Raw genomic sequence first — 60,948 nt, 5'->3', positions numbered from 1 at the left:
AGACCTTCAGTGATCTACACGTTCTTGACCTATATAAACATTTACTAAATGTCAAGCCATATGATAAACCATTTATCATAGCAACCACTAAGCAAAATATTACTAATGGAACACATCTAAGGACAAATGAATTCACTGCACAACAATACCTACAGACAAATATATTGCCGGTAAAATAAAGAGAGGTCTGATGTTAAAGTTAAAGGTTTTCTGAATGTTTTAATTTAAGTTGAAAGGTGTTTGGAGTTAATTTTTGGCTCTTGTTTGTAAGTATTGACTGTTCAGGACAAAGTCTAGCACAGTCTTTTGTCTAACACATCCCTCTCCTTCCCGAGATCCAAGGTCGGTCCGACATCTGCTCGGTTCCCTTGCTTCTCATTTCTGCTGCATTTTTTGGCATCTTTTTTTTTTTTTTTATTCTAATAATTTTGCAGTTGTTAATTCAATCATTTGTAGCATCAGTGCGTTTTCCAAAATATGAATTAACTGTGCTGTGACTTCAGAGTGGTTATTAACCAGTAACTATATCAGTGTGGTTCCAAATCCAGTGTATCAAATTTGATTTAAAACTTCTTTAACTTGTCAAACATTTAAAAATTAGCTATTGATTTTGTCATATTTCACAAAGTTATTTGTCTTAATGTCCCAAAGTTCAAACGGCACATCAGTCATTAACCAACATGCCTAAAACGAACCTCCCCTCTCTCTGCCCCATTCATTTGCTCTCATCCTATCTGTTTATTTGCACTGGAAAGTTGCACAGAACCTGCATGTGTTAGTCTTGGCATCCATAATAGCAGGTGAGAGAAGTCATTTTGGAAATTTCCTGACAATTTCAGCCTTTTCACCCCACTTCTGTGGTAGTACCATTTTTCCGGAGTTGGGCACTAAAGGGAATCTTTTTCTGCTTCTTTCCCATGTTTATATGCTTTCAGGTGTCACTGATGTTTGGTCTGTCTGTGGAAACCAAATCGTATTGGTCTGTATAGGTAGATGTGGTTGTATGCAGGCATATATATACAACGCATATGAACTGACTGAGCATTGAAATTGCACAATATTAAAGGATTTCTGAAAGAACAGCTGCAATGTGCAACTCTTAAGATTAGATTTGTGCAGGGATCAATAGTTCACCACTTTAAGTTTCGTTAAAAAACCTCTCTTAGTATCTTTAATTGTCAGAGCAGTGGAGATGTGTTCTCTTCTTCGGCCTCCAGTGTTAAGTCGTCTCATATCTGTGCGGCTCAAGAGCGTGGCTGCCCCGCAGTCCCTGAGGGCAAAACATGGTCTAGACCTCTGTAACCCCTCATCGCCTGGCTTTCTGACCTTTGAGGATCCTCAAGCATTCAAGGTGAAGAGTTTCTGGGAGCTGATCCGAGCCCTCGGAGTCTTCAGGCTTTGCTCGTTCCCTGTGCTGGTTAACAACTGTGGTAAGGTGAGGACATTGTGTTAACCACTAGTGAAACAAACTTACTGAATCAATGTGAACCTATGAAGTCACCACTCATAATTACCAATACATTTCACAATACATAGTTTCTAAGTAGCTTCACAGAATGATTGTCAAAGTAATGAATATGCAGCTACAGACGGTACTCAACCAGAATGCATTTTTTGCTGTCACGGTCCCGGATAATAAGATAATACAAGTTATGTGGTTAGCAAACATCATGTATATAGTTAAGCAGACCTATAATGAACAATGTTAGGCAATGATTACAAACTTGTGATTGTGATGATTACAATAAAAGGATGATATTTGACAGTTTTGTATGTTGATCTAAAAAGCTGGACTCATCTTCACGATAGTTGGTGCAATCTGTACTTATTTTGGGATGCCAGAGCGTTTTAGGCAAAAGATGATAATTTTGTGATTTGATAATTTCATCATATTTATACTTGTAGTACAAGTTTATGAGAAGCATTATGTGAATGCTTGGCTAAAGAGTTGTCTGGGTTTATATAGAGTGTGTCTGAGCCCCAAACATTTTCAATAAGGCTATTCCAGAGTTTAGGAGCCAATAACTCCCTTGGGTGCAAGAGATATTGGCCCGGTTTCACAGAAAGGGCTTAGACTAAGCCAGGATTAGACCATAGATCAATTAGGACATTTAAGTAATTTTTATAAACATGCTTAGAAAAAAACATTACCGATGTGCATCTTAAAACTAAAAAGGCACTGATATATTTTTAAGATCAGTCAGTGCAAGTTTATTTCAGTGGAAACAGCTCAGACTTACATTTTAGTCTAGGACTAGTCTTAAGCCCTGTCTGTGAAACCAGGGACTAATGTTTCAGTGCCCAAGCTTTAAAAATAGTTTTTCTGCTTAATTGCAATCAGATTTTTTCTCAGTCCTGTCATAAACTATTTGTTCTCACTATTCGGGTAACAGACACAGTCTAGTCTATAGAATGGATAGTATGCATACTATAGTATGATTTAAGTGGTTAGAATATATAGGTTATCATAACTTGTAAGTGATGTTTAAAATTGTACATTTATGGTCATATAGTCCTGGAGGGAACGGACCACAGACAACATCTACTTCTGGTAACTTTTCTCGTTATCTCTTGTCTAACAAAGCTAATGACCTTTACGAGGACGGTTTTGGGTACGCGAGGTTTCTCCATGGTCGTACGCCCATCTGTGTACGCTCAGTTTGTTGCCGGGGAAACAGAAGGTGAGATCGCAGACTCCATGCAAAAGATGAGCTCGCTGGGGCTCCACCCCATGTTAGCCGTCCCCATTGAAGAGGACCTGGGAGAGAGCACTGGGTAAGACGTTCAGATTTTGCCATTAAAATATAACCAATATAAGTGCATTGTTGACTCTATGAGGGCATGTTTTTGTAAAGACAAAACATAGATCATTGTTTAATGTTTATAAAAAATAAAAATAAAAACTTCCACCTTGAATTTTTTGCACAAACGAATTTGTTCACAAGATGGCAACACTGCCCTGGCCCTTTGCTCTGGGCTTCACACATATGCTAAGTATTCGTGTAAAGACTGAAGCATACTTGGGGCTTTACTGAAGCTGAGCTGCACCACATGGCCCAGTGAGCCCAGATATGCAGCTGCACCATGAGACCCATAAGCCCAGAGGCTGAGCTGCATCACGGGACCCAGTGAGCCTGCACTTGGAGCTCCACGTTATACATTTTCAGGCTTTTTTTGCCCTATTGTACCAATAACGTTTTAGGTGAATATGCAGTGATGCAATATAGTTTGCAATAATAGTTTATAGTTTGATTTATTAAGTGGTGGGACTGTAAAACATTTCATTCTCAGCAAGGACTGACTTTGATCATGGCACACATTATATCTACAGGGAACAGCGATATGAAGACAACCTGGCAGCCATGCTGGATTGTGTCCTGATGTCTCACGTTAATGGCTGGAGTAAGAATCCCATGATGCAGCTGAAGATCACAGCACTAGTCAGCCCTGAGCTGTGTGTGGGTGTTTCCTCTCATCCCAATATAAAGATTGATTCTTATCAGTTGAGATTAACAAACATTAAGGTTCTTTGTCTGAGACACTACCAATCAAAAGTTTGGAATAATGACGTTTTTTTTGTTTTTGAAAGAAGTCTCTTATGCTCACCAAGGCAGTAACTACAGTAGTAATTTGAAATATTATAACATTTGAAAATAACTGTTTTCTATTTGAATATATTTTAAAATGTACTTTAGTCCAAAGCTGAATTTTCAAGAGTCTTCAGAGTCACATGATCCTTCAGAAATCATTCTAATACGCTGATTTGATGCTTAAATAACATTTCTTCTTATTAGAAATTGCTAGCAGTATTAGTAGGCTAACTATATTAAACCCTGTTCAGGTTAAGCTGACGTCTCTGCTGAAGACAGAACGGTATGAGCTGAACTTGCTTGTGAGAGCAATGGAGGGAGAGGTACAGTAGCACACCATACTGTAATCTGCTATTTATTTCTATTTATTCTTATTGCTTTAGATGGTTTTCTTTTTCACCGATAGGAAGTCGTGTTTCCTGGTCTGACTGAGAGTGAAAACACACACTTACTATTCAGCCTTCAGAGACTCAACAAAATAGGAGAGGTACCAAAATTTAAACGCACAAGTTAACAAAATGTTAAAGCTAAAAGAAAGATAATGCTGGGAATGACTGGACATATTATCATGTGTTTAGGCAAGTGTTGATAAAGTCCGTGTCCTGGTGGACGCTGAGTACACTTACATGAATCCTGCCCTGTCACTCATCACCATGGCGATGATGAAGAAATTCAATCAACAAAGCGCCTGGATCTGGAACACATATCAGTGCTACCTTAAGGTTGCCACGAACCTTCATTATTTAGTGGTCATTAGTGGTCATCTTTTCTGTATAAAAAGCAGTCTATCTCTAATGGCTTTACAGATATACTTGTTTCTTCACATACAGGAATCAAAGAATCTATTACTTGATGCCGTTCAGACATCCATTGATCAGAGTTTCTGTATTGGGGTTAAACTCGTCAGAGGTGCTTACATGGACAAAGAGAGAACACTAGCCCAAAAAGAAGGCCGAACAGATCCAATTCATGAATCATGGGAGCACACTAATGACAGGTGATTCTTTGACTCCAAATGACATTAAAAATGGAAAAAAAAGTTATCACTGATAAAATTTCAAATGGGTATAAATAACCTGGAAATATATAAGATTAACCTACTGGTGTGAAACAGGCATGACATTTTTTTACAGTGATTTTTTGGATCCATATTACTCTTTGTGAGTGCACTGTATAATATTGATAAATAAAACAATTTTAATAAAAAACAAATTTTTTAGTCTAATAGGCTACAATTACCTTTTCCCCTTTGTGTTTTGCAAGTGCTGTAAGTTCTTTTAGATCCAGTTTTTTTAAATGTCTTCATTTACTTACAGTTATAATGGATGTCTGGAGATCATGCTAAACCTCATTTCAGAGAAACCTGAACACTATATGATTATTGTGGCCACTCACAATGAGGAATCAGTCAGACGGGCAGTGACACGGTAAACCCTCATAAATCGCTCATCCCTCTGACAAGTCATTATCAGCATTGTAAAGAAGACCAGTGTTTATTTGTATGTTGTTTCTGTGTTTCAGGATGGAAGAGTTGGGGCTTCACAGAGATGGAAACTCTGTCTGTTTTGGTCAGCTGCTGGGCATGTGTGATCATGTCTCTCTTACTCTGGGTGAGTCTCATTTTATTCAGTAGCACTGAATTAATTCATTTCCTTGCCTCTCTGGAATACCCATCAACCCTCACATGCATCTTCTCTTCTCAGCCCAGCATGGTTTCTCAGTGTACAAGTCAGTGCCGTACGGCTCAGTGGACGACACACTGCCATATCTGGTGCGAAGGGCTCAGGAGAACCGCACTGTGCTCCAGGGAATCCGTAAGGAGAGAGATCTACTCAGACAGGAGCTCCGCCGCAGACTCAAAGAAAAGATCACGGGGGCCAGATAGAAAAACTTCTAGAGAGAGAAGAAAGAAAAATCAGGGTAAAGGGCAAGTGGCAAAAGACTTTCAATACATCTTAACTCGATTGATTGACACATTAGCCTTTGAAAGTCCTTCTATGAGATAAAATAGTGCCTTCTAGTGGACATTTATGATGATTTAGAATTGAAGTGAGCATGAAATCAAAACTGTCCCTTTCTTAATGCATGTTTCTGTTCTTACTATATATAATTACATTAGAATCAAAATGCACAATTCATCAGTCCAAAATAATCCAAAGAAAAAAAGTTTGCCTTTGTAACATATATTGCATTAAAATCCACATCAGAAGCACATTATTCATCACTGTGGACATTCAGGGGTATTTGCCACGGTTGTCATTTAGAGAAGAACAATGTGAGACTCAAAATATATTAAAATATATCAAACCACTTTTCTAATATGTCCTCATTTGAAGTGTCTCTCTCAGCACCCTGTGCTTGAGTGTAGTGCTGTTTACCTAACCTTATTTTAAACCCTCTCTTTGTCTATCACCAAATGGAAAAGGAGGAAAGAGAAATCAATGGAGGTGGGAAAATGAAGGAGGGGGTTGAGGTAATTATCACCTGGACTTTAATGACTGTTCCTGAGTTTCTAACGCACACCCACTCTCAACACCTGACCATGAGCAAATGTTGTGCAGAACTGGAACCTGATGGTTAAAATACTGTGTGAGAGAGATGGCTTGTTTTCACAGATATGTCAGTTTGATTTATTTTTATTTTTAAATGATATTCTCACTTACATGTTCTGTCACAATTTAAATGTGTAATACTTTTTTTACTTTCTTTCTGAACTATCTGCGCCCAATTGCATGTAAGTAACTTATCTTTTATTGTGGTTGGCTGGCACAATGCAGCAGCCTTATCCACATTTTTTTTGTCAAGAGTTTCAGTGCGTTTCTTTATCTTACAATTTGAAGAATTTAAAAAATCTGCAAAAGCAAACTAACCTCTTGACTGTTTGCCTCATTCAAGAATTGGTCAGGTATTTGACCAATGAAATTAGATTTACCAATAGATTTTATTTCATGACAGGAATAAGGAGCACTGTTATGTTGTGATGTATGTTAATTAATGTTAATTAATGTGCAATGACTTTATACTGTATACAGTGTTAGGTATATTAACACTTTCTGGTTAGTGGAATATTAGTGCGATATGCCTATAGTTTAATGTGATGAACCACATCTATGGTTACTTTGCTAAGACATCCAGGGGACAGGAAAGGTCTTGCAGCGTTCGTTTGCGGATGCAAACTGATTTCACATTTTGGTATGTAATTTTAATGCAATGACATTCAAACATTTAAGTGTTTAAAACTTAAACCTGACCACCATAGAATATGGATTTGATTGATTTGATGTATACACACACAATTTAAAAACAAATTATAATAAACAAAAATACAGTTAAACTCATTCAAACTTTATTTTCTAATTTAAGAATACAAATAGACTTAAGAACTAGAAATATACAGCTTTATTCGACTTCATCAAGCATTGAGCATTGCAAGTGCAAGCATTGCACTAAAAACCTTCTAACAATCCCATGACTAGCATAGTTAAGATTTTCTTTTTCAACCATAAACACCAATAAGTTTTACATTTTAAACTACTACAATGTTTGGGATTGTCTCTTTTTGTCTCACATGGCATAGCCTCCAATGCAGTTATATAATGTGCAGTGCTTCCATCATCTTCAGCGCAAAGTCATTGACTGATCCAGTATCCTTGCAAACTTAGCCTTACATGTTATTTTTCTGTTTGTCTTCAGAAAACGGCTCTTCCACCAATGTCAAAGTAGGGCCCCTGACCATGAGCATGAGAATGCTGTGGCTGTCTATAAATATGCCTGAGGGGTAAATGCAGGGAGGATCGAGGATCCTGGCAAAGACGGAGTGAGTAGGAAGGAAAGGGGTTATAAAGGGACGGGGGAGCAGGGGAGGAGAGTGAGGGATCAAAAGGAGGGAGCAAGGAAGGGTGCAGTACCATATCTGGCAAGTAGGGGGCAGCAGAATTGAGCTGCGAGAAGGTGCCAATCTCAGTAGGAGCTACAGAAGGGTATGCGCTTGATGAGGTTGGACATTGTGGATGGTTTGAGATTGGAAGAAGTGGTGGATTTAATTGAGAGGTACTTGAGGTTTGGATTGGGTGAAAGGACTGGGAGGTGATTTGAGTGGGGTTTCCAACTTGGGGTTGAATATGAGGGAAGGAGGGATTAGGGTATGACTGGGTAAAGGTAGATTGAATTTGGGTTGGGTTTGGGATCGCAGGGACACTATAGATCGAGTTAGATGAGGGCAGAGTCAGACTCTGAAGAGGATGTTGAGCAGATGGGATAGAAGTTGGGAAGGGGTAAGAAGTGTGAGAAGATGTTGGTGCAGGATTTTGGAGAGGGCCAGGAGTAGTGTGTTTCGGCAGAGATGCAGGGAATGAGGGGACCGGGTATGCTGTGGTATGGTGCAGTGTGTTGGAAACCGACTGCATAGGGCCTTGATGGATAACATTGGTGGAAGGAAAGGAGAAGGATCCAGTTGTTGAATAAATTGGGTTTGGAATTGCTGAAATAGTGCACAGACCTGAGGATTGGGAAACTGGAAAAGAACAAGTTGTTGGAGTTTGAGCAGATCCAGGGGTACTCAAGTTGAGGTTAGGGATCTGTTGAAAAGGGGGAAATGGGAAGACTGATGGGTTTGTCAAAGAGTTAGGGGTGGACTGTGCTGCTGGAGGGAAGGGGAATGCAGTTGGCGTCATATTTGAGTCAGAAGGGGTGGGAATTTGATTAGGGTTGCACTGCGACACCGGTTGGAAGGGTAGGGCAGATTGGGGTAGACTTTGACATTGAGGGGATGTTGGATCTGGGTCGTTTGAGGACTGCACTGGAGGGAAGGGAAAGGCTGTTTGGGTTGGGTTTTGGATAGCAGGAGTTGTTTCATTGGATGAGCTCAATCCACCGTCGTCCACCTGATTTTGGCCAGGGTCAATAGTTAACCCAGAACCTTGACAAGAAGAGGGGGGGATAGATTGGAAAGGGGGATTTGTAGGTGTATGGGGACTTAGGTTGTCTTGGGATTGGTCTGTTGGAAGAATAGAGTGATAGGATGATGAGGAGAGAAGGTGTGGAGAGGTGGAGTGAGAGATGGGAGGGTATGAAGAGCCTGGGGGAGAGGTTGTAGAGGAGGGCATAGTCGTAGAGGAATTTAGACCAGGATAGTCTGATGAAGGTATAGAGGAATATGTGGACATAGAGGGTGGGGATGAAATTGTGGAGGGCTGGGGGAGCTCAAGGCCAGAGTTCTGTGTAGAGGACACCATGGAATAGATGGAAGGTGACTGATGCAAAGGCACTGATGCATGTGATGAGGATCTGAGATGAGCAGTTGGGAAAGTTGATGTGTATCCAGGAAGGTCCATCATATGATCAGACCTGTAAAAAAATAGTAGACTATCTTTAACCCTGCTCAAAAATATTGAAAAAGTGTTTGATAGACATAATCATATAGACTTACCCATCCATCAGTGTGTTGTTCACATTATTTTCAGGGGTTGATTGTGGATGACTTTCCATTGAAGAGGGAATCTCAGAGGTCAAGAATGATTGTCCAAGGACAAGTGGTTGGTCAGAGACTGTCTGATCTGGGAGGGATGGTACTTCTGTGTGAAAACCTGAGTCTGTAATTGGGAGGGCGTTTATAATGGAGAGGGCGGAGCTTGGGAGTTCCACTGATTGTGGGAGGAGCTCAGTGGAATCACATGGGTCACATGACTCTGAAAGAGGGAAGCAGGAGAGCAATATTTAGAAACCAAGTACTTTTTTTATAACGTTTTTTTTTTTGTGAAGAGAACAGAATAAATCATGTATTTTTTTATGTTTCAGTTGTGTCTTGGTTTTGAAAGATTATAGATTCTGAAGTAAATAAAAATACATTATTATACTCACCAATATCCAACGATTCCTCTTGATTGTATGTAATTTTCCTCTTCAGCCTTGCATCTCTTTGTCTGAGGAAAACAACAGAAAAATATTCCGCTCTCAGTCCAGATGTCTTAAGAAGTTTTTGTGTTTAAATAAGAAATGATGTGTACTATTAGTGAATTTTTATTAAATATTGGTGTATAATTGGTTTTTAACTTACTTCTTGCAGTTCATGCCATTCTCTCTAAAACCTTTCGCAAAAGGATTTGAGTTTATTTTCAGTTCAGTGATCTAGGAGAAAATAAAGAAAAACATTATTTTCAAGAAAACAGTCTGTAATTATTAGTTTATTAAATGGAAATATGTGGCTTTTTCATTGTGTTAAAATTATTTGATATTAATCTGAGAAATGCATTTTTGCTTTCACCTTGTTGTTCTGGTATGCAGTGACCGTAATAAACTGTGTTTCTGGGAAGGTGAAAGAGTGCTGGGCTCTTCCCCACATCAGCACATCACGGGCCTCGATCACATGCACTCGTGGCTGGTATCGATGTAGGGAATGGAGAATGATCTTTAGGAGAAAGAGCGTGGGAAATCACTGTTACAGTTGTGGTATTGCTGAGGTCATGAAGTCATGATGCCCAAAAAAAAACATATATAACACTTTATAATCACTCAGAAAAGGGAAGTTAGATTTGAGAAGTCTTGCATCATTTCCTCTCACAAACCTGGTTTGATATCTGTTTAATACCGTATTATCCATGCAATGAAATTCATTCAAGTGCACAAATAGTTTTTGGAGCCACAGAAAGTGTCAAAAGTATTGCAACAAAGTATTCTGTTTCATTTTAACTATACATTACACTGCTGACATAGTTAAACACCTTTGAAAAGTTAGTTTTACCTACATTTTAAATAGTAGTATAATAGAACCGATAACTTTATTGGGAATTTTAAAACGGGTATTGAAAGATGCCTTTTTACTCACATATCCTTGTGCGTCCAGAGTGTTATTGGTGAGTTTGGCCCGGTGGAAGGATATGCTTCGGTTCTGCCAGTGTTCTCCAGTTGCGGGAGAGTCTGGGTGGATGAAGACGCGGTCTGGCAGCCGAGCCTCTGCGCCGCCAACCACCTGCCAGCTGCTGTCTTGGAAACGATAGCGAGAGGAATCAACAGGCACAATGTCTAAAAGAAGAATGTAACGCAGAGTTGGGTTCAGCCCTGACAGCTTCATTCGCAGCTGTGGAAACATTCTCCTGAGGAACAGAGAAGGATGAGAAAGGTTATGGCATTTTACCAAACTGACCAAATGTGTCGTAGTGCTTGCTGGTGGATATATTCTTTCCATACTCAAAATGTGCTCACCTGCCCTTCTTAGTGACGATCATCTCAGTGCCAACTGTGCTGAACTGCTTCCACAGAGACGCGTTCTCAAGCTCCATTTTGACATTATCCTGTGGAGTCCCAGGAGTCTCTGCAGTGGCCGGAGGAGGCTGCAGCAGTCGAGCGGGAAGCCCACGGGCTGCCATGTCACATGTAGTGGGATACATCGGCACATGTGCTGCGGGTTCACGATCTATAGGAGAGATGATCAGACAAGAAGCAGAGGGTGATATCTGCATGTTAGAATTAAACTTTTAATATCCATTCAATTCTTTATAGTGGAAAAAGTTTCTTTAGAGGAGAATAGTTTTATTTTGGAAACTGTTCACTAAAAGGTTTTCTGGGAATCCAAAAATGGTTCTTCTATGGCATCGCCAATTTTGGAACCTGTTTTAAAGAGCTAGACGCAGACGTCTCGACGTGTTAGATAATGGTTTGATGAGTGTTTTATCAGTGAAACATACTGGAAATTTCTTCTAATGTACTGCTTATCTCTACCCAGACAGTGCCATAGTGACGGCCCACATCTGGCACCCTTGAAATCCACATGTACCAGATGTGGGCCAACACTATGTTGCTGTCTGGGTATTCAACTATAAACCCTATTTTCACAGACAGGGTTTAGATTAAGCCAGGATTAGGCCTTAGTTCAATTAGGACATTTATAGCTTTTATAAACGTGCCTTAGGAAAAAAAACGGTTACACTTTATTTTACGGTGTCATTGTTACAGTGTAATTATATATTTAAGCACTGAGTAATAATAATTAAGTGCATGTACTTACTATAGAGTTAGGGTAGTATTAGGGTTTGGTTGAGGGTTAGTTGCATGTAATTATGCATAATTAACTGTTAATACTATTGTAAGTACATGTAACAAAAACATTACTGGTGTGCATCTTGATTTTAAGATATGTCAGTGGAAGTTTCTTTTTTAGTCTGGGACTAGGCTTAAGCCTTGTCTGTGAAACTGGGGGTAAATATTTGAGACTTAATTATTCTAAGCGCTCAGCACTCTAAAATATAAAGGTTCTTTATTGGCATTTTTGATTCCATGAAGAACCTTTAACATCTATAATCCTTTCCTATGCACAAAAGGTTCTTTATATTTCTTACACTAAGAAAAAATGTCTCTTTTAAGAACTGTTTGGTGAACCCAAAATGGTTTCTTCTATGGCATCGCTGTGAAAACCCCATTTTTGGAAGGATTGTTACTCGAACTGAAGTGCTGTACTCAACTCACTTTCTCCCATTAAATCTCTGCAAACACTCACATCCTAATTTAAATGCATGCACATTTCTGCGTCCTTCTATGATTTTTTCCATTGCATTGAAAGATCTGAACTCTCTCTTACCTCTATAATAGCAGTCGCTCAGTCTCTGAGGTCCCAGGGCCAAACTAGGGTACATTTCCACACCCAGCATGTTTCTAGACGTCCTTTTGTCCTCGCTTCACTTTTGAGTTTATCAGTATCAAATCAACACCTCGCTCATTGAGCTTTCATAATGGAGAAATTCGGTTTCAAAGTCTTCTGCTGTCTTCGTTCGAGCCTCCGATGACTCTTCCTTTCTGTATCTTCTCTTCTAATGCCTCTGCGTTTGTCTCCTCGTGTGTTATATAGGTGAGCACACCTTCACACGTTTACCAAATGGTGGTGAGGTCTTCACACTTCATCCCTCTTCTGTTTCTTCAGGGTCCATCTTTTGGGCCCAGCACTTCTGGTCTTAACACAATGGCTAAATAAACACTAGTCTGTTTCTCATACACACACACACACACACACACACACACATTGCTTAGCACATCAAACCTAAAACATCAATGTAGTATTTGTGCTTCGTCTGCTTCATCCAAAGTTAGTATTTTCTAGACATTGAGTTGTGTCTGAATTGACTGGTACCTGTGATTCTGCATCACGTTGTACTGGCCCACAGCAAAGAAAAGTCATAAATAATATTTCTTTAATATCTTAAATAGTTCTGCTAGACAGTAATGGGATTAAATGTAGACTATCATTGAAGTCTTTCAATACTTAAATGTTGCTCCTGAGAAAAACAAATTGTCCCAAGGATATGATATTCGACACTTTTTTCCAAAATTGCTTGTAAAAATATGAGCTATAACTGAGATAGTACAGTATGGTTAAAAACAATAGTTAAATAGTAGAGATTTTTATTCATTCATGGTACACTTTACAGTAAATCTGTTTTCATTGAACTCAGATTAGTTATGCAGTATCTATCATGCTACGAATGTAAATTGTTTGTTTATTAATCAAGGTTAATGTTAATTTATGAATAAACCATTGTTCACTTTAAATTCATGTTCATTCATAATATGCAAACTAATGTTAATTCATAAAACTTGTTAAAATTATTATTCTATACTGTAAATATACAAAATATATTTGTATAATATACATTTGGAAAATGTTTATTAATATTAGTATATTATGTTATGTTTTTTATTATATTGATTTATTTTTGGTTATGATTTAAGAGGTGCTCTTTCTTGAAGAACTAAGATCTCATGGATTTATCTGCTGACTGAGCTGATGTCAGGTCGATTTCCTCCCACAATGAAAGAGGAAGTTCAAAATGAAAATGAATAACAAAACTTGTATGATGTAATGGCACAACCATATATGGACTGTCTGTACCATACCGCTATGGGTTTAACATTGACCGGATGAGGAGTACTGGATTCATTGTTATGTAATACTAAAAGGATTTGATGTCCAGTTTAACGTTGGCCTTTGACCTTTGAGCTCAGTTGGTGGCGAGGGGTGGGGTGCAGGTGTACGACACAGTTTGGTCTTACTGCTACAGTTTGGTCTAAAGTAAACACAGGGGTTCAGACACTGCATCCAAATGTCTTTTAAAAAGAAACAATTGCTTTGGACGATGACACTCTTTAAAGAAACCATTTTTTACTAAACTGCCTACACTCTTTAAAAAGATATAGTTCTTTACACTTAATAATAGTTCTATTTAAAACCATATCATCCTGAAGAAACGTTTTAGTGTTGAGTTTAGGGTTCTTAATTCCCGCCCTTTTGTTTTTAAATCTCTAACAAATCCTTTCAATCAACCTAATATACAGACACTCTCAACAAGTACTTGATATCTTTCTTGAAATGTCTACACATTTTAATTTTCATATTGTAAGTTTGGTTTCAAGCTTTCAAGTTGTTTCGTATTTTTCTAATTTGAACAGAACATGTGAGCAGCTCTGTTAAGATGAGGATTGAATTTTTTATCCATATTGTTCGCAGTTATTACTTGGGTTTATGAATAAACATGCTTAGTCACAAAAACATTAAATCTATTCCATCTTTGTAACATACACCTAAAAATAAAGGTTTGCTATTGGAATATGGTTCTATGAAGAATGTTTAACATCCATGGAATCAATTCAATTGTGCGAAAGGTTCTTTAGATTATTAAAATGTTCTTTGGGGAACCCAAAATGGTTCTTATTGCATCACTGTGGAAAACCCCCTTTATTTTTAAGAGTGTACTGAATTTTCACAATGGTTCTGCTATTGGTACAAGCCGAAGAACCCTAATCTGGTGATGTTTAGGTCCATTGTTCTAAGAGTGTACCATAAAAAGGCATATTCTGAGGCTTAATATCTACCCAGCCGGTCCCAAACTCTGACAGATCAGGATCAGACTGCTTCAGCATTACTTCACCTTCACATTGTTGTTGTAGTTGTTGTTTTTGTTGTCCATTCACAGGCCCGTGATAAAGCAGGGCTGTGAGAGCGAGGGGAAGTGGAGGTGTGTGTCTCCGAGGGGGGTGGATGTCATTACGGTCCACAGTGTGTGTCCGCTTCAGAGTTTACAGGGACTGTAAGGCCTAATGGCAGCTAATGTGTTTATGAGTGCCCAGGTGTGTGTCTTTAAGCAACAGTAGCACAACTAGACTCGCCGTAACGAGGCCGTTTTAGTGTAAGGATAGTGAGCTGTGCCATAAATCGTTATTAAAAAGCTGCTGGGCCTGTTAATTCCTATAGATTTCAGGAGGTCAATTTGACAATTTGACATCACAATTCATATAAAGACTGTAAGTTCACTCATATGCTGATATTCGTGTGTATGTTAAAATATGAAAGCCCCTTAGTCTTCACGCTCACAAACTCTTTGTTTCATTGTGTTCATTTGTTAAAAAGTCAGAGTTTATGAACATATCTGAAATGTTGTGATTGACAAATATAATCAACAAAGGGGTGAAACAGGCCAGGGTTGATTATGGTAAGTATCTTGTTTGACTTATACTGTACATACAATGAGAGAATGAATTAGTATTAAGTTGATTTATAATTAATTACTGGTGGAATTTATGTTGAAAAAATGACACTGTTAAAATAAAATTTAAAACTGTTACCTGTAAACGGTAAACTGTTAGCATACCATTACAGTGAAAAACTGTAAATGGTTTAACATCACATTATATGTAATTTCTTTGTTTTTAAGGGTGAATGATTGTGTTACTTTGAACTAAAGTGCTTAAAGTTTGCTCAAATATGAAAACATTGCCCCTCAATTTCACTTACACAAGTGACTTACACAAACTTGTTTCATTGTGTTCATTAGTTAAAAAAACTAACTCAGTGTTGATGAAAATGTATGAAATGATGTGACTTGTGATGTTCTTGTTTTGAACTTACTGTAGAATGAGTGAAGTATGCTAGGAAATTAGTATTAAATGGATAATCAATTCCTGGTGGAAATTATGTTGAAAAAATTACACTGTAAAAAATTATTGTACTGTAAACTACAGAAAAAAAAAAGTGAAAATGCTACAGTAAAAACCTGTTACTCTATATAGTCAAAACTGGTTAAACATCACTATATGTCGTTTTACTCTAAAATAATGTAAAAATGTATGATTTTTTATTTTATTTTTGCAAGAAAAACTATGAACTACCATAATAATTTACAGTGAAAAACAGTAAAAACACAGGTCCAGAAGTCCCTGCATGACACATATGATTACATTTTATTAATCGTTTTTTTTAACCGGTTGCCGGGTTTTTACCGTACATTTAACAGAATATCGATCTGCAATCTATAATATCTGGTCAATATGACCTGGTAACTTCTTTAATGCCAACACACATGTAGCTTTTGTGATTTACTGTAAACTGATCAGTCCGAGTTTTCTTAGCGTAGTTGTTCTGTGATTAGATCATCTTCAGGTTTGATTTTACACATGATACCGGGACATTTCATAAACTTCATTTACTTGATTACTTGATCATTTTAGATATCCAAGCAATTATGTTTAACACATCAAATTCTTAAAAGAGCTTGTACATCCCTTGTAAAGAAGTGTGCTTAATTTGATTGAATGTACACTTGTAGTGCACTTCCAGTTCCTCTTGAAAAAAACTTAAAAAACTTTGTACTTTAATGCCATATTAAAACTTAAAGTATTAAAGTGTTTAAATATCTTTTATCATACTTTAAAAAAAGTACAATTATTTTGAAGTGTTGACTAAAATATTAATGCACATGTTGCTTTTAATTTCAACTGTAGTTTGTTATTAAAGCGATATGTAATTAAACATTTGTAATTAAGTTGTAATTATTAACTTTAACTTTAATTGTAATATCAAATACACACTACAGGAACAATTATAATCAATAACTAACATGTGCTTTAGCATGTTAGCCAAAGACAAATGTGTCTTTGAAATTTGATTAATGTAATATTAATATTAAATGTAGTTTTGAGCAACACACTAGTTAAAATTATACACTTGAGCCATATGTGATATGGAATTACAAATAGAGATGTACTTAAATTCTACTTATGCATTTAATATCATTTTAAACTATAATTCATTTTAATTTAATAGCGAATAACTTGCAATTAAGTGTCCGACAAGTAAAGCACTCTTTCAAAAATATATATTCAAAAGTTATTTTTCACAAGGGACAGGCCATAATTGAACATGACATATGGGGAATTTTCCAGCCAACATGACATAAACAAAAATGGGATGAGGTTTTGTATGTCTTCACATGTGTCTCATGAAGTTCTTAGAAAACGTTTGTCATGTGTTACTCTAAAAGCCCTGGTATTACTAAGCAGAAGTGTGGACTTTGTCGAGTCAGAAGGTTCAATTCATGTGGCGTCTTTGATACAAACTGAAACTCTGACCACAATCCACAACAGTTCAGATAAGGGATAAAACATCAGCCTTTTCATGGGATCACACAAACGAATGCATTTTTTTTTAAAAGGTTTTCAGTATTATACAGTATTATAGTTTCACAATCTCAACGGAAATATGATAAGAGGTCTTTCATTGTTTGAGTAATCCGCGTTTATGATATCAGCACTGAACTTGACCAGTGACCACACACCCAATACTCATGCATGATCACATGAATGAATGCCATAAAACCTCCAGAGCAGGCGTGAGCAGCGTAGAAACAGGTGGAGGACTTTGAGGAACGGCTGATACTGTAAACAGAGCACTGATATTTGCTTTCTAGATACTCAAACCCGGCTCTGAGAGTCAAAGTGCAGTTATAGTGAGGGATTAGCTCAGAATGGACGCGCTGATTGGGACTCTTCTCCTCTGCTCGGCCGTCGGGGTTTATGTTGTGTGTTCTCTGTACCTGCTACACAATCCATGTCTCCTTCACAAGAGGAAAAAGCTGAAGTTCCACTGCAGACACATCTCACACCGAGGAGGCAAGTGGAGTTTCTTTTCTTCTGAATTTAAGTTTCATTGATTATAACTTTCTAGAATAAATTATAACACCTAACTTGTGTGTTGTTAAAAGTATGTGTACCATCGGTATGTTCTGAGTCAAATTTACCCTAATTGGATTCAATACAATTCATCAAAAATCACATTATGAAAAAAAAAATGGTATCACTTTACAAGGTTTCCTTTTTTAACATTATTTAATGTATTAACTAGCATGAACTAATCATTAGCAATTTGTTACAGTATTTGGTATCTTTTTTAAGGTTAGTTAATAAAAAATCCAGCTGTTCATTGTTTGTTCATGTTAGGTCACAGTTCATTAACTAATGTTAACAGGTACAACTTTTGATTTTAATAATGTATTAGTAAATGTTGAAAAGTAGTGCAGTACATTAATAGTTCATGTTAACTATTGAAACCTTATTGTAAAACAAACAAACAAAAAACATAAACCTTTAACATTAATACTTCACACATTTAAAACAAAATATATGTGAACATGATTTTTAAAACAATATTTAACTATTTTTAAAACATTTATTTTTCATAAAAGTAAATTGTATGTTAAAATTCGATGATTAAAAATATATTTTTTATTTTAAATTTAGATTTTTTTGTGTGTGTGTGTTTTCCTGAAGCTCAAACAGTATAGCATGGCGTTAGCAATGCCAAGATCGTGGGTTCAAAGTTCAAACTGATAAAAACTGCAGTGTACATTTCTTCGAATAAAAGCGTCTGCCAAATGCATAAATGCAAACACCTTCAGAGAGTAACTCAGAAATGTGTTCGGGTCCCAGAACGTAATATAAGTGTAATTAATTTAACACTAATTACTGACATAAACCGATGCTTTTTGCCTATAGGGTGCGGAGAGAAGATAGAAAACACAATGGAAGCATTTACACAGTGAGTTTCTCTCCTGCAATGTCTACTTTTCTTCTATTCCTTCCTCCTTTTCTCCACTTGAACCATGTGTTTGTATGATCGTGTGACAGCGCTGTGGACGTGTGCACTGAGATGCTGGAGATGGACTGTCACCTTACACTGGACGGCTGTGTTGTGGTTTCACATGATAAAAACCTTTTGAGACAATCAGGATGTGACAAAACAATATCGTCTCTTAGATTCCAGGTTAGTCATTTTAACATTAAACGTTCTCTTTTCTTCTACATGTGATTTGTGATGGATTTTTAATCCTACTTTGTATCTGTCAGGATTTGCCTCTCTATAAAGAGCAACTCGAGGTCACATTTTATGTCGGTAAGTCCTTTGATACGATTCTACACGGTCCACTTGTACAATATTAAGTGCTTTACAGTAGTAATATCTGAAATCTGCAATACATTCCCCTGTGTTAGGACACTTCAGTACAGGGAAAGACAGAGAGTTTGTGTTGCTGGAAGATGTTTTCAAGAAATTTCCCAACATGCCAATATTGCTTGAGATCAAAGAAAACAATGACTTGCTCATTAAAAAGGTGAGACAGATTTCGCAATATTCAGTGTCTAATAACTGGTGCAACTGTCATTTAATCACATTGCTGATAAAGCATGTTTATAGATCATCCATCACAAATAAATGACTTGTATTTTTAATGATTTGTTGAAACGGTCTCTCAAACTCACAAGTTTATGGCAAGCCGTTTTAGCTTAAATTGTACCCAGCGTTACTCGTCGTAATTGCATTTTTACTAGTAACAATTCCAATTAGAGAGATCTACAAATGAATTTTTACTAGTCATATGTCTCCATTGACTTCCATTCATTTTTAATTACAGAGCTCTACAATTCAATATAACTAGTAACTCTTTAATTCAACACTGTAAAAAGAAACTGTTACATTTACGGTAAAATACCGGCAGCTGTGGTTGCCAGAAATTTACCGTAAAAAATATGGTAGCAACATTTTAGATTTGACAGACTTTACTTAAATTTACAGTAATAAACCGTATTTAATTATCTGACATAATGTTAATTTACTGACCTATTGAAGTATTTATATCTGTTTTGTACCATAGTAATACACTGACAACCACCAATCACAGTGGAGATGATAATCACATGATGAATTAAAGCTCATCACAAGCAGCTCTTCCACAAGAAAGTTAATGCTAATATATAGAAGCTGCACAGTGTCATTCACACAAACACTAAACACCATCATGGTAACACACGTGAAATTTTAAAAATGCAATAAACATTAATTTAACAACATTAAATGTAACATAAAACCCTAATGTCATAACTGATTAGAAAAAACTAAGAAAACTATGAAGAAACATAGTTATTTCAACAAAAAATACATCAAATGTGAAGTGTCACGCAGGGAATTGCGGGAAACGTTTTTTCAATGTAAATTATACAATGACTTGTTCTTTTTAACTTCCAAAAACTGTAAATTTAACGGTATTTTACAGTAAAATTACATTAAATGTACCGTTAGATCTATCACAGTTGTTTACCGTATATAGTAAGGAAACTTTCTCTTAACCAATAAACAGTTTTTCACTGTAGCGTTTTTACAGTCTTTGACCGTTAAAATCACGATTTTTTTTTACAGTGAATTCTTACCAGTAAAAAAACGAATTAAAGATATGTATAATTGCAGAGCTCTGTAATTTAATTAAAGAGCTCTGCAATTGCATTCTTAGTAGTAACAATTGAAATAGAGATCTCTCTAATTGTAATTGTTACTAGTAATAATTGAATTGTAGAGCTCCGTAATTAAAAATGAATGGAAGTCAATGGAGACATATGACTAGTAAAAATTCATTTGTAGAGCTCTCTAATTGGAATTGTTACTAGTAATAATTTAATAAGAGAGCTCTCTAATTGTAATTGCTACTAGTAAGAATTGTAGAGCTCTCAAATTTAATTCTTACTAGTAAAAATGCAATTACGACGAGTAACGCTGGGTACAATTTAAGCTAAAACGGCTTGCCATACAAGTTGAAATACACACCACAAGAAGAGTAATGGCTGTGTCAGAAATCACATCATCTCTTGATTAGGTACTTATTTTGAATACGTAATTAATTCGAGGCCACTAAAAAAAAGAACATTCTATATAGAATGAATGTGTAGTTATGAATGTAATCCGGACATACTAAATTCGCCATGTTGTCATTATAATGTGACCAGCATCAGTTATTATCGCTACCATTCTCACATCCTCTCCTGTGGCCTCACGGGATGGTAAAGCGTCCGTCGTATGCACACTTCAGAATCATACGAGAAATAGTAGGTCATCCGGGCTGGATATTTTAATGAAGCGTTCAAAAAGGCTTTGAAACTCACGAGTATCTGTATGAATCAGTCTGACAAATCCTTCAGTGAATGAACTCAACGAATCTCTTGCTGAATCAACATCTGACTCGCTCACTGACCTGCGAGTTCTTTCAGTGATGTGTATTTGTATTTATTTATGTAGCTCTTCTCCTACTTGTCTAAATCAAAATTGACCTAATGAAATTCATAATAACTTGGTATCACTTTTATGTGACTGCAGGTTTCTTGTCTTGTGAAGCAATACGGCAGAGAGAGCATTACAGTCTGGGGTTCTGAAGAGTCTGAAGTTATGGCTAAATGTCAGAAGCAGGTACAGTAATGTGTCCCTATAGTGCTCAGTAGATGTCTTAAAGGGATATTTCACCGCTGGAAAGATGAATGTGTGTTTAAACTGGGTCATTTATGTAGTAGAAATGTGAAATTATTTTAGAAGTTGGTGCCTTCTAGACTGAGAAAAGCCAGAAAATGTATTTTTGGCTCATGTGGATGAAAGACTACAACTCCCAGAATGCACTTGCTTCGCTGCCCTACGAGGCCACGCCCAAGTCACGCCTACCGGTTACAGAGGGCAGTATCGGGAGAAATGATACAGCTAGGCTACTAGTCGACTGGAAACTGAAAAGACGGCGTTTTATCGTGAGATCCCCCTATGGGCGGGTTGAAGACATGCGGAACGAGCTCCTCCTACTGGCTGGAGTCTCTCGCCTCTGGACACAAAAGCCTCCGATGACGGAAAATGACGATTTTTGCGTCATCAGAGGTTTTTTTCCAGACACACAATACAGAAATCTCTCGTCTCAGGGGGACATGAGGGAGGGAAGCACGGTCATGCGAAAATACTACTGGGTTTTTCTACTGATACAAAGCTTAATGCTAATCGGTGAAGTATCCCTTTATTAAAAAATTCCAAGCATTTTATACAGTGCAATAATCTTACTGTAAAAGATCTTTGAGTAATCTCTTTTTTTTTTTCTTTTTTTTTGTGTATGTGCAGAACCCATCCATACCTTATTTGTTCACTGTGAGGCGTACAATACTGCTTTTATTGCTCTTTTGCACTGGTCTCCTCCCCTTCGTGCCTCTGGGTGAAAGTGTCCTGCTGTTCTACCTGCCCCAGATTATCAACAGGTCAGTCTATAACCTAGTTTTAAAAGTGGGAAGGACTGAAATTTCATAAAGCTTCTTAAAATGTTCTGAGGGTTATTGGTGGGTTTGAAGTGAAATCTTCCTGTATGTTTTTATGATAACACTTCACAATAAGGTCCCATTCGTAACCTAGTTAATTACATTGATTAACATTAACTGATGCTTCTGAAGCATTTATTTATCTTCGTTAATGTCCATGTCAGCATTTACCGGTGCATTAATAATATCAAAAGTTGTATCCGTTAATATTATTTAACACTTTCTCTGCCAGCGTTTTTTAAAAGGTAGTTCACAACTACTAAGTCATTTGCACAAAATTTTCACGGCCCCCAGAATATTTTGTTGTATGAATATCTGAACATGCAAAATGTCAGATATAAATGAGAATTGAGCCTCTGCTTAAAAAAAAAACAAAAAAAACATTGTTTATGCATCTATTTATTTCAATACTTGAATGTGGTTAAGTTTAATTTTTTTTTAAAAGGGAACATTTTGAACAAAAAGTTGACATAATCCCGTAATCCCGATGATCAAGATGGAGTAGATCAAGTCCTTCAACACCCCTAAAGCTTCACAGTCCTACAGCTCGTCCTGGGTCGACATTTCATTCAGTAACGTTAGGCAGTTTTGATTTGTATGCTGTTTGATCACGATATTTTACATGTGCATAATTAATGCTTTCATCACTTGTTTTCGTTTTTATTCGCCTGTGTTTTGATCCGGAAATGTTGTTCTCTTTCAAAAGATGCATAATAGCGCATTTATTTTTGGTAATTTCAGTAATTGGCGGGGAAGTATAGAAGCTTGTTCCTGCCACAGAATAAAAAAAATGTTTATGATAATTGCGACTTTTTCTCTCAGAATTGTAAGATATAAACTCCTTTATATATACATATACATATATATATATATGTAAAGTCGCAATTACCTTTTTTATTTTGTTGTCTCATAAAACGAAAATGCCATCAATGGTGGGGAAAGAGTTAACAGACCTTAGCTAACATGAACTAACAATGAAATATACTTCTGAAACATTTATTAATCTTAAAGAGATGTGTTGATTATCAGCATAATTCAATTTATAAAAGTATTAATAAAAATTAGGCCTACTCTTGGTATGAGGTAGTTAACTACATTAGTTTATGATTAACTAACATACAATGAAAAATACTTCTAAAACATTTATTAATCTTAGTTAATGTTAATTTCAACATACCGTACATTATTCAAATGAAAAGTTTGTTAATATTATTAACCCTCTGGGCTTCCTCATTAATACTACACTCTCGGCTTCCTTTCGGGCAAAAAGGGACGAAGCCTTATAATTTAATTTTAGTTTTTCCCATGAAAACCAATGAAATGTATTTTTGTTCAATAATATTTTTTGATCTTTATTTAGAATTTTGAAAGATTTTTATGATACTTTGCATTAATTATATAATTTTTTGAGCTATTTTTCCATTAGAATTAATATATAATTAATATATATTTTTTATATCATTTTATTAATTTGTTTTCAATAAATACAACATTTTCCATTAGAATGGAGTGTAGATCTAGAGAAAAAAAATATTTGACATGAGAAGAGCGCTATTTAGTGACACTAAACGAGAAGTGCAGTGCAATGCCATGTAACGCCAGTAGCCTGCCAATAGCTCCCTATAGAAATACATAGAGAGGCTTATAGATATGATTTCTCCACCTTTTATTTTTATTTTTATTTGGAGTGTCACCCCTTCATTGCTGTACACTTTTTTCTGCTCAGTGGCTGATCTGTGGTTTGTACGATCAAAAGATTCTCTGAGTTTTCCAATTTCCCATTCATTTCCTATGGTCGGTCATTTTTGCCCGAAGGAAGCTAAGAGTGACTTTTTTTTTTACGACCCTTTAACATATCTGAATCATCTCCTTGATTTTTTTCTGTGTTCACATAGGTAATACAACAAAAGTCACCAAGTTTCATACCCGTCAGATTAAGCCAAAAAATTTAAAAATTTAAAAAAGTTAACTTTTTCGGGCATTTTTGCCCGAAGAAGCCCAGAAATTAACCTGAGCTAACATGAAGTAATAAAGATGTGTTTAATTATAAATAAATATAAATAAATACAGTAACAAATGCAATGGGCATTTTTAGTAATTGTTAGTTGTAAAGTGTTAGCATTTTTCCATACATTGCATCTGACTAATACTAATGCAGTAGTTGTGATCTCTCAGGACTTACATTCCAGAGGAATCCTATCTGAAGAACAGATTTGTCGTGTATCTTCTTCAGAAGTAAGTGACATTCATCTGACACCGAGCAGTCAAATAGCTTCTCACTCAGTCTTGTGACGTGTGATTGTGTTTATCGATGCTTTGCTTAGGGTGGCCATGCGGAAATCTTTGTTCGAGCACTTGACCAAGAGGGGCTTGCAGGTGAATATGTGACTTTTCTCAATCTAAAAACAGTTCTAACCCAAAGCAAAATCATTCATTTCATCTCATTTTGGCATCTCAGGTGCAGCTGTTTGTGTGCAACGAGGACAGCGATATAGAAGCTGCATTTGCAGTCGGAGCTACAGGCGTACTGACAGACTACCCGACCCTCCTGTCAAACTACCTCAGAAAACACCCTCCACCTCCACCTCCAGCTTTTTATTAGCTATTTCAAAGGCCATGATAAACAATGCCTTACCAACAGATAATGAAATGTACCTTTGAATAAGAATTTTATCCAACACTCCATGAAGCTTTGTGTGAATTATGGGATTAAAGCACTTTCTGTCATTTACAAATTGTATTTATGTTCTATAGAAACGCTGCTAATAGCGGGCCATGTGAAAACAAACTGAGAATGAGACGCGAGTGAGGAGCTTTTTAGTTCAATCCAGTGAATTCAAAAATGGTGTTTTAGGGGCAAAACATATAATGCAATGCTAATAATGATAATTGAGTTTTATTTATTTTTTCACATAAACATTCCTAAAAAGCCCGAAATGTATATTTGATGGGATAATCAAGCAAACCTAAGCTGCTTCAGTCCAGCAAGTGTTCATCTTGAAATATTACTAACAATGTAAACATTATTACTAACTTAGGTAAGTAATAATGAAGTATTGTAAGAAGTATATCCTGAGAAGTATTCTTAGGTTTACTTTATAAAAATCATTTAAGATTCCAAAGCAAAGACACATTAACCCTGATCTGAAGGCCTTTTACTTCCTAAAAAAGCATAAACTATTAATCAGATGACAGAAAGCATGTAGTACTGTGTGCAATAGGTTTTTCAGCAGAAAAACTAAGTTTTGATCATTTTGATCATTTAGAAGCAATATAAATGTGTGTATCAAATATGATACAGTAGGCTGGACAGGACAGTTTATTTTGCTTGTTTACAGGACAATGTTACATTTGCATTTACAAACTAAAGGTCAGACAATGAATATTCCTTGTGACATCCATATATACAGTCCAATATGACTAAATGGCTGTGTGATCGGTTGAGATCAGATCACCTGTAGCGGATCTCGGTCTCTTTGAGAAACCGACACGGTAACAGTGTCGCCCAGTCGTGCCGCCAGTCTGTCTCTGAATACGGTCAGGAAGCCTCTCTCGCTGTTGCTGTGCTCGCTGAGAATCACACTCGTGCCTTCAGAAACCGCATCCAGAACCTCATGATGGGACATCTCACCTGAACATGTGGAAAATAAGCTTGGGTTAATTGTGCATTTTTTGTACTGTTATTATTTGTACTCTGGGACTTCAATAAATTGATGAACATCAGCTATTTGTTTGTTTCTGTGCCGTGTGTGTGACATACCAGTGATGTAGAGGTCTGCTTTTACTCCCTGTATGACAGACGCTCCTGAACCTGCACATACTGCCACCGTCTTCACCATAGAGTCTAGCACATCATGAAAATCACGTTAGGTGATAATAATCACACACGTTACGTCCACTGTTCAGTCTGACTCTTATTTTTCAATGTGGAGATTAAGCTATTATCAGTGAATGTGAGACTTCCAATTCATTAGCCACTATAGGGAAATATCTAGAGAAACAACTAAGTGCAGTAAACGGTAAAATTATTTGTGCTACAAACAAGTTTGTATGTGATTACTAGGGCTGCCCCCTAATAGTCGACCAAATGTTAGTCGATGACCGACCAAATTTTACTTAGTTGGTTGCAGAAAATAAATCTTCCACAGTCCGTGGCGGCCAGATCATTTAAGGGATACTTCACCAATTAGCATTAAGCTTTGTATCAGTAGAAAGTAAACCCGGTAGTATTTTCGCATGACCATGCTTCCCTCCCTCATATCCCCCTGAGACGAGAGATTTCTGTATTGTGTGTCTGGAAAAAAAAACCTCAGATGACGCAAAAATCGTCATTTAGTGTCATCAGAGGCTTCCAGAGGCGAGAGACTCCAGCCAGTAGGAGGAGCTCGTTCCGCATGTCTTCAACACGCCCATAGGGGGATCTCACCATAAAACACCGTCTTTTCAGTTTCGAGTCGACTAGTAGCCTAGCTGTATCATTTCTTCCGATACTGCCCTCTGTAACCGGTAGGCGTGGCTTGGGCGTGGCCTCGTAGGGCAGCGAAGCAAGTGCATTCTGGGAGTTGTTGTCTTTCATCCACATGAGCCAAAAATACATTTTCTGGCTTTTCTCAGTCTAGAAGGCACCAACTTCTACAATAATTCCACATTTCTACTACATAAATGACCCAATTTAAACACACATTCATCTTTCCAGCAGTGAAGTATCCCTTTAACACGGCTGGTCCATGTGGTAATTGTGTCAGGCAGGAAATCCAAAAGTTCGCCTATCATTGATCGACCTCAAAAATGGCTTATTATTTGAAACATGCAAGTAGTAGCCTAACGTTAGCCACTTTACATGGCCGCTTGCTCTAACATTAACCAAGATAAATGTGCGCTATTATTAGGCGCATATACAAGCGTTCATGTGGAAGCTAAATTAGTATTGAGTTTACTGCATGGCATGTTTAACTTAACGTGCATTTCTCTCAATAGACAAATCCACTATACTGTGTCAACTTCATCTTTGCGGCAGACACTGACTCAGAAAACACTATTTATTAAATTATTTAAATGTTCAGACAGTCTCCTGTCTGTTTTTTGTCATAATCATTACTTTTGCCGTTTCGCTGCAGCAGCTTTATGCGTGCACTTGAGCACTTAAAGGCTCATTGCTATGGTTTAATATGTAGAACAATGTTACATAATATTCTTTCTCAGCCCTGAAACGCAAACCATTTTCAGATGCCATCCACCCAGTGTATAGTTCAGTATTTAAATATCATAAACATGTGACTAGAAACAACTTTAGTGGAGGGCAGCCCTAATAAAGCAGCATAATGCACTCTGGATTGAAGCTGGTAGTGGCTGACACTGGAAGCCTTGCGTTTAAGGTAAAAATGGTCCATTCTTACATTAAAAACAAGGTGGATATCTCTCATACCCCACCTAATGTTTGTTGGTCCCCAAGAGCCAGTCTCAAATGGGGCAAACCCAAGTGAGTCTTCATTTTCTGCACTGCTGTGGAAACAGACACTGGCTTATCCAGAACACTGAGTCGGCCTTGACCACAACCCAACAAGGGAGGCTAGAGAAGAGAAAGAAAAAGAGAAAACAGAGACAGATCAAATTAAAATGATATATTACAATGTCAATTATCTAATTAAATTAAAAGTGTGTATAACATATGGTCCTAGAAATATGACTTTTTTTACTATTTGCTTGCAAAGAAAAGGTTCACCCCTGGTTTCACAGACAAGGCTTAAGTCTATAGTCCCAGACTAAAATGCATGTTTTCTATCTTAAACTATGTCAGTGCCATTGTTTTATATTAAGATTCACACCACCAAGTTTTTCAAAATTTTCTACGTTTATAAAAGATACTTAAAAGTCCTAATTGAACTAAGGCTTAATCTAAGCCCTGTCTGTGAAATCGGGCCTTAATGTTTAGAATATTAAAATGTAAAGAAATGCTTTGTTATAGCCTATTATTTGTGTCTGATTCAGTTTTTGTTTGGTCATATACATATACCAGCTCCGCCAGTTCTTTCCTCTAACTGAGTATAATTATCAGTGGACAAGAATCATCACCTGTTCAGTGCAATTATAATGTAATATATAATATTAGCTTTTTGCTGGCTTTTTCTGTTCACAGTTATGTTTGTGGTCATTAAGATGTTGAAGAAGTCTCATCTACTCACCATGACTGCATTTATTTGATCAAAAATACAGAAAATTATATTGTGAAATATTAGTACAATTTAAAATGACTTGTCTACTTTAACACATTTTGAAATATAATTTATTCCTGTGATCAAAGCTGAATTTTCAGCATCATAACTCACAGTGTCACAGGATCATTCAGAAATCATTTTAATATGCAGATTTGCTGCTTTAGAAACATTTCTTATTTTTATCAATGTTGAATTTTTAGAGTAAGAGAAAGCGTGCAACATTTTTTTCAGGATTCTTTGAAGAATATTAAGTTCAAAAGACCAACATTTATTTGCAATATAAATATTTTTTAAACATTATAAATGTCTTTACTGTCTCTTTTAATCAATTTAAAGCATCTTTTCTGAATAAAAAAATAAAACAAAATCTTTCTGACGAATCAAAGATGACGAATACCCAAAAAAAAGACAACTTGTAGAGCTAAAAGTGTTCTTGGTTACTCACCTGCTGGACTTGTGTGATGTTCAGGGATTTGCTGACGTGTGGATTTGAAACCAGAATCTGCACAGCAGAAGTTAGTGCTGAACTATTACAGGTTAGATTCACCTGCTGCCCTCCACTTTCATTTCTGAAGATGAATATGGAGCAATGTTTGAATGGATACCAATGTATTAATGTCCATATCATGAGCAAAACCACTTGCAAATGTATACTTACCTTATTGTAGAGCACTGAAAAGTTTCACTGCCTTCTATGTGTCTCAGCTTCTCCAAAAGGCTGTTTAGTTCTTCGTTATTCATGGACGAGAACTCAAGCCTGTGTTTCTGTGGGCCGCAAGAGTGGGCTTGACTCAATACTGACACTTGTCCGCTGCCTGTGAACAGAAGCACAAGTAAGAATTTCTGACTGTTTGACCCAGACTACAGAAAAAGTGTTCTTTCTTTCTCACCCATTCCTCCAACTAGCCAATCATTAACGCCTCCTTCGACACTGTCCCATGAAGTGTGAGGGGAGAAAATGGCAATGCCGCCCTCTATTGCTCTGACAGTCAACCGCTGCTTCCAGTCCTTCTGAAGCAGACGTTTGAAAGGTCGAAAGAGTGGCGGGTGGTATGAGACGATGAGGTCGCAGTTCATCGCTACAGCTTCGTCCATGACGGCTGTTGTCAGGTCATTGGTCAGCAGGATTGTTTTGACTGGACGTGGTTTGCTGGGCTCCACCAACAGGCCAACATTATCCCACGATTCAGCCAATGACAGAGGAGCAAGGTGTTCAAGAACCTCGAGGACTCCCTGTAAATCCATGTGTCCAGCAGAATGGGGGAAACCAGAAAGGTTACGAATAACTCTATCAGACCTGAGTGCAGGAAAACGAGACCTTGAGGGAAGGGGGTGTTGAAAAGACAAACGTGGGCCAGGGGAATATGCAAAAAGAGATGCGAGAAATGAATGCGAGGATGAAAAATGGAAAGTAGAAAGCTGTGGACTACAGAGAGATCTGCTGGTTTTGAAGGAAATGCTACAGCTCAAATGGAGAAGTTTTCCAGAAAATTCCCTACATCTGGTGAACATGAGGAACCTGTGAAAGAATAAATGCCACATTTAGAAACTACTTATTTCTAATACCAAACATACAACGCAAGTACAGGACTTTTTAGGAGCCTGTATTCAGAATTTTTCACAAATCTCTAACTGTGTTTTCATGGGGTCTATAAGACAAAATCACGACTGCAACTTTAAAAAAAGGAAAATATTTACTCAGCACATATCAATATAATGCATGTGATACATATGCTTGGCATTTGCTCCTTGAATGTCTCCTGATCACGATCATTTATAAAATAATAGGTAATTTTTCCACATGTGTAGTCTGCAGCTCTGCACTGCCATCATCAGGTAACGTTAACTTAACAACTTGCTACAGCAAAAGCTGCACGCGGAAAAAAGATAGTCAGATTAACTGCGCTGCAATAAACTGTTTAAAACACAAGTCAAAACTCTGCAGATTGAGATAACGCTAAGCTAACTAAACAACGTGTTATATATTAAATATAGAACTCACTGGAAATGTCACTTCCTAGAGCGAATGAAAGCGGCAGCTGTCAGTCGGTAGAACGTGCGAACGTAGTATTGCTTAACACGTCATATCCGTTCATCCGCATTTTTTTTTATTCTGGTTCTTGTAGTTTTTTAATGAACGCTAAGAGCGTCTTATCCACCTTATTTTTAAGAGAATGCAATAATAATAATAAAAGTAAGAAAGAAAAAACAAAAACCTCAGAGATAAACTTATGCAAGGAGAGATGTAGATTGATAATAAATGTTATAATATTATTGTGATTTCAGTTTTTTTTAATTATTTAATTTGATTGTTTAATTTTTTTTTTCTTAAACATGTAGCATAGTGTTGTGGCAAATTCAAAGTCTTTTTGGTTCGGGTCTCAAAGCTCTCAGAGTCGAAGTTCCAGGTCTCAGAAGAATTAGCTTCATTTAACAAACAATAAAGTGAGATGCCAGCTGGCCATCTGAAGTGCATTGTCAGACTTCATGTCTTATACCTTTTTCTTATTGTTAGGTACCCAATGGGCATCCTAATATCTATCTCTTCTATTTTGCCCCTCCTCGTGTTATCGCCACCACATTCTGGGCCTTCTTTCCATTGGTGGGAAATCTCAAACATCTTATATAACAACCACCTCCATCCCTCCTTAAGGTTTTCAGGTACTTTTCCATCTGCACGAACCCTCTGACCTGCTCTGACCTGTATTTCTGTCCGGTACATCAGCATATAAGCTTAATACATGAGACAGAGAAAATTCCCCAATAGTAGAAACTGCAATTAATTAAACAATTGTGAAAAATAATAAAATAATAATAAGCTGTGTCATTTAAATTAACAATAAAAATGTTTTTACAACTCACCCCGTGTTAAAATACTCCCTGGTTTACATATTATGCTGTTAAAGTGATTCTTTTCTCATATATAAGTGCTACATAATTACTGGTAATTCATGTCTCTGGGGATTTGTGACTTTAAAAAACATGGTGTTATGAAAAAGCTGATTAGAATGAGAGGTCATGATCCCGATCAACCAATAATGCTGGAGTCTGACCTGCTGTGCAAGCCGCAGTATCATGAATAAGAGAGAGAGAGAGAGATTTATGCGGATAACACACCCTGTCATGGATGTTTCAGGGATAAAACTGAAATGATGGGCCAGAGGCCATAATCATTACATCATTTGCCATCGTGTATCCCTCTTACAGCTCTCTTTTTCATATGAAAGATCCAGCATCTGTCCTATCACACTCTTCTTTCACTATACTGGAGGCATTCTTGTAGTTGTTTTATTGTATTCTCTATTCTCTAGTTTCTTTGTTCCAAAAGGGTGAAGGCGTCACAAATTTAGTCTTATTTTTTGACTAAGACCCTGAAACCAATACGTGTTATATAAGTTTTTAATCTAGCACTTTTGGGGCATGAATCTTGGCCATGGCACTGGACAGCGTGACTTGAGCCGGAGGGCAGTTGTGCGGGACAGATGTGCTCTGTAATATGATGTGCGAGGGAAAGGGGTGTTCGTTTATTTTGGGTAATTTGTGGCCTAAGCCCTTCGTTCCCAGCTGTCAAGCAAATACAACAGCGACTCATGCGACTGCAACAGAGGATTCTGGACATCTGTGTTTGGTCAGATCGAGATATTCTGGGCAATAACCACCTACAAAAAAATTATATTTCAAATGATTGTATGTTGTTGTTTTTTTTTACTTTCTATTCATCAAAGAACCCTGATTTATTTATTTTTAATCACAGTTTCCACAAAAATATTAAGCAGCACAACTGAAAATGCAGCACAAAATCAAAATAAATAATGACTGCTTTGAATCACAGGAACATATTACACTCTAAAATGTATTAAAATAAAAACAGCTATTTTAAATTTGTAATATTCACAATATTATTGTTTTACTGTGTTTTTCATCAAATAAATGCAGCCTCAGTGAGCAGAGGAGACTTTCTCTTTCACAAAACTGACAGTAACAAACATCTGCATATAAACATATCTACATATTTATATGCAGATTCCACATTCGACCGCTTCAGACACGCATGTCGGCGCCCACCATCTTGAAACGGTCAAGTTGTCATCACTCACAGTAAGAATCAATGATGCCACAACATTGCACCTTCTGGTTGTGAATATTTAAATTCCCGAATAAATGTGATGACCTTTTACATGCAGGGGAGAATGTGTTGGTTTGTGTTTCCCCCGGTTTCACAGACAAGACTTAAGTCTAGCCCCAGACTAAAATGCATGTTTGAGCTGTTTTAACTGAAAGCGACTTGCACTGACAAATCTTAAAATATGTCAGTGCCATTGTTTTGTCTCAAGATGCAAGTAATGTTTTTTTTTCCAAGCAACATTTATAAAAGCTATACCCTAATTGAACTAAGGTCTAATTCTTGCTTAAAGGGATATTTCACCGCTGGAAAGATGAATGTGTGTTTAAATTGGGTCATTTATGTAGTAGAAATTATTATAGAAGTTGGTGCCTTCTAGACTGAGAAAAGCCAGAAAATGTATTTTTGGCTCATGTGGATTAAAGACAACAACTCCCAGAATGCACTTGCTTCGCTGCCCTACGAGGCTTACGCCAAAGCCACGCCTACCGGTTACAGAGGGCAGTATCGGAAGAAATTATACAGCTAGGCTACTAGTCGACTCGAAACTGAAAAGACGGCGTTTTATCATGAGAACCCCCTATGGGCGGGTTGAAGACATGCGGAACGAGCTCCTCCTACTGGCTGGAGTCTCTCGCCTCTGATGAGCTAAATGACGATTTTTGCATCATTGGAGTTTTTTTTCCAGACACACAATACATGAGGGAGGGAAGCACGGTCATGCGAAAATACTACCGGGTTTTTCTACTGATACAAAGCTTAATGCTAATCGGTGAAGTATCCCTTTAATCTAAACCCTGTCTGTGAAACTGGCCCAATATTTTATTTTAGCCTATTGCAGAAATATATAGGCCTACTAATGTTGCAGACGCTCAGTCAACTTGCTCTCGAATGTTCACGGATCGGCTTTGACCGTTTCAATATTAGCGTATACATACCTGTATTTACATCCTGTTTTCGGTCGAAGTCCACAGTAATCGATTGTCGAGTTCACGCGCCTAGGTTTAGTACCTATGATCACGCGCGTGAACTCGACAATCAGCTACTGTGGACTTCGACCGAAAACAGGATGTAAATACAGGTATGTGCGCTGGCTGAATAAACATCATTTTTATTAATATCTTTCACATTTACTGCAGTCAGATTCACCCGCGTTCACTCCGAAGGAACCACTCACATGACCTGTGCACTTGTAATGACACATCAAGGATGTTAAGAGGCTAAAAGCAGGTTTAAAACTTGCCCCATTGAAGTCAACAGGGTGCAAATTTTAAAAAGAGGATAACTCGGTGTAGGCAACACCGATTTTTGTCGTTGTTCTCTGTACTGACAGCACTCCAAATGTACAAAAAAATGAGCTCAATGTTAAAATTGACCGGAGTTCTCCTTTAAATCTGCAATCTCAATCTGTTCAGCCGCAGTTTAGCTGCTCATGCAACAGTGTCAAAGTTTTATCATATCTGTTGTGTGCAATTACATTGATCCCTTTCTTTATTTCCTTCTCCCTTGTTCTCTCTCTCTCTCTCAGGCTGATCCAGGATGTTTTGGGATTTTAAAGCATTTGCTAATCCCGCGGCATCCTCTCTTCTGTTATCTGATTTTCATGAGCTCTGTGTCAGCCCAGCTAGCAAAAAGTCGTCTATTAGACGTTGAATAGACGTAAATCTTCAACGTCTAATTACGACTTTTCAACGTTGAAAACAAGTCGATCTTCAACGTCTTGATGGAATATGTAAAACTCTTTACATTTATTTGAGATAATAATGAACAAGGTTTGGTAGTTTGTTTTTCTCCGTTATTTTTGCATGTAAAACAGACGTATCCTGTCTTAGATGATCAGTTGAAAACACGTCGTCAAACAGTCGGGCCGAAACTACTTAGTTGAAATCACGTCATAAACCGACTTATTTTCAACCATATTTCAACGTTGAAAGACAGTGTGTTTACTGGGAGGGTTATGTTCTGTTTGTTTTGTGTTCTAGTTTTGGTTTTGTCTGCCCGTCTGTCTGTGTGCTTTGAGTTTGTTGCCTTGGTTACTGATTTAGTTACACACCTGTTCTATGTTTCGTTAATCAGAGGGATGTGTGTTTATAGCCTTGGTTTTGATTCAGGGCACGTTGACAACGATGTTTTAAAAACGAAAACATCTTTCCCTTGTGTTTTTTGTGTACAGACGAAACCATTGTCAAAACAATCCCGTTCACATGGATCCGTGAAAGCGACAAAAAACGGTGTATTCTGCTGCCAAGCCAATAGTTGGCGACGTCACTTCGTAAAGAAACACTACACACCAACAGACTGAACACATGTTGCACATGCGCATGACGTCACCGTTTTCACAAATTCGTGTTTTTGTCGTTAACATGGATACGATCGTTTTCAAAAACTTGCACTTTGAAACCCGTTTTCAAAAGTTTGCATTTACACGACTGTAAGGCCGATTATGAATGTAATTTGATACTTACGACTGGTCATGCCTAAACAAGCCGAGTCGCGCCCAGTCGGTGTTCACGGTCGGTGTTTAAAAGTTTAAAAGTGTGTTCAGTTCAGTCTTAGAAAGTTTCTCAGCTAGTCGTTAAGTGTGTACCCGGCTTTAGTCTTTTGTCGTTTCTCGTCAGTTTATTATTGGTTGATCTGTTCCAGTGGTTTTGAAGGATGTTTCTGAGTTCATAAATACTGCTGCGATTAAATCCAACTCTTTTATTTAGCATGTTTGCAACCAAGTGTGACACTCTGTCATTCTGGGTTTTGTGCAATTTATTTAAACTTCCTTGGAGGTCTCTGTTGAAGTATTTCCTGTCACCTTGTTTTTGTTTGATGTATTATGCTGATAGGAATTAGTAGGGTAGAGTGGGGGAAAACGCCCCCCTGGGGTAAAACGCCCCCCCCCCACCTGTTTTTCCCAAAATAACCACTAAAAGTGTTCAAGATACATTTTTACTGTTGCTATGCACTACGTTGATAACGGGGATATACAAATCTCTATGGAGAAGCTGACACCAGCGACATATTTGAAGAGAAGAGGATTACATGGTAAATGCTATAATTTTCAGATATTTGTAAACAAGTGTTTAAGAGAATATTGTTCTGCAGGATATCACAGTGATGTATGATAGATGAATAGTGAAGTCTGTAGTTTGAGATCATATGCTATTTATAAGGAATATAATTATTTTAAAAAAAAAAGTTTTTTTTTTTTAAAGTCATAGCTTGTGGGGTAAAACGCCCCCCTGGGGGCATAGTTTCTCTCTATCATAATTACTATAATAAAATATTTCTGTCTATCAAATCCTTTGTTTTACACTTAATGCAGTATATCTAGGTGGTAAAATCAAAATATTTGAACAAAACATGAAAAAATTACCTCAAGTGAGCATTAACTAGCTAGCTTGCTAGCAAAGTTAGCTCACTGATGGAAGGTAGTTAAATTTGGCTATTTTGGACATTGCTGAAATAAATATTAATATATATACATGTTGATACATTACTTGCCTTTCACTTTTAGAGATTAAAAACTATTGTCTGTTAATTTTGCTGTTGATCTATGAAGCAAACTGGTTGGTAAGAAAGGGGGCATTTTACCCCACCTTGGGGGGCGTTTTACCCCACCGCTGGGGCAAAACGCCCCCTTTGTACAAAAATATTTTTCAGTGAAAATACTAATTAATTATGAAGGTTGAGCAATTTTAATATTTGGTGAATAACTCCTGCCATAGTCACTCAAAACCGGGATGGCAATTCTAGTCACATTTATGTTTTGTTTCACTGTAATGTCACATTTTCCTTAAGGGGGTTTTTTCCCCCACTCTACCCTAATAATGATTAGTGACTCAGTCAGGCAGATTAATCAAAATGATATTTAGCCATTTTGAGATTATCCTGGCAGATATACAGTATGTGCCCACTTGGCAGATTAACAGTAGTGTTCTCCGATTAGTTCCAAAATCGATCAATAATATCTTATAGAGTTATGGACCACTAACTAACTATTTATTTATTTATAATTTTTTCTATGCCAGTCTATTTATCTTCAAAAATAAAATGCATAAATCAGTATTGGTCATAAATGTTACAAGCTTACTGGGTAACACTTACAACAAGGTTTCATTTGTTAACATTAGTTAATGTATTAACTTACATTAACTAACATTTAGCAAAACATTTGTTACTGTACTTATTAATCTTTGTTAATGTTAATAAAAAACATACAGTTGTTCACTGTTGTAAACGTAAAAGTCCCTTACCAATGCCGCAAAATGAATGTCTTACCTTTCACACTTTCCCATCAAATGATCGTGAGCGTCATCTTCTCAGTTCTCGCTCATGTGTCGAGGCGTCTCGTGAACTCAATCAGAGGAACACACAGAAGAACATCAATAGTTGAATAAAGTCGTTATTTTGGGGGGGGTTTTGCGCACAAAAAGTATTCTAGTTGCTTGATAAACTTAAGGTTGAGCCACTGTAGTCATTTGGACTATTTTAACGATGTCTTTACTAACTTTTCTGGGCCGGCAGAATGAAATCACATCCCAGACAGCAACATAGTCGGCCCAGATCCGGCCCACATCTGGACCGTGTGAAATCCACATGAACCAGATTTGGGCCGGATCTGGGCTGATACTATGTTGCTGTCTGGGATAGCAGCCTATGGAGGAGTGAGACAGCTCTCAGATTTAATCAAAAATATCTTAATTTGTGTTCCGAAGATGAACGAAACTCTTACGGGGTTGGAACAACATGAGGGTGAGTAATTATTGACAGAATTTTCATTTTTGGGTGAACTAACCCTTTAAGGTGTTGTTCTTGCATAATAGCCTATCAAGTGTAGTGTTAGTTCTGGCAGGTCATGTTAGTCAAGCTCGCATCAGCTGACTCTCAGCTGATCCACGTCTGCCAGCATTCACATATAAGCTCCTTCAGTATTATCAACAGCTCTCACGTTCTCGGGAGCGAATTACCCTTCTCCCTCCCCAGCTCCACCTCGCATCAGTCAGGATTTGGCTATTCGATTCCCCTTTGAATCAGACTAAATTCCCAAATTATGTTGTACATTAAAATATTGACATTAATGATATCTGCAATACATTCACGTTGGTTCTGTTTACCCTAAGGGGGGTTATCACTCATAAACAGTACAAAATCTTTCAGCTCCTCACATCACATCATCCTTCCATTATCCCCTCTAATCTTCCAAAGAAAGTTTCTCTTAAAAGTGATTTCTAATCTTCACCATCTGCTCTCGGCAGCAGCCCAGTGCATAGATTACATGGCTTGTTTCAGTTTTTTTTTTTTTTTTTTCTGAGAAATGACAGATTAATGGAGATATCTGGCAACAGGAAGCCTACAGGATCTTGCATCATTCATAAAAATGATGTCGTCGACGACAGCGGACCGTGCTGAAGAGCAGAGTCCAGTTGAGAGTCACTTAATCTGAAGGTCTCAGGCATAAAGATTAGGAGATAGAACTCATGTTGTGATGCATTTAGACAGAGGCTGCATCCGAAACCGCATGCTCTCTTAAAAAGGTTCTTATTTTGAATAAGTAACTACTGTGCGACTGCTAAAAAAAGTATGTTTTATATAGTATGATTGTGTGTAGAATGAATGTAATGGACGTACTACATTCGCCATGTTGTCATTATCATGTGAGTCATTTGCGTCACTTCACAGCCATTCATAGATCCTCTCCCATGACCTCATGGGATAGTTAAGTGTCCATCGTATGCACACTTCAGAATCATGCCAGAAGTAGTAGGTTCTCCGGATACCCTTTCATGAGGACTGTGAAATTCAGACTTACTACTCTTGTCACATACTGTTTTTCACCTATTAGTGGGGAAGTATGCGATTTCTTTCTTCTTTTTGGATTTTTGAGTGCTCAAGAAAGTTCACATTGACATACACAAAAAAAGAAACATCACTCATTTATTTCATCATTTTGTATTTTATTGAGGAAATATCATTTAAAAATAATGTAAAGATGATATTATTGTATATATAATTTCAGATAAATATTGTGAATATAGTTCTAAGATCAATAACTTAGTATTGCATTGAAAGCTTGAGATTTTTGCATAGTTTGTGTGTGTGTGTGTGTGTGTGTGTGGGGGGGTGTCTTTCTGTACATTTCTGTTATATTTACTACGTCCACGCATATGCTGTCTTGAGTGCAATCATTTTGCTTTATGTATGTTTTATGTATCTGCAGCATCCAGAAGAAGATGATTTTCTCAGCAGCTTGACAACATCTTCACAAATTCTGCAAAAACAAGCAGAAAAGCATTTCACACGTAAATGTGTAGGAAGTGTGAGGAGTCTATAAAGGCTTGATTTGTCTAGCATGTCGTGCATTGAAAATGTGTGTCATTTCTCACCTTCAAAATCTACCGTACCGTCGCCATTATTGTCGGCCTCTCGGACGACAGCATCAATCTCTCTGTGGTTCATGTGTTCTCCCAGTAATTTACTCATAGCACTTCTCAGTTCCTCAGTAGTGATCGAGCCATCGCCATCCATGTCAAACTGTAGACGGGAAAAAGGAACAGAATTTATGTGAAAATACAGATGTTGTTTAGCACAGTGGTTCTCAATGATATTTGCATTTACGCTGGCCGTGACCTCTGAAGAACACACATGTACTCTATACTTGGGTCACAACCCACGAACTGAGAACCACTGATCTGCTTTCCATCCAGAGCAAATTTAGTTCATTAACTAAGGACTTCATCCTCCTCCCACCCGCTAAGATGAGAGATAACATTATGGTAACAGGTCAAATGGAGTTTGCTGAAGCCAGGTGAGAGTTTCGACGCCTTCTGTTTGGTTGAATCCACAAAATACCTTAATTGCTCGTCATTGTGCATCAACAGACACATGTTTCTCTTTAGTTTGTCTTCTCACCTCTTTGAAAGCATCTCGCAGTTCCTTCACACCAATCATGCCTGCTGTTTCTGCCAAAAGCTTTGGGGTCATTAACTCCACAAAGTCTTCAAAGTCTACCCTCCCTCCCACTGAGACAAAGAGAAAGTGAAAACAGATTACAAATAGATAAACATGTTTCCCTTTACTTTTTTTGCAGGTGTATTAATGTTTTGCTAATATCGTATGCAAAACAATCATGCCAGTACTTTGAATTTAAGCCAGACAGCAACATAGTGTCGTCCCAGATCTGTTACGCGTGAAATCCACATGGACCAGATGTGGCCCGGATCTGGGCCGACACTATACTGCTGTCTGGGATGCCTGATAGAAAAAGACACTCTTTATGCTACTTACAATTCATGTTGATGTTCTGGCCCAACTCGATCAGCTCCATCTCGGTTGGCATATAACCCATCGTCCTCATCAGGTTTCCCAGGTCCTTACAGCTAATAAGACCATCTTTATCTTTATCAAATTCATTGAATGCCTCTCTCAGCTCTGAGAACAAAGAAAGAGTCATCAAGTTCACTCTAAAAAATAATGGTCATTTAATTGGCATTGATGGTTCCATAAAGAACCTTTGAAATCCATGGAACCTTTCCATTCCACAAAAGGTTCTTTAAAAGTGGAAAAAGGTTCTTTAGATTACTAAAATGTTCTTCTCACTATGTGGCGTGGCGTCACACAACACTTTTCATTCCCTTGACTTCCATTCATGCGCATAAGAATGCTGAATACTGGAAACGCAAGCTTGTGTGAAGAAGTTTCACATTTCGGTATGTTAATACAGAGCCCTGCACATGACATGCGAACATAAATATATATATTGCGGCCACGATTTAAGAATTCGTTCCCAGGGTATGTAATTAGGTAAGTAATTTTCGGACAGGCTAGCAATAGCGAGCTAGCTTTGAAAGCATAAGATCCCACCCTCCCTTCAGAGCGTCTCCAAAGCCATGCCTCCTCTAAACACATGATAGCGTACACAGCAGAGACAGCGTTAAATGTCTCAAAGCACATAACATTACAATAATAATGACCGTAAACTATTTAAAGAGCCCTGACTTGTACCACCCGACTGCTGCAGATTCATTTCGGAGTTGATAGTGTTGACTTAGAAACGCATAAATCCGAGTCTGAGGACATGAACCGCTCCGAGTATAACATCACGGGGGTTTCCATCTCTTAATTACGGTAGTTATAGGGTGAACGCAGCAGAAGCTTGTTGTTTTGGAACAGGAGGAACTTAAAGGCGGCTGCTGTTTCGTTTGCGGCGCTCGGTGACTGACGTCTGACGTCTGAAATAAATACGTTGACAGGCAGGTATGACATCGTACGAACCAAATGCAATGATTGGACGAACATTTTTTGGTCCTGAGACTTTCACAGAAGATATATGATTAATATAAGTATATTAAGACCACTTTACTCAACTGCTATGTGAAGAGACTTTCAACAAGCATAACAAAAAATGTTTCTGAAAAAAAAAAAAACGCCTATACCCTGCCTTTAAATCGTTCCCTTGTTTTAGTAAATCTTAGGCACGTTGAACTAATTCGATCCCTCGTTTTGATTGAACTAAATCAAGGGAACAAATCATCAGAATGTTGCCATGATTTAGTAAAATGAGGGAATTAGTTAAAGGAACCGTATGTAAGATTGTGGCCAAAACTGGTACTGCAATCACTTTCAAATGACTGTAGAGCGGTGTATCCCCTCCCCCTCCCCCCTGACTCAAGGTTGCCAGATAGTCTGCAGGATCCAGCAGGAACGTAGGCTGCCACAAGGAGCTTCCAATCGCAAGTGACGAGTCCTACACATGACGTTTTTTTTTTCTGTTAATTATGTTTATGCTTCCTGTTTTGCGAAGTAATTATGCATCGCAAAAATGTACTAATGGCGATTAGCCAAATATAATCGTAAAGATGTACGCTCGTATGTGACAGTACATAGTTAGAACAGTAGCTGTTAGTGGTGGTGTGGCGCAATGGATAAGACACATGCCTTTGGTGTGAGAGACCCGGGTTCGAATCCACTGTGAGACACCAATGTGTCCCTGAGCTAGACACTTAACCCCTAGTTGCTCCAGAGGCGTGCGACCTCTGACATATATAGCAATTGTAAGTCGCTTTGGATAAAAGCGTCAGCTAAATGAATAAATGTAAATGTAAATGTTAGTCTAACTTGTAACATTACAGGCGTCTCCTATACAAATCCTTGTTTAATTTCGGACTTTGTCACGACGTATTTCGGATTCATAACGAGGTCTTTTAGGTTTCGTAACGTTAGACATTTTTTATCCGACACGTTTGTAGCTGCAGCTGTGGTAACTAGAGCAGAGCTGGCAACCCGGATGCCGAAACACTACTGACTTCGTGATTGGTAGATAGGTGGAGGGTGGCGCTTCAGGCCAAAACACAACATGACAACATCAACATCAGTTGAGGGCTGCAACTTCACTTTTAAATGACAATATCCTGACTGGACTACTGTTGTCAGTGATATAAGTATTTGAAATGATGTGACATATCAGGGCCATTTTATGATTAATTGAAATACATTTCTTACATACGGTTCCTTTAAGTCATGGGAATGAATTATTACGATGTGCATGGTCACGATTATTTTATGTCCGCATGTCATGTGCAGGACTCGGCTCGGTAAACTCTGATGTGGAAATTTCGTGTATTCAAAGTCTAGTGTGACCGCAGCATAAGGAAGACATGGTCCTTTTCAAAACTGTTCACTTAAAGGTTCTTTAGGGAGTCAAAAATGTTACATGGCATCACTGCAAGATCCTCCTTTTGGAACCTTATCAATGTATAAACAGCACATTTCATATTCCAGTAATAAAAGTTATTAATTAGAATGAATAAATAAGTAAATAAGTAAATAATAAAAAAAATCTTCTCATTGAAATAGTCCCAAAAAAATGTGTCCGTAAAATAATGTGTCTTAATAAAATGACATATTGTAATATCTATAATTTGTTTGCATACTTCAGTTTAAGCTTTGACAGTAGTATATCCACATATCACAACTGACAGGTGTGTTTACCTTCAATTTCATCATCTGCCAATTCTCTGTCCTGCAAAACCAAAATGACAGGTAGTTAATCCTCTCAAACGTCGTCTGGACGTCCTGGTCTCTATTTCGATATTTTTTTTTCCCCCAGATTAATCTAAAAGGCTTATTTTAAACCCCAGTTTGATAATGATAAAAGTGCTTTTTAAAGTAGTCACAGAACATTGTAATATATCTCATTAAGAAGATACACTCAGTGGCACGTTCCTCCCATTTAATATGAATTTGAGGGTTTATCGGCTGAATGTGACTAAGGGTTTAGTGTGATGACAGATTAATACCCCAGCTGATTTAGTGGGGCTGAATATGATTATGTGTCTGCTGAATCAGGCCAAACACAGACAATAATTTAATACAACACAAATCCATTAATGAAAATTTTCTGATTGCACAGCATTTCCGTTTTTCTCATATTTGGAGATTTGTTTCATACTACAACTATTATAAAAAACTAAGAAACATAATAAAAAAGTTTTTTTTTTTTTTTTAAGATAACACTTAACAATAAGGTTCCATTTGTAACTACATTAGTTTACATGAACTAAAATTCTAAAGCATCTATTTATCTCAGTTAATGTTAAATTCAACCTTTACCAATACATTATTAAAATCAAAAGTTGTATCTGTTAATATTATTTATTGGACCTGAGTGAACCTGAACTAACAAAGAACAGTTACATTTGAATTAACAGACGTTAACAAAGATAAATAAATACTGTTACAAATATATACTGTAGCTCATTGTAAGTTGATGCATTAACTGACGTTAACTAATGGGACTTTATTGTAAAGTGTTACCAAATTAAATAAAAGTAATTTAAAAAAATATATATACTAAACATAATAAAATGGGATAAAGTAATTCAACACAAATTTATTAATAACAATTTTCTAGCAGTTATGTTTTTTCCCCTCATATTTTAGACTTTTGTTTCATAATAAAAAACAATAAGGTTCCATTAGTAAAGTTAGTTCATGCATTAACTAACAATACAATACATTTGTTACATGATTTATTAATCTTTTTTTATAGTTAATAAAAATAGTTCATGTTAGGTCAGGTGACAGGTATGTTAAATAATATTAACAGATACAAATTTTGATTTTAATTATATTAATACATGCTGAAATTAACATTAACTAAGATTAATAAATACTTAGGAAGTAGTTTCCATTGTTCTACATGTAACCTAATGTATGTAGTTGGTTGACAAATGAAACTTTATTATAAAGTGTTAGCCATACAATTAATAGAAATACTTTTTTTTTTAAACATAATAATAAAACATCATAAAAATGATATAATTTTTAAGTTAGATGTGAGATTCAATTCGACTTTTAAGTCAGTTTAATATAATTCAAGTTGTACAACCAAGTTGATATACTTCAAAATTTAAGGCAGCAACTGAACTTAAGCGTAATAAAAAAATCATTTTCTATAAACACAATTAGTCTGCTGTGTTCCATAAGATGGGATGATGATGAAATAATAAATATAAGAAAACAAATCTGACATCTTCTAATGATTGTAACTGTAAATATTCAGCATACTTACAATTTTGGCTCCCCGTAAGAAGATGCATGCAGTCATAACTGTGTGTATTAGGATGAGCTGTCTGTGATCGGTGTGTGTCCAAAACTGCGGATGCAACCAAGGCATAAGTACATACAGTATACCATGTAAATCAGCTTATTCATAAGGTCATTATACATTAAATGCATTCAAGTTAAAGTAAACACTGTTTTGAACAGTGAATGACAATATTAATATGAATATGCTTACCCTGTACTGCAGTCAGTCTGGAGTGAGATTCTTGTCTGTGTGTGTGTGCTGACTGTGGTGAGTTGATCTTCCTCCCTCTGATTGACTGGCTCGGCTCATGAGGGCTTTTGTATGGTGTCAGAAAGTGACCGGGGGAGGGGTCATCCTGACATACTCAACAATCACACTCAGACACCAAATAAAGTGAACGAACTGCTCTACTTACCTTGATATTTCGGAAAAAATAAAAATCCTGTTCAATTAAATAAATAAGGTACACTGGTACACTGTCGTTTTTACAGAAAGAATGATTGCCAGAATAGCTCAGTAAAATACAATCAATATGTAAATGTAATTATAGAACAACCTGTAAATTTTACAGGTTAAAGCCACTGATCTATATAATGACAAAAAAAGAAAAAACAGCACTTTTCTGATGAATTTGCAAAAGACATATTGCAACAAAAATCTGATTTTTACTTTTTACATATAGCCTACTGACATCCACCATACTAACACTGGAGGTAAAGAGAAAGGCACATGATGAATGAAAGTTCATCACAAGTTTTACAAGCTGAAGTAAACAATAATATAAGGTGCACAGTGACATGCACACATACAAAACACCATCATGGTAACACATGTGACACTAAAATAATGCAATAAACATTCCTTTAACAACATCATATGTGACATTAAACCCTTATGTTCACAACTGATATCAGAAAACTAAGAAGAAACATAGTAAATAAAATGAAAAAAACATCAAATGTGTCACACAGGGAACTCTGGGAATGTCGATTTACAGCTTTTCACAGTAAATTGTAAGATATTTGTTTACTTAATTTTTTTTTTTTACATTTAACAGTATTTTAGAGTGAAATTATACGAAATGTAAGGTTAGATCTAATTGCTTTTCTCCTTTTATTACAAGATTTACTATTAATTAATTAATTAACAGGTTTTTACAGTCTTGAAAATTGCAATATATTTAGCCTATATTTACAGAGGACAAAACAAGATGGCAGCTGGGATTTGCCAGAAATTCACAGTAAAAACATTTTTGGTGGAAGCAGTGGATATAATCTTGCGGAAGCGGGATTGAAAAGTCCATCCAATGCAGATTCAAACAGGTTTCAAAGTGTACGTTTTTGAAAACGATACCGTTATCATCCTCGTGTAAACTACAAAAACGTGAATTTGTGAAAATCATGTGCATGCGCATTACGTGTTCAGTTCATAAAGGCGCGCAGTGTTTCTTTACAAAGTGAGATCGCCATCTACTGGCCCGCCATCTACAGCGTTTTTAGTCATTTTCGCGGATCCGTGTGAACAGGGATCATTTTGACAACGTTTTCGTCTTTAAGCTAAAAACATTTTCTGTTGTAGTACATCGTTGTCGTGTAAACGTACCATAAACTAAACTAAACGAGACATGACCATGACACCAGGACAGGATCTTGCGTAATAAAGTGGTTTCAAAGGTTAGTGTAGGGCTGCCTGGTTTTGCAGCATTGAAGATGTGATGTAGAAAGAGAAGAAAACCAAAAATAAATACATATAACCATCAGGTAATACGTGCACAAGACACTAAAATAATGAAGTAAACATTAACTACACAAAATAAAAATCATCAGAATTTTTTTTTTAAATAAAATAGAATCAAATATAATGTATCACACTGAGACATCGAGTCCTTTTAGTTTTCACCTTAAATTATGAGATAAAATTGGATAATTATGGGCTAATAAAACACTTTTTACAATATTTTATATTAAAATTACGTCTCATTAAATTTAATATAATCTTTCACTGTGTGGTAACCAATGAACAGGTTGTTTAGATTTTATGCACATTATATATTTTACATAATCCTAAATGTATTATTATTACTATTTATTTACTTTTTTGTAGTTAAATATTTGAGCATAATCTGTGCTTGTCAAGCACCACACAGAAATGAGGTAATGGCAAATATGGAGTATTCAACAATAGCAATAATTTTATGAAAATCTTGACATATATATGTGTTTGGTGATATTTTATTTGCATCTTCCACATTAACATTACAAGCATTATAATAAGACCTGACAGATTAATCTGAAGAGATCCTCTTCTGATTGCACATTCATATTATTTCCACTGGCTGCCAGTAGACAAACAGGGATTAAATGAAACACCCCTGCTGTTTCTACAAGGGCGTTAATTCATGTCATCATGATATGATAAATCCTTTCCATGAACTGTTCACAGAAATTTCTCCGAAAATGTCCCTTTTCAGAACCGTCCTACAGCTTTATGATGTGCACACCACACAATTGTCTACATGCATTGCTGCAGTAACATTACAGTCATCAGAATAATGAATACACAATGTGATGCTGATCATGTGCTAATACAAATCATATAAAAACAAGACTGAAGACTCTAGTGCACGTGTGCATGTCAGAAGGCTTACAGAATTGTCATTAACCGTCTTTATTGCACTCATTTGTCACGACCGTCATTGTTTTTCCACAAGTGTAAACTCTTTACCATGTTGCTGTTACATAAATGTATGGTTTCATCCAAATCGTACCCAAATTCCACAAATCTGTTGCATAAGGGTCTAAAGCTTCGGCCTTGGTCAACTTAATACAGATTTTTATTTTTTTTTCCAGAGGAGGGGAGTGATGTCAGAAAAGGTTATGTAACGGACAGCATCAAGGAGAAACTGAGGAGCGAGAGGCTTATATTTAGGTGTAATGGTGACCCAGGATGAAGTTCAAAGAGAAGTTGAGGAGATGAGAATATAAAAGCGAGGATAAGAAGGACAAAAGGCATCACATTTCATAAACGGATAAACAGATCAGAGACAGATGGGCTGATTCATGTTAAGGTCCTGCTTTAATGGCTTCCAAAAGCACTATATTTCTTTTTTTTAGAAGTTATTTTATTAATTATAGCTAGAATCTAGTGTATAATAAATATAATAAAATATACTTGTAATCTTTTCTGTCATGATGTTTTCATATTTCATATCAAAGAACTGTTGCCAAACATATAACATGCTAGAAACATAATAATCACAGCAATAATGATCCAGTCATCTTCAGTACTTGCCCATTTCATTCCAAAGTAACGGTGACTTGATTTTGGCTGGGGAGTGTAGTGAAACCATGGTATTTTTAGTAAAACTGTGGTTATACAAATGGTAATCAATCCACCCCAAAACCATTTTTACTTTAATAAAACCATAGTTCATTTACAGTGGTACTTTTTATCACCAGTTAAAGCCTGGATGGACATGCATTTTACCATGGGTACTGTATAATTCTCACAAAATTACTCATTTTGTTTATTCACTCTCAGAAATAATGGTACAAAAGCTGGCAATGATAATTATAACAGCTGAGTAGTAACAAATATAAGTTATGATTCTGTATTATTGATGTGAAACCTATTGTACTGTACTATTAATTATTTTGAAGCAATACTTTTGATGTGACATGGGTTTAAAATAGCTCGATTAATAAAAAACACACAAAATATCATAGTGTTGGTTTCCTGTTGTTAGACAAATGCTGTTCTTTATGCATTTCATCTATGAATTTATGTTGTTTTACGCTGACTAATAGACTCAAACCTGCAGAGCGACTTTGCCGTCTCATTTCACTCTTCAACACGCCACTAAAAATTAAGACTGTGTGTGTGTGTGTGTGGATTCTGTATTGTAATGAAATGCGTATTTAGAAAACATTAGAAACCCTTAATTTGACTTCACCCGCACTTCCGGTTTCCGGTCGGCTCCCGCCCCGCTCCGCCATCATGAAGTCCTGAACAAAAAGCGAATGAGGCAGGAAAAGAAAAACAGGGACGGACCTGTCGATGACAGAAATAGGCGAATTAAATGCATGACGCCGACGGCATGACAAAAAATGATAAAAATACGCGCGGCAGAGGCGGAATATCGGACTGCAGTTTAAAGTGCTCATCCGTTGTGTTTGACAATCAGCTGATCGAGTCCGTTAACGGTTAACGTTAACAACAGTTTTATCCATTCAATTATATTATGATCGGACTGATCACCGGCCGCTGATCGCGATCGTTACGTTAGAAGTAGATGGATCGCTATTCAAATCGATCGCTTTTTGTGAAGTGAGAAAGGAGAAGAAGAGGCCAGATTTTCCCCAGCAGGCCGGGAGCTAGCTGACTCTAGCTAGCTACAGTGGATCCCATAAACCACGGTAGGACAGGCTCGTGTAAATCATTTAATGCAGGGCTGGATGACATGCATGGCGTGGAATATCGCTAAACTGTGATTTTTGTTGTCTAAACGTTATCTGCAGCTGTTTTTGCAATGCATTTGATGCGTTTTGGGTAATTGCATTGAAATGCTTGCACAATGTAACATAACGTACATTCGCATCGTTTCATTTTCCTTGTGCTTCATCAACTGATTGTGCAACATAATCTATTATTAAACCTGATAAAGCCTGACATACAAGTTACAAATCATTTTAAAATGGAAGCGTTTATTGAACCTTTAAACAAAATATATAAAAAAAGGTGTGCATGTTAAGTCATATTTGATACATGAGGCTTTTATGACACATTATAGGGAATATATGGAGCTCATACTCGGGGAGAAAGAAACACCAAAGCTATTCAGAGGCTCAAATTGAGCAAAAATATGTAATTTAGTGCATATGTTATTTATATTCTGATAGCTTGAAATTCTGATGGCATGTGATGCGAATCAATGAGGTCTTTATACAGTAAACACATTACTTACATAAAATTCATATCAGTTATCACTCTTTATCTCCCAATGATAAGTATCATTAAGATGTTATTTAAACACTTTTGTTTGTGAGCAAAGCTCTTGTGTTTCTAATTGTGGGTGGGGGGATCACATAATCATACGTTGTATATTCTCAGATTTCATCTGCTATTTCTCTTTTCTTTTTTGCATGTGTGTTTAATCTTAACATGAACATGACTCAGAGCGTCATGGAGAGGTGTGAATCTGAATTGTGAGTCAGGTGTCTAGTCCAGCATCCTCCTTTTGAATGCTCTTATGTGATGCATAATCAAGCACAATTATTCTCACACAATCATTTCAATTGTGGATGGTTCAGATCATCGGCCCCTATTTTAGTTCTTCTTATATAATGCATCTCATTATATAGTGGCGCTTGACTGTTGGTGAACCCTTAAGAGTTTTCTGCATAAATCTGACCTGCGCTGAGACAAGATCATCTAAGCCGTATAACTAGATACGTAAAGTCCAGTTCAATAAATAGCACAAAAAACACTGAATATTTTCACTTAAACTGGGAGAAGTGCCTTTGGTGTGTGACCCCAGTCCTGCACATTAGCTGAATTTGATGGGTTTACATGCAAGAACTGATTTCAACATTTCCATTGGGTGAAGATCAAAACGTTATATTTCTTCTGCGTTGTCTCGCAGGACTTCAGTTCTTAGACCGACACCTTGACGTTTTCCTGCAGAAGACCTGCCAAATCCGTCCTGGTTTTACATATAAAGCAAAAAGTTCTATTTTGGACTCCTCTGTCCTCAAACCATTCTTTCAATAGTCTTCTGGCTGTACATGTGTGTGGTTTACAGCCAACTTTAGACTGGCAACAATGTTAATCTTGGAGCGCTGTGGTTTTGGTTCTTTCTATCCTGCAATGCACACCCATGATGCTTTTTTGTGACCTCCTGGAATATGAATTTGCTCCTGGACTTACTTTAATCATTTGTACACTCCTTAAATCGGACACAAAATTCTTTAATATAATGGATTTTTGTAAATGTTTCCAGAAACTTTCAGAGATCTACAAACTTCAAGATCAGACTAGAGAGAGAAGATCTGGGTTTATGTCCTTCAAGTAAAATTGAACTGAACTAACAATCCTAATGATTCACATACTTTATACCAGTGATGCACCGATATGAAAATGTTGCCCGATACGATAATTATTTATTTTGAAAACCAATGATGACCGATATATTGGCAGATACATCTAAATACAAAATAGATATGTTCATCAGAATGAAGATCGATTCAATATTGTCAATCCTGCCGTAACTGTTATAGGACCTGGATAAAGGTAATGATGTATTAAAAAAAGAAGAACATTCTTAAGGGTTTTTCTAGCTTTGTTTAATTTTGATCAGATGCCCGTTCTGGTCCATGTTTGGAAATGGCACGTTTGATATGTTGAATGTTTCTATTATTGGTTGTTGGAATGAATTATTCATAATTTGTTGTAGAAATATAGGCCTGGCCCCTTTTTATCAGCGTTAACCCTGAGCTGTACCCTAGATTCTTGAGTTGTTTTGCTGTATGTAGGGTAGATGCTTTAAAGCTGGTTTGTCCTGTTTAGTTTCTCCTAATGGTTGTATTTTAGGGTTTTCCAGTCAATCCTATGCTGACGTTAATGTGCAAACTTCCTTTTTGTTTGTGTGTGTGTGTGTGTGTGTGTGTGTGAAGGCGCTGGCCATGCCGTCGAGTGTGCGGGCTGGGAGTCTCAAGGACCCGGAGGTGGCGGAACTCTTTTACAAGGAGGATCCTGAGAAACTCTTCACAGACCTGCGTGAGATCGGCCATGGCAGCTTTGGAGCCGTCTACTTTGTAAGTGGCCATTAGGACATTCAGAGCTGTAGCACAGTTCAGTGAACAGAGATGAAGTGACTATCTGCGCTTCTCTTCCTCATGCGTTTCTGCTTTTATTTGTCCACTTCCTATAGGCCCATGACATCCGCACCAATGAGGTGGTGGCCATCAAGAAGATGTCCTACAGTGGCAAGCAATCTAATGAGGTGAACACAAACACACCAACACGCAGTGTTCCTGTATTTTTGGTTGTGCAAAGCAGTTCGACTTGGCTAGAATCAGTCTGCGAGAAATCTCGAGCATCATGCAGGTGGCTTTATGTAAGAGCAAGATGATGGCTCTGTTCCAAAACCTATTGAGCTGCCTCTCTGGGAAGCGTTTTTAGGCATCATAGGCAGACTTCTCACACAAAGGATGTTTTAAAATGGTAGCAGAATCAACTCTTGTTTAAACTAGAGTTGCGTGCATTTTATAAACCCCTCACACAAGCACTTGTTAACGCCGTCTCCAGTAGTTTGTTGTTGTTTATGTGTCTCATGATCTTTTTCTTATTTGAGTATGAAACAACGGGTTGAGGCAGTGTTTCCACATTGTGCCAAAAATAAAAGTCATGCTGATAACGAGAATTTACACCATTGTATGCTTACTCCAGTGTACACGTAAAACAAATACGCCAGTCCCATGATGCACTGCAGCATACGCACTTATGCGGTGGAAAAATCTGCTAAAGTTGGTTGACAAACGAGAAAAATTCAGTTATAACTGAGAAATGTCAGCAACGTAGTTGCTAATAAACATGCTTTTTCAATGCTTATTAGAGTGTTGCGTTGTTAGCTTAGCTACTTTCTAACAGCAAACTCCATTGAAATCAATAGAGTTCAACAGTCTGTTCCGGAAGTAAAAATCCCATTCTTTTTATTTTTTAATGATAACTTATAAACTTTAAAAACAGACCTACTTTGAGCTATGAGGGGGTTAATTGATTGTATATGCTTTTGTTGAAGCTGTGTGTCTGCATTATTTCAATTTTTTTATTATTTTTTATTATTTAACAATGGAATTCCTGGTGAAAAACTACATTACCCACGATTCTGCAATGAAATCTCTACCAATCAGAGAATCGAAACAAGCAAATTGTGCCAAAAGAACTCTTCGGTCACACTTTAGATTACGGTCTAATTCTCACTACTAACTATGACTATTGCTTCAATAAACTCCTAATTGCTGCTTATTAAAGGGATAGTTCACCCAAAAATGAAAATTCTGTCATCATTTACTCACCCTCAAGTTGTTCCAAATCTGTATGAATTTCTTTGTTCTGCTGAACACAAAGGAAGATATTTGGAAGAATGTTTGTAATCAACAGATCTCGGACCCCATTGACTTCCATAGTAGGAAAAAAATATACTATGGTAGTCAATGGGGACCGAGATCTGTTTGGTTACAAACATTCTTCCAAATATCTTCCTTTGTGTTCAGCAGAACAAAGAAACTCATACAGGTTTGGAACAACTTGAGGGTGAGTAAATGATGACAGAATTTTCATTTTTGGGTGAACTATCCCTTTAATAGTTAGTAAGGTAGTTAAGTTTAGTCATGGCTTATAACTATTAAACGAAGTCCAGAGAAACAAGGCCAGCTAAAAGTGGATGAATGAACTCTGGGTTGAGTCTCCTCAAGTTGATGCCTGCATTGGGCATTTTTAAATCGCTCTCTTATGAGGTTACAGTTACGATGCTGCCTTTGTAGGCACTAGACAGGAAGGCAGTTCATAGTGTTTTTTTGTATTGACTGGCATGTTACCAAGTTCTGTTCTTTGCAAGCCCCAGCATTGCATTCAAATTATGCAAATCAGACAGCATCTCTCTGGCCGAAATAGACCGTTGTGCCATTTAAACAGCGGAAACTACTCCCTTCGCTGTGCCGCAGAACACTCAAACGCCAAGTGCCACGCTACGCCTCATTTGCAGTCTCACATTTTCGGCTGTTTCGCACAATCACATAGATCAGAAATTTGAAATGAAGGGGAGCAGAAGCCGACGCTGAATAGTCCCTTGATTGTTTCATTGTTCTCTCGTTCCTGCTGTAGAAATGGCAGGATATCGTCAAAGAGGTGAAGTTCCTTCAAAAGCTGCGGCACCCCAACACGGTGGAGTATAGAGGCTGCTACCTGCGCGAACACACAGCATGGGTGAGTGTTTCTGTGTGTGGGAGGGAGGCTGAACGCTTTTCAAAAGCCTCGTTCAGGGAAGAGAATGTACTGACCTGCTAACAGTTTCCATTTGCAACAATAGCAGCCCTACATGCACCACTTGTCACTTGCTAACAGCAGTTATGCCTTTTCTGTATCTCCTCTTTTCTGTGTCTACCTGTCATTGATCTTCCTTTCCTACTTTTCTTGCAGCTGGTGATGGAATACTGTTTGGGCTCTGCCTCGGATCTGCTCGAAGGTGAGTGAGTCGTTTCAGGGAGCATGTGGATGTTTACAGCTGCTCGGTCAGATGCGGAAGTGGAAAACGTCACTGGTCAAGAAGTTTGCAGAAACAAAAAACGGGATCCCATTTTTTTTCTTCCCCTTTCCCAGTGCACAAGAAACCACTACAGGAAGTGGAGATAGCAGCAATTACTCACGGTGCATTGCAGGGCTTGGTATACCTCCACTCGCACAACATGATTCACAGGTAAAGAGCAGCTTGAGTCTTGATTTTCAAGAGCATCACGCAAATCAGGGGTGTGCGATCTGTGTTGTCTACAACTAGCCTGACAAGCCAGACCCACATCAAGATGTTGGGTCTGGGAACACCCCATTGGCAGGGCTCAATCCGAGGGGCGGGATAAACGGTTGGCTTTCAAATTCCCTCTGCACGCAATAGGATAGCGCTTCAACCAACCAGAGCGTTTTCCCACCAGCAGAGCTAGTTTATAGATTAAACTTTTGCCGTATCCGGTCGGCAAAACTCCGAACACATTTTCCTTTTTTAAGAATGACTTCAATGCCATTCTTTGTTCTTTTCCCAAAGAAAAGCTTAACTCCAAGTCTTCCAGAGTCGCGGCCAAAGCCGATTCGAAAGACCGCTGTTCGCCAGCAGGAGCAGCTCTTCTTTGTTTTCAAGTAGCCGTCATCATGTTAAGACCGCCCACCGACTCTATACACGATCTGATTGGCCTGACTAGAGTTTGGTTTTTCCAGCTCGCAAGCCAACGGAGAGTTGCTAGACGAAACTGGCCGCAAAATAAAATTTGCTGCCCCCTGGGTGCGTCTAGATTTCTAGACTAGTCTACAACAGGCGTATCCAGTTCTTCGCCTGGAGGGCCACTGTCCTGCAGCGTTTAGCTCCAACCCCAGTTAAACACACCTGAACCAGTTAATCAAGTTCTTACTGGGCACAGGCCTTCCAGGGCCGAGTTTGGACTCCCCTGGTATACGATATAAATGTTGTGGAAGCTGTCATTATCTAGCATGCCACTCATTTTTACAAAAAACAAACAAACACACCTCGAGTGCACACTTTCACTGTGTGATGTAGCCTAGTAGAATGACTCCAAAATTCAAGATATAGGGGACTAAAAATAGTTTTTCTTATATTTCTATATGATATAGTTGAGCAGTATTACACAAGCAAGCATGCAGTTTATCCCAAATATTAGCACGATTGGAAACCTGATTTGATTTCATACAACAGTTCAGTAAACAAGAAGTTAATATTCTGAGTTGCATTTTAATAATATGGTCTGTTTTTGCTTTTTTACCAATGAAAATAGTTCCAAACACATCCTAAACAGAACCGGTGTGCAGTCTTCGAGCAACACACAGTGGCTTCTCGTTACTATTTAAATCAGAGTTTTTGCACAAATCAATCAATGATTCTATGATCCATTCATAAAGACTGGAGCTGTGTTCGGCCGCTTTTGCATAGTTTGTGCTTGCTGTTTAATAATCATTTGAAACGTAGCAAACTGGCAGCTCCAGTAGTAATGAAAAGATTTATCTTGAGCTCTGTCATGGAAACTATGTATAAACCTCAATTAAACAATTTAATAATGAATTCAAAAGGAATTTATACCTGTATGATATTACGCTGTAGCCACATTGGACCAGCGGTTTGGAAAATGGATGGATGGATGATTCAGATGCGGGCGCTATCTTCTGGCATGGGAATTCATCTGGCGCGATCGTCACAGTGTATTATGGGTATTCTCTAGACGTTGTACGCTTGTTATTGCGGTGCAGCATGGGATTTAATTTCCTCGATTGAGTCCACTATGGTACACTCCTACAAATGACTGTACTATCAAATAATACTCTATTTAATGGTATCGGGGGCGATTTCAGACACTTGAACAAATCGGTTGAATTAACAACAGACAGAATGTGAGGACTATGTAAAGCTTCAGGAGTCAGATGTCCATGACAGACCTAAACTAACCAAGGTACCAGCACAAAAACACATTCAGCAAAATATTGTCTAATTATCGGTTTCGACAAAATCCCAGAAAATATCTTGCTATAATTTGTCAATATCGCACACCCCTAATGCAAACGCATTCTGATATATTGCCTTTATGATCCAGTTTTGTCAACTCTGCAAATCATTATGGCTGTCGCCTTCAGTTACAACATATCTTCTTTGAATCTTTAATGTTTCTTCCTTTTTATAGGGATGTGAAAGCAGGTAACATCTTACTGACTGAGCCTGGCCAAGTCAAACTGGGAGACTTTGGCTCTGCCTCCATTGTTGCTCCTGCCAACTCCTTTGTGGGCACACCTTACTGGTACAAAAACACTTCCCATTAATTACAACGCCTTTTATCAACATATTAGGCAGAAATATTCCCTTACGCATGAGTTAAAGGTCATATTAAATGGTTTTCTTGCACATTAGATTGTTGCAAATAGTGAGATCATCTGGTCAATTACTGTTAGGAGAGTTATGACAGAAGTTGTACTCTGTTTGCAGGATGGCTCCAGAGGTAATCCTCGCTATGGATGAAGGGCAATATGATGGCAAGGTTGACGTGTGGTCACTCGGCATTACCTGCATAGAGCTTGGTGAGTCATGCGTGATGTGCAAGAGAACACCCATGTGTTGTATGTTGAAAGAGAACACTGTGGCAGTACATCTCTGGCATAACAATGTACCATTTCTATGTTCGACATATTTCACATTTGGGTTTTACTGTTGCTTACCACAGACAAAATATTAAAGAGGCCCTATTACGTTGTTTTACAAAGTCTTGATGCTATAACATGTTTTCATGCTTGACTGCAAAAAAACAACAACATTATTTTTCACATATTCGACATTGTGGCAGCATTTCTCTTCCCAGTACATCAGTAACGCTCTGGGCTGCGTTTCAAAAGCATCGTTAGCTTAAGTACGTAGATCGCAGAACCATTGCCACCAATGGTCTTTTGAGAAAACACAGGCCTGACTCTATGAAGCCCCTCCTTCCGAAAAGCACAATGTGCTCCGTGTGTTGTGATTGGTGCGTTTGAGAAATGTCACGCCCCTTACCATAACCGAGAGATTCAACACACTACTAACTAACTCAACCAGGCCCCGCCCTTTTATTCTGCGTATCCCTTGGGTGGGAATTCTTTAAATGAGGAATATTTTGACGTTCATTCCCGGAAGAAACTCTACAATGGAGTTGTTTCAGGGAGTTCAGAGACACTGATATGGAGAATAACTCCCGCTTGAGGGCCTTTTTCATACTCAAACAGCAACATTACACACTAAATAAAGATGAACATGTAAAAAAGCATAATAAGGTGAATGTTTACAGTAATATACTTATAATAGATGCCTTACTAACTGCTTGTTTCTTTTTTTCTCTATTGTAGCAGAGAGAAAGCCTCCCTTGTTTAACATGAATGCTATGAGTGCCTTATACCACATCGCCCAGAACGAGAGCCCAGTCCTGCAGTCCAATCACTGGTAGGGAACCAGAAAAGCTTCATCCACACTGTCAAAGATCTTCTTGCTTTTTATGTGTTTCCAAAGCAGCGCTGTATTGATATACCTCAAACATTCTGATCAGGGATTGCAGAAATGCATCTTAATCTTTCAGATTTGGGTCTGGATTTCCAGGCTAGATATCATCAGTGTTTACTAGAAATTACTGCAGCTTTAACAACTACCGTACAAAATATTAATAAGCAGTAATTAGGAGTTTGAGGTAAAAGTCGTAGTTAATAGTGAGAATTGGACCCTAATCTAAAGTGCTTTATTATATAAACATTTTGACATAGAAGTGCATCTGATCATTCACATGTGTAGCTGTGTAGCTGTATCCCTGTAATGTGCAAAGCACGTAAATATGTTTATGACTCTGAGATCGTAGTCACCTGTCAGTCAGATACGGCAAGTACCGAACTGAATCATACCCAATTTAGTATCAACTTGGTGCCTAAAGTGTTAACACTATTCACTTTGTACCAAGTAGCTCTAACAGGATGTGCCTTTTGAATTGCACTACATTCAACGAACTAATTTGCATATTTTGTTTCCCAACCTCTCAGGTCGGATTATTTCCGTAACTTCGTAGACTCGTGTCTGCAGAAGATTGCCCAGGACAGACCTACCTCTGATGTGCTGCTTAAAGTAAAAGTCTTTTGAGGAGCTTTAAGACTGTTAACGTTACACTTTCTGAACACGATGCATTCCAGTGATTGCCGTTTGGAAATAAACCTCTCTGCTTTGTTTCTCCAGCATCACTTCCTGTGCCGTGAGCGTCCAGTGACAGCGGTGATGGATCTGATAGCACGCACTAAAGACGCCGTGAGGGAGTTAGATAACCTGCAATACCGAAAGATGAAGAAGATCCTCTTCCATGAGACACATAATGGGCCTGCTATCGAGGGGACGGAGGAGGAAGAGGTGGGAGAACCTTTCAACTTGTCTGGTTGTCAAATAAATAAATTAAAGGGATACTCCACTTTTTTTGGAAATAGGCTCATTTTACAACTTCCCCAGAGTTAAACAGTTGAGTTTTACCGTTTTCGAATCCATTCAGCCGATCTCCGGGTCTGGCGGTACCACTTTTAGCATAGCTTAGCATAATGAATTGAACCGGACAAGACCATTAGCATCTCTCTCAAAAAAAATTAACAAAGAGTTTCGATATTTTTCTTATTTAAAACTTGACTCTTCTGTAGTTACATCGTGTACTAAGACCGACGGAAAATGTAAAGTTGCGATTTTCTAGGCTGATATGGCTAGGAACTATACTCTCATTCCTGCGTAATAATCAAGAAACTTTGCTGCCGTACCATGGGTACAGCAGGTGTAATGATATGACGCAGCTACTGAAAATAGTCCCCAGCTCGGTAGCCTATTATCAGGCGGCATGCACTGCGTCATATCATTACGCCTGCTGTACCCATGGTACTGCAGCAAAGTTTCTTGATTATTACGCAGGAATGAGAGTATAGTTCCTAGCCATATCAGCCTAGAAAATCGCAACTTTACATTTTCCGTCGGTCTTAGTACACGATGTAACTACAGAAGAGTCAAGTTTTAAATAGGAAAAATATCGAAACTCTTTGTTCATTTTTTTGAGAGAGATGCTAATGGTCTTGTCCGGTTCAATTCATTATGCTAAGCTATGCTAAAAGTGGTACCGCCAGACCCGGAGATCGGCTGAATGGATTCGAAAACGGTAAAACTCAACTGTTTAACTCTGGGGGAGTTGTAAAATGAGCCTAATTCCAAAAAAAGTGGAGTATCCCTTTAAAGGAACTTTGATTTTCAGAATCCCTCGCGTTTGAAAGAGTCGTGCACTATCAGTTCATCTGTTTACACTGCAGTAGAAGAGCTATATTTGGAAACATCAAATGTGGGCGGTACAATAAATATGTCTGCCTGGGTGCCGTCCTCTCGTCCAGTTGTTAGATCATGGAACCAGAGAAGAATTTTAACAATAGACATAAACAGTTCAGGGTTTGTTAAATTGTTTTGTCTATTCAGATGTTTTTCAGCTCATGTTTCAAATGTTTGGAGTCTTTTGTTCCTTTGCGCCGTTCGGACCTTGGGTGTGCTTGAGTGATTTGTCTGTGACACAATGGCAAATTGTCTCTTTGATTTAGCTAGCCTTAAAGTCAATATGAACTCAAGAATGATCTTATTTGCTTTCAGAGCCCGCTATTGTAAAGAGTTTTTTCTTTGTAGTGTTTCTTCAAATGTAATAACTTGCTTTGCCTCTGAAATGGCTTTTATTTTTGTATTTTTCAAACCTTTTGTTATAGAGACCGCTTTTCACAATCTAATCAATCAATGGACATTTTCTTTGACTAATCCATCACATTATGGATGTAAAATGGGTTATTGAACACACTATAGGTGTGAATCTTAACTTTCCTCATGATTTGAATGAGATTCAGGGGGTAACGAATAGATGCAGCACATTGCATCTTGTCCTCCAGTTCTTTTATAAATAATACACACGCTTAAAACTTTTTAATTAGATATTTTCAAACATAAGAGCATGTCAAATTACAAGGCAACCTGTCTATTTTTTTTAATACTCCGCTGTAATATGTAAACACAAAACAATTATTTGTAGTGGATGTAAGTTATTTGCTTATGAAAAACAAGCAACTTTTTATTAATACTCAAGAGTTCTTAATTTACAATAAAACAGTACAACATGTGATATTTAATTACATTTTAAAAAAAAAGAAAGATACTTTAGTTTTCATGCATCAGAGCAGAATCCTTTGGGATGCAACATGAAAACAATTCTATTCCACAGCTCTAGAACAGCTTGTAGTTTCTGCGTTTAAATGCAGTCTTGTGTTTTGCAGGATGTAGAGCAGTATATGTTGCGGACGGGCACTGTGAACAGCATGGAGAGCTCCCATTCGCTGCCGTCCATGTCGATAAGTGCCAGCTCCCAGAGTTCTTCAGTGAACAGCCTTGCAGATGGTTCGGATGACAGTGGAGAGATGGCTATGATGCAGGAGGGCGAACACACAGTGACCTCCAACAGCTCGGTGCTGCACAAACCTCTGGTACGCGTCGATGGCTTTGTTTGAGCTGCTTGTGGTGAAACAGCTTAGTCAAATTACATATCAAAAGTTTCAACAACAAAAGAAAAAAGTATTTTATACTCACCAACGCTGCATTTATTCGATCAAACATAATAATTAGCATTTATAATTGGTTCTCAATTTTTTTTAATAAGGGTTCTTATCAGTGTTGAAAACATTGCAGCTTAATGTTTTTGTGGAAAACATGATTATTTTTTCATGATTCTTAGAAAGTTCAAAAGAACAGCATTTATTTGAAATAGAAATCTTGTGTAACATTATGTCTTTACTGCAGGGTTCATACAAGGTGCTTAAAGTGCTTGAATTTGACTTTTTGAAATTTAAGTCCTGGAAAACCCTTAAACGGCAATATTTTTGAAGAGGTGCTTGAAAAGTGCTTGAATTATTGAAATACAATATATATATGAAATTAGTGTTTCATTTTTTTGACAGAAATCTTTTCACGTAAAATTCACGCTGCAGCCCGTCTGAGATATAGAGCTATTTCGCATGATATTAAGTTTATGATAAGTATATAAATACAACTTTCATTCTTCAGGTCAGTAATATATTCATGGAAATAAAGACAGTTTGAATAAGGAAGGCGATATATTTGTCATAGTATCCTTTCAATGGTTCAGGGGATTTCCCATGCCTGACAGCGCTGTTTAATGGATTGATCTTGATGAAGTGAAACATCAGATACCATATATATATGTAATTTGAGTTAAAAAACAACAACAAATAAAATAAATAAAGATATTGTTTAAGTTCTGATTTTAGTCCTTAAAATGCCAAAAAGTAGTGCTTGAAAAGTCCTTGAAAGTCCTGGAATTACATTTGACAGAATCTGTACGAACCCCGTTACTGATCAATTTAATGCATCCTTCCTGAATAAGTGATAATTTAATTAACCCAAAGTTTTTAATGGTAGTGTATCATGGTTTTGAGTACCAAATCAGCATATTAGAAATCTTTCTGAATGATCATGTGACACTGAAGACTGGAGTAATGATGCTGAAAATTCAGCTTTGATCACAGGAATAAATGACATTTTAAAATACATTACAATAGACAGCTATTTTAAATGGTAATCATTTTTTACAATATTACAGGTTTTTACTGTATTTTTGATCAAATAAATGCAGCCTTGGTGAGCAGAAGAGACTTCTTTTATAAACATGAACAATGTATTCT

At 37.4% G+C, this 60,948-nt stretch overlaps 6 protein-coding genes across 9 annotated transcripts in view; 3 read left to right on the top strand and 3 right to left on the bottom strand.

The window, feature by feature from the left end:
- Nucleotides 1–729: 729 nt before the first annotated feature.
- Nucleotides 730–6,446, top strand: prodh2 (proline dehydrogenase 2). The gene is made up of 11 exons (XM_084434461.1): nt 730–800; nt 936–1,435; nt 2,585–2,775; nt 3,332–3,458; nt 3,842–3,913; nt 3,997–4,077; nt 4,169–4,312; nt 4,421–4,587; nt 4,907–5,017; nt 5,112–5,200; nt 5,294–6,446. The coding sequence occupies exons 2-11, from the start codon at nt 1,193–1,195 to the stop codon at nt 5,473–5,475; spliced, it is 1,407 nt and encodes a 468-aa protein (XP_084290587.1). The 5' UTR covers nt 730–800; nt 936–1,192; the 3' UTR covers nt 5,476–6,446.
- Nucleotides 6,447–6,921: 475 nt separating this feature from the next.
- tbx6 (T-box transcription factor 6) lies at nt 6,922–12,339 on the bottom strand. The gene is made up of 8 exons (XM_084434477.1): nt 12,163–12,339; nt 10,791–11,001; nt 10,414–10,681; nt 9,853–9,996; nt 9,646–9,716; nt 9,450–9,511; nt 9,019–9,277; nt 6,922–8,936 (listed from the first exon to the last, which is right to left on the bottom strand). The coding sequence occupies exons 1-8, from the start codon at nt 12,230–12,232 to the stop codon at nt 7,280–7,282; spliced, it is 2,742 nt and encodes a 913-aa protein (XP_084290603.1). The 5' UTR covers nt 12,233–12,339; the 3' UTR covers nt 6,922–7,279.
- Nucleotides 12,340–17,230: 4,891 nt separating this feature from the next.
- Nucleotides 17,231–24,838, top strand: gdpd3b (glycerophosphodiester phosphodiesterase domain containing 3b). The gene is made up of 10 exons (XM_084434467.1): nt 17,231–17,519; nt 18,402–18,444; nt 18,534–18,669; nt 18,753–18,798; nt 18,897–19,015; nt 21,046–21,135; nt 21,820–21,953; nt 24,186–24,245; nt 24,335–24,386; nt 24,469–24,838. The coding sequence occupies exons 1-10, from the start codon at nt 17,375–17,377 to the stop codon at nt 24,610–24,612; spliced, it is 969 nt and encodes a 322-aa protein (XP_084290593.1). The 5' UTR covers nt 17,231–17,374; the 3' UTR covers nt 24,613–24,838.
- Nucleotides 24,839–24,890: 52 nt separating this feature from the next.
- nif3l1 (NIF3 NGG1 interacting factor 3-like 1) lies at nt 24,891–30,324 on the bottom strand. The gene is made up of 7 exons (XM_084434465.1): nt 30,228–30,324; nt 29,116–29,744; nt 28,884–29,040; nt 28,671–28,794; nt 27,441–27,579; nt 25,771–25,854; nt 24,891–25,641 (listed from the first exon to the last, which is right to left on the bottom strand). The coding sequence occupies exons 2-7, from the start codon at nt 29,735–29,737 to the stop codon at nt 25,457–25,459; spliced, it is 1,311 nt and encodes a 436-aa protein (XP_084290591.1). The 5' UTR covers nt 29,738–29,744; nt 30,228–30,324; the 3' UTR covers nt 24,891–25,456.
- Nucleotides 30,325–38,279: 7,955 nt separating this feature from the next.
- Nucleotides 38,280–44,219, bottom strand: cabp5a (calcium binding protein 5a). Its single transcript, XM_084434473.1, has 7 exons — nt 44,137–44,219; nt 43,909–43,992; nt 42,327–42,357; nt 39,624–39,767; nt 39,249–39,358; nt 38,723–38,870; nt 38,280–38,607 (listed from the first exon to the last, which is right to left on the bottom strand). The coding sequence occupies exons 2-7, from the start codon at nt 43,942–43,944 to the stop codon at nt 38,579–38,581; spliced, it is 498 nt and encodes a 165-aa protein (XP_084290599.1). The 5' UTR covers nt 43,945–43,992; nt 44,137–44,219; the 3' UTR covers nt 38,280–38,578.
- A 3,986-nt stretch (nt 44,220–48,205) lies between these two features.
- taok2b (TAO kinase 2b) overlaps nt 48,206–60,948 on the top strand; it is a 24,687-nt gene continuing 11,944 nt past the window's right edge. For all 4 annotated transcript variants that reach the window (XM_084434447.1, XM_084434446.1, XM_084434445.1 and 1 more), the window contains exons 1-12: nt 48,206–48,341; nt 50,598–50,738; nt 50,855–50,926; nt 52,810–52,911; nt 53,125–53,170; nt 53,305–53,401; nt 55,380–55,493; nt 55,679–55,770; nt 56,566–56,659; nt 57,244–57,325; nt 57,434–57,601; nt 59,527–59,733. In XM_084434447.1, coding sequence (XP_084290573.1) covers nt 50,607–50,738; nt 50,855–50,926; nt 52,810–52,911; nt 53,125–53,170; nt 53,305–53,401; nt 55,380–55,493; nt 55,679–55,770; nt 56,566–56,659; nt 57,244–57,325; nt 57,434–57,601; nt 59,527–59,733 — 1,206 coding nt within the window. In that variant the 5' untranslated portion in view covers nt 48,206–48,341; nt 50,598–50,606. The remainder of the gene's footprint in view (nt 48,342–50,597; nt 50,739–50,854; nt 50,927–52,809; nt 52,912–53,124; nt 53,171–53,304; nt 53,402–55,379; nt 55,494–55,678; nt 55,771–56,565; nt 56,660–57,243; nt 57,326–57,433; nt 57,602–59,526; nt 59,734–60,948) is intronic.

This window comes from Rutilus rutilus, assembly GCF_951802725.1.
Source record: "Rutilus rutilus genome assembly, chromosome: 16".
Taxonomy (NCBI): Eukaryota; Metazoa; Chordata; class Actinopteri; order Cypriniformes; family Leuciscidae; genus Rutilus; species Rutilus rutilus.
Note: the sequence above shows the minus strand (reverse complement) of the source record. Positions and strands in the feature narration are given on the sequence as shown.

Bases quoted from the DNA above. Each gene is read 5' to 3' on its own strand.
- prodh2 (XM_084434461.1), top strand. From the start codon at position 1,193: ATGTGTTCTCTTCTTCGGCCTCCAGTGTTAAGTCGTCTCATATCTGTG. The intron at 4,313-4,420 runs GTTGCCACGAAC...CTTCACATACAG, and splicing joins CATATCAGTGCTACCTTAAG to GAATCAAAGAATCTATTACT. The intron at 5,201-5,293 runs GTGAGTCTCATT...TTCTCTTCTCAG, and splicing joins TCATGTCTCTCTTACTCTGG to CCCAGCATGGTTTCTCAGTG.
- tbx6 (XM_084434477.1), bottom strand. From the start codon at position 12,232: ATGCTGGGTGTGGAAATGTACCCTAGTTTGGCCCTGGGACCTCAGAGA. The intron at 10,682-10,790 runs GTGAGCACATTT...TCTGTTCCTCAG, and splicing joins ATCGTCACTAAGAAGGGCAG to GAGAATGTTTCCACAGCTGC. The intron at 9,512-9,645 runs GTAAGTTAAAAA...TGTTTTCCTCAG, and splicing joins AATGGCATGAACTGCAAGAA to ACAAAGAGATGCAAGGCTGA.
- gdpd3b (XM_084434467.1), top strand. From the start codon at position 17,375: ATGGACGCGCTGATTGGGACTCTTCTCCTCTGCTCGGCCGTCGGGGTT. The intron at 21,136-21,819 runs GTACAGTAATGT...GTGTATGTGCAG, and splicing joins TGGCTAAATGTCAGAAGCAG to AACCCATCCATACCTTATTT. The intron at 24,387-24,468 runs GTGAATATGTGA...TTGGCATCTCAG, and splicing joins TGACCAAGAGGGGCTTGCAG to GTGCAGCTGTTTGTGTGCAA.
- nif3l1 (XM_084434465.1), bottom strand. From the start codon at position 29,737: ATGTTCACCAGATGTAGGGAATTTTCTGGAAAACTTCTCCATTTGAGC. The intron at 28,795-28,883 runs GTAAGTATACAT...ATTCATCTTCAG, and splicing joins TTTCAGTGCTCTACAATAAG to AAATGAAAGTGGAGGGCAGC. The intron at 25,642-25,770 runs GTATGTCACACA...CCACATGTTCAG, and splicing joins AGCAGACCTCTACATCACTG to GTGAGATGTCCCATCATGAG.
- cabp5a (XM_084434473.1), bottom strand. From the start codon at position 43,944: ATGACTGCATGCATCTTCTTACGGGGAGCCAAAATT. The intron at 39,359-39,623 runs GTAAGTAGCATA...TCTTTGTCTCAG, and splicing joins CCAGAACATCAACATGAATT to TGGGAGGGAGGGTAGACTTT. The intron at 38,608-38,722 runs GTGAGAAATGAC...TTGTTTTTGCAG, and splicing joins CGGTACGGTAGATTTTGAAG to AATTTGTGAAGATGTTGTCA.